This window comes from Triticum urartu, chromosome 7A, assembly GCF_056163025.1.
Source record: "Triticum urartu cultivar PI428250 chromosome 7A, HENAU_Tu73, whole genome shotgun sequence".
NCBI classification, from domain to species: domain Eukaryota; kingdom Viridiplantae; phylum Streptophyta; class Magnoliopsida; order Poales; family Poaceae; genus Triticum; species Triticum urartu.
In genome coordinates, this window is record NC_141879.1 from 123065412 (window position 1) to 123137500 (window position 72089).

The following is a 72089-nucleotide window of genomic DNA, read 5'->3' on the forward strand; positions in this document are numbered from 1 at the left end:
CCTTCGAGCAGCAGCCAAATCCTGATCCTTTTTCGCCAGAGCTTCTCTCAGTTTTTCGGCAAAGAAATGATGCTTGATTCAGAAAGAGCAGAAGGTACTCAAGCCTAAGACAGACCATTCGACAAACTCGTCTTACCACCGGCGCCGTCCTTGACCTTTTGCAGCTCTGTCTTGGCCAGCTCCAAGTCAAGGTTCAGTTGGATCTGCTGTTTCTCCAAGTCAGCAAAGCGAGCTCCAAGATCACAAGATTTCTGAAATCAAAGAGGAGAAGTTATTTTACAGCGAAAAACGACAAAGACAATAAGTACTAAGACTACGGTCGACTGCCCGCAGTCCACCATAGTCTCGGGGACTACACCCAGTGGGTGCACTTTGCGTGCCCCCACCGGTTCTAATCCCACTCGACCGGCCCGCCGGAGTCGAGTGCGGGGAGTAAAAAAAAGAGGACAGAAAGTAGAACTCAGACCATAGTCGACTGCCAGCAATCGACGCGGTCTCGGGGACTACACCCAGTGGGTGCACTTGGCGTGCCCCCACCGGTTCTGATCCCACTCGACCAGACCGAGTGGAAGAGACAAACTACCAGTTCGGTTTACACTTGACAAAATACAAAGACTACAGTCGACTGCCAGCAGTCCACTGTAGTCTCGGGGACTACACCCAGTGGGTGCACTCAGCGTGCCCCCACTAGTTCAAAAATTCAATCGACGCACCCAGTGGGTGTACAGATGCAAAGATTTTCAAAAAGATTCTTCAGATAGCATATCCTAACAGAACAAGCGGTGACCAACTAACCTGAACGTTGCTTTGGAGAGCCGAGCTGGCGTCGTAGGCGGCCTGACTGGCGTCCCGCACCGTCTTCATCTTCTCCATCATGATGCCCGCCTGGCATATGGCCTCCTTGGCAGCATTCACTTCGTCCTCTGGGACATGATGGGTCGCAAAAACTGAAGGTTGGTCAACAGGGGCCTGAGCAGTCGACGAAGAAGGCAAGGCACTCGACAGTGGCACGGCGAAGGTAACAGAACCCCGATTGGCGTCGCTAGTGTCCTGAACGACTGGTTCCGCCCTCGGCGTCGACTGTGACACCTTGCTTGCAGGAGCTTGCCTATTCTTCCTCGTGAAAGGCCTCTCAGGCTCTTCATCATCATCGGGGAGGTCGATAATGTTGGGAGCTGTGCAAAGTTCAATCGCCAAAATCACATCACCCAATGGTGCACATTGCAGTTGAGTCAACCAAATAAAGACAGAATGGCAGAAATCATACCCAGATTGGAAGTGACCACATCCTCCATTACCTCATCCTCGTCCCTGTAAGCTGAGGTCCCGGAAGTAGCAGCGCTGCCAGTTCCAAAGTTCGTCTGGTTAAAACAAGAAAAACAAACAGCACGGGGCGTCGAGTGAATACAAAGGGAGACACTCACGCAGAAGCGACGGGGATGTCAATCTTAATCTTCGGCAACGCCTTCCGAGTCTTCGACTCTGCAACTTTGGGATGCTTTGGCACTTTTTCGGTCGGGGTCGGTGAAGAGATCCAAGGACGCTTTGAAGACTGACCAGCCTGAGCAGTCACCTTTTCGTGGGCGCTCGGTCATTCTTGGTCAAGCTTGGATCACCTCTCCCTGCGAGGAGGCGACTCGACTTCTTCTTCGTCACTTGAGTCGTCGCTTTCTCCGTCCCCTTCACCGTCAGAAGTCCATTCGCCACTGTCGCCGCCGCTCGCCTCTCCTTCCAGATCTTGCTCTTGCTCTCCGTTGGGCATTGAATACATTTCGATAAGGGCCTGAAAAAAAGCAGGAAGAATAAAGTCAGTCGACGCGGTATAGACAGCTGCGCGAGTGAATTCAGATTACAATCAAAAGCTCGGAATCGGACCTTCTCTGGTACATGGGACTAGTCGAATGGAGGATCTCTCCTGGCTCCCCTAGGGTTGTCCTTGTTTCCGGTCATTCCCCACAGCCACTTCTCCAGTGTGTCGTCATCGACCTCCTCCGGGTGAATCCGAGTGGAGTCGTCAAGACCCGAATACATCCACATCGGATGGTCTCGGGCTTGAAGAGGTTGGATGCGCCGCTGGAGGAAGACCTCCAAGAGATCCATACCAGTGACCCCGTCACGGATAAGCTGGACCACTCGCTCGACCAGCACCCTCACCTGCGCCTTCTCCTCCAGGAGCACCTTCAAAGAGGAGGGTTTCCTCACTAGGTTCATGGTAAAAGGAGGGAGGCCAGTCGACTGCCCTGGCGTCGACTGGTCTTTGCAGTAAAACCAGGTCGACTGCCATCCACGGACCGAGTCGGGAAGAATCATGGCTGGAAAGGAACTTTTCCCCCTCATCTGAACACCAAGACCCCCACACATCTGAATCACTTGAGTTCTCTCGTTACTCGGATTGGCCTTTTTCACCGTCTGAGAGCGACAAGTGAAAATGTGCTTGAAAAGACCCCAGTGAGGCCGACAACCCAGGAAATTCTCACACAAAGAAACGAAAGCGGCGAGATAAACGATTGTGTTGGGAGTGAAGTGGTGGAGTTGTGCCCCAAAGAAGTTCAGAAATCCCCGAAAGAAAGGGTGAGGAGGCACGGAAAATCCATGGTCGACGTGGGTGGCAAGGAGAACGCGCTCACCCTCCCGAGGTTGCGGCTCGGATTCCTTCCCCGGAAGCCGCGCCGATTCATGGGGGATCAGCCCTCCTTTGGCTAGGTCGTCAAGATCCTCTTGAGTGATCGTCGAGCGGATCCAGTCGCCCTGGGTCCAGCCCTTTGGCAGGCCGGTTCACGAGGAAGATCCACCCCGACTGGTCGCCTTCCCCTTCGCTTTTGCCGTCGCCTTCTTCGCCCGCTCCAGAGCCGCTGTCTTCTCCTTCCCCATCGTCACCGGCGAGATGCGTACGGAGCGGTGGCGCTGAGGCGAGAGCGAGCGCGGCGAAGGAGCGTGAAGAGGAGAAGAGATAATGGGGACGCATTGTTCAAGAGACCCCGGTCCGACGCCTTATATGAGGCCGCTTCCGAGTGGCCGACTGGTAGGCCCGAGCGGTCCTGTCAAATCCCGTAACAATCGCGTGCACGATACGTGGCGAAAAAGGTGGCGCGGGGATTGAGGCGGCTCCGCCCTATCCCATCCGATTACTGCGGCCTCCCCCGTCCCACGCGCTACCCAAAATTCGGATCCCGCGAAATCTGCGGGCAGCAGAACAACTTGTCAGACCGAAGATCTCCTCCGCACCGTCACTCGGAGCCTTTCAAGTAAAGAAACTCACTCGACAAAAAAACTAAGAATGGATCAAGGAGACTGAAAAGGAAGTTATTGTCATCACTCAGGTTCATTGATCCGAAACCAGATATGCTCATGGCATGAAAAATGAGTCGGGGAAATTCTCAACTCCTTCCCCACTCAAACCTCGATCCATTCGGGGGCTAATGATGAAGCTATGTACCTAGGGTAGGGTCATGGACCTGTCCCAACTGCCCTACCCAAGGACATCTCTAGAAGAAATCACCTTTCAATCGACTTGGAGGTGTTCCACTCGACAGACTCGAAGACACTCGACCAAGACCAAACCACTCGACGGCCAGGAGACCTAAAGGCACTCCTCCTGCTAACGGTCGGTTATTAAGTAGCCTTTATAGTCATCATAGCACTTTATTAGGGGCGTTACCAGTAACGCCTGACCTTAATGTATTTAAACCCTGCACAACTGAGGGCCGGAGGGGTCCGGCGAACTCTATATAAGCCACCCCCTCCTCATGTAAAGGGTTCGCACCCCTGTAAACCATACACACATAATCCAGTCGACCGCCTCCGGGCTCCGAGACGTAGGGCTATTACTTCCTCCGAGAAGGGCCTAAACTCGTAAACCTCGTGTGCTTACAACTTCTCCATAGCTAAGATCTTGCCTCTCTATACCTACCCCCCTACATTACTGTCAGACTTAGAACCACGACAGCGGGGGCTGTTGTTGATTGCACTAAAGGCAATGTCACTTTTCATGTTAATGGTAATGAGCCTACGGTACACTTTCCGAGGAAACAACCTCAAATTCATAGTATCAACTCTATTGGAAAAATTCCATCGATTATATTTGGAGGTTTTGAATTTCCTCTCCTATTGTCAAGAAGAAATATGATATTCCTATTATTGGGGATGTGCGTATCCCCGTTGAGGTAACATAGTGTTATTCGAAATTTCTCTGGTTCCATGTTATTCGGAATGAGTCCGTTAACAAGACTTGATGAACCTTGTTAGTGGATTCCTTTTGATGAGCATGAGAGGGATGAAACTAGAAGGCACAACTCTCTGTACCCTCCTTTTACTTTCTGTTATTTATATTAAATAAAATAAAAATAGTATTTTTCTGTCTGTTATCTGAATTATCCGTGCAATATAAAAATACCCCGAAAATAAAAGTTCTCCAAATGCCCTGAAATTTAAATATGAATTTATCTATTAATCATATGGCAGCAGTTCTCGTGAGTGCTAAAGTTTCTGTTTTTTACAGCAGGATTAACAAGACTTCCCCCAAGTCTTCCCAACGGTTCTACTTGGCACAAACATTAATTAAACACAAAAACACAACCAAAACAGAGGCTAGATAAATTATTTATTACTAAACAGGAGCAAAAAGCAAGGAATAAAAATAAAATTGGGTTGCCTCCCAACAAGCGCTATCGTTTAACGCCCCTAGCTAGGCATAAAAAGCAAGGATAGATCTAGGTATTGCCATCTTTGGTAGGAAATCCATAAGTGGCTCTCATAATAGATTCATAAAGTACTTTAATTTTCTTTCTAGGAAAGTGTTCCATGCATTTCCTTAACGGAAATTGGAATCTAATATTTCCTTCCTTCATATCAATAATTGCACCAATCATTCTAAAGAAAGGTCTACCAAGAATAATAGGACATGAAGGATTGCAATCTATGTCAAGAACAATAAAATCTACGGGCACATAATTCCTATTTGCAACAATAAGAACATCATTAATTCTTCCCATAGGTTTCTTAATAATGGAATCCGCAAGGTGCAAGTTTAAAGAGCAATCGTCAAAATCACAGAATCCTAACAAATCACACAAAGTCTTTGGAATCATGGAAACACTAGCACCCAAATCACACAAAGCATAGCATTCATGATCTTTAATTTTAATAGTTGGTTCCCACTCATCATAAAGTTTTCTAGGGATAGAAACTTCCAACTCAAGTTTTTCTTCATAAGATTGCATCAAAGTACCAACGATATGTTTGGTAAAAGCTTTATTTTGACTATAAGCATGAGGAGAGTTTAGCACGGATTGTAACAAGGAAATGCAATCTATCAAAGAGCAATTATCATAATTAAATTCCTTGAAATCCAAAATAGTAGGTTCATTAACATCAAGAGTTTTGATCTCTTCAATCCCACTTTTATCAAATTTAGCATCAAGATCTAAACACTCCGAATGTTTGGAACGCCTTCTAGGTAAAGGTGGATCATAATCAGTCCCATCATTATCAAGATTCATATTGCAAAACAAAGATTTAATAGGGGACACATCAATAACTTTTAGATCTTCATCTTTATTATCATGGAAACTGGAAGAACACGCTCTTATAAAGGAATCTTTCTTAGCATGTATCCTAGTGGTTCTTTCTTTGCACTCATCAATGGAAATTCTCATGGCTTTGAGAGATTCATTGATATCATGCTTGGGTGGAATAGATCTAAGTTTTAAAGAAGCAACATCAAGAGAAATTATATCAACGTTCCTAGCCAACTCATCAATCTTAAGCAATTTTTCTTCAATCAAAGCATTGAAATTCTTTTGCGAAGTAATAAATTCATTAATATTAGATTCAAAATCAGAGGGCATCTTATTATAATTTCCATAAGAATTGTTGTAGGAATTACCATAATTATTAGAGGAATTGCTAGGATAAGGCCTAGGATTAAAGTTTCCTCTATACGCGTTGTTACCAAAATTGTTCCTACCAACAAAATTCACATCCATAGATTCGTTATTATTCTCGATCAAAGTAGACAAGGGCATATCATTAGGATCAGAAGAAACACTTTTATTAGCAAATAATTTCATAAGTCCATCCATCTTTGCACTCAAAACATTAATTTCTTCTATCGCATGCACTTTCTTATTAGTAGATCTTCCAGTGTGCCATTGAGAATAATTAACCATAATATTATCTAGGAGTTTAGTAGCTTCTCCTAAAGTGATTTCCATAAAAGTGCCTCCCACGGCCGAATCTAAAATATTTCTAGAAGCAAAATTCAATCCGGCATAAAAAATTGTATAATCATCCACAAATTTAAACCATGTGTTGGGCAATTACGTATCATTAATTTCATCCTCTCCCAAGCTTGTGCAACATGTTCATGATCAAGTTGCTTAAAATTCATAATATCGTTTCTAAGAGAGATGATCTTAGCGGGAGGAAAATACTTAGAGATAAAAGCATCTTTACACTTATTCCAAGAGTCAATACTATTTTTAGGCAAAGACGAAAACCAAGCTTTAGCACGATCTCTAAGAAAAAAAAGGAAATAGCTTCAATTTAACAACATCATTATCAACATCTTTCTTCTTTTGCGTATCACACAAATCAACGAAGCTATTTAGATGGGTAGCGGCATCTTCACTAGGAAGGTTGGAAAACGGATCTTTCGTGACAAGATTCAGCAAGGCAGCATTAATTTCACAAGATTCAGCATCGGTAAGAGGAGCAATCGGAGTGCTAATAAAATCATTGTTGTTGGTATTGGTAAAGTCACACAATTTAGTGTTATCTTGAGCCATCGTGACAAGCAAGCAATCCAACACACAAGCAAATGAAGAACGGGCAAAAAGAGGCAAATAGGTAAAGAGACGGAGGATGGAGAGAGAGAGGGCGAATAAAATGGCAAGGGTGAAGTGGTGGAGAGGAAAATGAGAGGCAAATGGCAAATAATGTAATGCGGGAGATAAGGGTTTTTGATGGGTACTTGGTATGTTGACTTTTGCGTAGACCTCCCGGCAACAGCGCCAGAAATCCTTCTTGCTACCTCTTGAGCACTTGCGTTGGTTTTCCCTTAAAGAGGAAAGGGTGGTGCAGCAAAGTAGCGTAAGTATTTCCCTCAGTTTTTGAGAACCAAGCTATCAATCCAGTAGGAGGCTACGCGCGAGTCCCTCGCACCTACACAAAACAAATAAATCATCGCAACCAACGCAATAAGGGGTTGTCAATCCCTACATGATCACTTACAAGAGTGAGATCTGATAGATATGATAATGTAATATTTTTGGTATTTTATGATAAAGATGCAAAGTAAAATAAAAGCAATGAAAATAACTAAGCATTGGAAGATTTAATACGATGAAGGTAGACCCGGGGGCCATAGGTTTCACTAGTGGGTTCTCTCAAGAGCATAAGTATTTTACGGTGGGTGAACAAATTACTGTTAATCAATTGACAAAATTGAGCATAGTTATGAGAATATCTAGGTATGATCATGTATATACGCATCACGTCCGAGACAAGTAGACCGACCACTGCCTGCATCTACTACTATTACTCCACACATCGACCGCTATCCAGCATGCATCTAGAGTATTAAGTTCATAAGAACAGAGTAACGCCTTAAGCAAGATGACATGATGTAGAGGGATAAACTCATGCAATATGATGAAAACCCCATCTTGTTATCCTTAATGGCAAAAATACAATACGTGCCTTGCTGCCCCTACTATCACTGGGAAAGGACACCGCAAGATTGAACCCAAAGCTAAGCACTTCTCACATTGCAAGAAAGATCAATCTAGTAGGCCAAACCAAACTGATAATTCGAAGAGACTTACAAAGATAACCAATCATACATAAAAGAATTCAGAGAAGATTCAAATATTGTTCATAGATAAACTTGATCATAAACCCACAATTCATCGGTCTCAACAAACACACCGTAAAAGAAGATTACATCGAATAGATCTCCACAAGAGAGGGGGAGACCTTTATACTGAGATCCAAAAAGAGAGAAGAAGCCATCTAGCTAATAACTATGGACCCGAAGGTCTGAGGTAAACTACGCACACTTCATCGGAGAGGCTATGGTGTTGATGTAGAATCCCTCCGTGATCGATGCCCCCTCCTGGGGAGCTCCGGAACAGGCCCCAAGATGGGATCTCATGGATACAGAAAGTTACGGCGGCGGGATTAGGGTTTTTGGCTCTGTATCTGATCGTTTGGGGGTACGTAGGTATATATAGGAGGAAGAAGTACGTCGCTGGAGCAACATGGGGCCCGCGAGGGTGGAGGGCGCGCCCCCTACCTCGTGGACTCCCTGTTCGTTGCTTGACGTAGGGTCCAAGTTTCCTGAATCTTGTTCGTTCCAAAAATCACGTTCCCGGAGGTTTCATTCCGTTTGGACTCCATTTGGTATTCCTTTTCTTCGAAACCCTAAAATAGGCAAGAAAACAGCAATTCTGGGCTGGGCCTCCGGTTAATAGGTTAGTCCCAAAAATAATATAAAAGTGGATAATAAAGCCTAATAATGTCCAAAACAGAAGATAATATAGCATGGAGCAATCCAAAAGTATAGATACGTTGGAGACGTATCATAAGTATGTAGTACAATCTCTGTATCAAAATGTAAGACGTTTTAGAGCCAGGGCTCCGCCTCCTCCTCCTCCTCCAAGAAAGAAAGTTAGGGTTCATGCCTCTAGCCGGCGCCGGTGCAGGTCCGCCTCGTCTTCGGTGGCTCTAGGGCCGTGGAGGCGCGGTGGATCCTGGCAAGGGCCGACGGGAGGGCTCCATTTTTAGTCATTTTTTTCAATCTTGTTAGGATTTGTGTCCTACTCCGGAAGGCGAGACGGTGGCGGCTCCGTGAAGATGGAATAAAGGTCTCCCCTCCTAGCCCCCGTTCCGGCAGTGCGTCTAGCATCGTTGGTGGGCGTGTGGAAGTGTGTCTCTGGCAGATTTATCTTTGGTGGATTTGCTCGGGTCTCGTCATTGTTCGTTTACGTTCGTGTATCTTCGGTTTGGATCCTTCCGATCTACGTTATTTTTCATCGGCGGCGGTTACTGTTCTGAGGTGCTGGTCCTATAGGGCCTTAGCGCGACGACTTCCCGACTGTCTACTACAACAAGTTGTGCCCGACTCCGGCGATGGAGGGGCGATGACGGCGGCGTGCCTTCAGCTCGCTTCGGTGCTTGTAGTCATCACTAGGTGGTCTATGGATGTGGATGTAATTTTTATTTCTGGTGTTCGTTGTACCGCCATGATTGAAGATGAATAGATTGAAAGTTTTTTTCGGAAAAAAAGAAATGTAACACGTTTTAAAAATAAACGTACTACATTTTGTTACAGAGGGGACTACTCCTACGTTGGAAGGTGTTGATCAATTTCCAAGACATATTATGGCTGATCGAGTCCGATATGCAATGGGCGTGCAGCAGAGCAGGATATTAAAAGGCTCCACTACGCATCGGCTACGAGAAAAGGCAGGCTGGAATCGATAGTGAGAAGTAAGAACTAAGAAGTCAGGTCGACCGCCATGGCGCCCGGGCCACTTAACCCTTTGACGGTCCTGCAGCACTGCCAGGTCTCGCCGTCGCCGTTGCCACCGGCCGGGAAGCCACGGACACTGCAGCTCACCTTCTTCGACCTCGTCTTCTGGGACGTCCCGCCCCTGCAGCGCCTCTTCTTCTACGACAACGCCGACCTCCTCAGCGCCCCCGAGTTCCTCCTCCACGAGCTGCCCCTGTTCGAGAAGTCCCTGGCCGCCGCGCTGCACCACTTCTATCCCTTGGCGGGGAAGCTGGTGTGCGGCATACCGGAGGCCGGGGCGCCCGAGGTCGTGTTCTCGGACGGCGACTCTGTCCGCCTAACGGTTGCGGTCGGCGGCGACGACTTCCAGGACCTCGCCGGCGACCACGCGCGCGACACCGCGAGGCTCCGTCCGCTGCTGCCTTCGCTGCCGAGACACGGCGGCGGCGGCGGCGACTCTCGATGCAGCACTCAGGACGTATTCGCCGTCCAGCTCACCGTGTTCCCTCACGCCGGTTTGTGCATTGGCACGACGCTGCACCACGCCGTGGCCGACGGTTCCAGCTACGTGCACTTCATGAGGACGTGGGCCGCCATCCACCGCCTCGGCCCCGAGTGCGGCGGGAAGCGGACCGTGCTGGACGCGGCCCCGCTGTTCGACCGCAGCGTCGTGCGAGACGAGAACGGGCTCCGCGAGGTGTTTCTCCGCGACCACCGGGCTCTCGCGGCGGCCGGCGGCAAGCGGTTCCACGGCTGGGACCTCAGTCAACGTCCGGGCGCCGCTGACCTCGCGACGTTCCGGTTCACGGAGAAGCTGCTCCGTGGGCTCGGGAGGCAGGTGGAGTCCGAGACCTCGGCGCGGCGGTGCTCGCCGTACGCGCTGGCTTGCGGTGCTGTCTGGGCAGGCATCGTGCACGCGCGCAGCAGCAGCGCCAGCTTCGGGTTCGTGACCGGGTGCAAGCCCCGCGCGACCCCGCCGGTGCCGGGAAACTACTTCGGCAACTGCCTGGGGCTCTGCCGCGTTGAGGAGGACAAGGAGGCGAAGCCGAGCGGCGGCCTCACCGTGGCCACGGCCTCCGCGGCGATCTGGCGGGCGATCGAGGGGCTCGCGGAGCAGGGGCGGGCGTTCCGGGACGCGAGCGGGTGGGTGCGGCTGGTGCGGGAGTACGCGTCGGCGCGCGCGGTGACCGTGGCCGGGTCGCCGAAGCTGGGCGTGTACGCGGCGACGGACCTGGGAGCGCCGTGGGGACGGCCCCGGAAGGTGGAGATCGTGTCGGTGGAGCGCACGGGCGCGCTGGCGCTGGCGGGGAGCGGCCGCGACGGGGACGGCGGCATCGAGGTCGGGCTGGCGCTGCCGCGCGGCGAGATGGAGGCGTTCCGCGCGTTCTACCACGACCTGGTTGCCACAGCGTCGTCGTACTGACAGCGGCAAGGCGTGACGTGCGCACGTTTGGACTCGTCGATCGTTGTTTGGCGGACAAATGTGACGTTTGCAGGGGCAACTTGGCCTTATCTTTCTATTTTTCTATATTTTTATAGTTGAGTTTGGAGTGGTGCTCGATCGTGGGGGAAGACAATTTCATGCCAGCACCCAGCAGCCGGCGGTAGAGAGCGTTTGTCCGTAGCGTCTGTTTGTTTTCTCAACCACGAGTTTTTTTCTCCGCCAGAAATCCTTGCAAAGCTTATTATTTTTTTCTTTCGACAAACACCTACAACTTTATTCATACACGTAACCATTAAATCAAAGATTCAAAAAGATAAATAAAAGTAACTCCTATAAAAATGATAATAATATCTTTTAAAGATTCATATGATATTAAATAACTTCTATTCAACCCGCAACAAAAACATTATATTCATACGAACATGATTACCAATAAAGATATCTCAATGCCCCTTAGTCCTTCATACTAAGAGCATCTCCAGCCGCGGCCCCAACAGGCCCTCCCTAGGCGTTTTTGCCGCGCCGATGCCTAAAATTCGGTCCAGTCGCGTTCTCAGTAGCCCGTTTTTCGCCGGCTCGGACCGAAACTAGTGCCAGCGGACTCAGGCCGAACCCGACGCGCTGGGGCGCGCCTGGGGGCGCCGGCACAAGCGAAAAGGGCGTGGGGCCGCTCTGTCGGCGAGTCGAGAGCCTCTTCCCGCCGTTTATTCCCGCCCTCGGCGCCCACTTTCCTCTCATTCTCTCCTTTCCTCCCGCCAAACTCCCTCCTGCTCGCCTCCCAGCCACCGCCATGCCGCCGAAGAAGTATGTGATCCCCCGCGCTGCAACCACCACGACCGCCTCTGTCGCCCAGCCGAAGCAGAGGAAGCCGAGGGCGCCGCCGTCCAAGCCACCGGGCATGACAAACGCCGAGTGGAGGGCGGAAGTTCAGCAACGGGAGGCCGTCATCGCCGACCGACGGAACAGGGAAATCGCCAAGAAGGCCTGTGACAATGTGGCGCGTGCCGCCGCGGCTACGGCGGACCAAGCCGAGGCCGAGGCGACTCGCTTGGGGATGATGAATCCACCAGGTGGCCACGCCCAGTACGTACCCTGGAGCCAGCAAAGCGTCGGCTCTCCGTTCGGCTTCTCGTCATCGCCGCAACCATGGGGATGCACGCCGTCGCGGGGCTACGCCGATAGGGACGCGCATGATGGGTTCAACCCCAACGTCACCTTCCCCCGTGGACACCCGACCCAGCGCACGCCCTCGCCCGTCTTCGCCGGCATGCAGTACCCTCTGATGAAGCTACGCACCTAGGGTAGGGTCATGGACCTGTCCTAACTGCCCTACCCAAGGACATCTCTAGAAGAAACCACCTTTCAATCGACTTGGAGGTGTTCCACTCGACAGACTCGAAGACGCTCGACTAAGAAACAATCACTCGACCAAGATCCAACCACTCGACGGCCAGGAGACCTGAAGTCACTCCGCACGCTAACGGTCGGTCATTAAGTAGTTTTTATGGTCATCATAGCACTTTATTACTAGCGTTACCAGTAACGCTCTGCCTTAATGTAAATTGAACCCTTTGTAACGTGGGCTGGCCGGGGTCCTGGCGCACTCTATATAAGCCACCCCCCTCCTCCGAGACAAGGGTTGGCACCTCTGTAACCCATATTCATATAATCCAGTCGACCGCCTCTGGGCTCCGAGACGTAGGGCTATTACTTCCTCCGAGAAGGGCCTGAACTCGTAAACCTTGCGTGCTTACAACTTCTCCACAGCTAAGATCCTGCATCTCCATACTTACCCCCCTACACTACTGTCAGACTTAGAACCACGACAGTTGGCGCCCACCGTGGGGCTGGTGTTTTAGCGTTTGTTGGAGAAGTTGCGACTTTTTTCCGACCCGAATCATCATGGTTTTCGGCGGAGTTTCGGTGGAGGGCCGCGAGATCCGTCTCGGCGCGCTCACGTTCATCGTCGATGACTCTGCTTGGCTCCAAGAGGCTCCACTCGACGTGGACGCACTCCCTGCCCGCGGGGCAACGCACTTTAGCGCGTGCGTCCGCGGCGTTCTCCTGCGGCAACCGTCGACCCCCTATCGGTCGGCTCCTGTGTTGTCCTCTCTCCCCATTTCTCGCCGGCGCAAGCGTTCTGGTCGGTCGAGGCTTCAGCGGTGGGTGAGGCACGCGGTGGCGCGTCAGTCGGCCACCCCCCAGGTCGCGGCGATCGAGCCCGACGAATCCCTCTACGGCCTGTTCGACCTGTCGACTGGCTCCGCAGAGACCGCATCCGAGTGCGACAGCAGCGATCCGGCGGCGGAGGTTCTGATGGTCGATGGACCGCCCAGTCCTCCCGGTTTTCCCCGTACCGACGGAGGCGCGGGTGGAGGCGACCCGTCGCGTCTCCATGAGGAGTATCTTCCCGAGCCTCTCACATCGCTGCAGAGACAAGAACTTCGCCGCCGGAACATGGATGCACTGCACACTCCTATCGTTGGAGAGACCCCCGAGGCTCGCGCCTTGGAGGACGCGTGCCTGGCAAACTTAGCCGAGCGCACTCGACTGGAGAACCTCCAGCGAGCACTCGACGAGCATGCACGACAACGAACTCCCGAATCCAGTCGACGTCAGCTCTTCCCGCCCCCGCAGGTATATCGAACTCCGATTCAGAATTTAGCAGCTGCAGCTCGCATAGCAGAGTCGATTCAGCCTTCCCAGTCGGAGGCTGGCAGAGGCTTGCTGCAGATCAGAGCGTTACTCCGGGTAGAAGGAGATCAGAATTCCGCCGTATCTCAGTCGCGGAACAGGATTCACAGCAGATCCGTTGCCGCGGACATAGTCCAGTCGGCTCACAGCCCGAGATCGCCCCCGAGGCGTGAGGGACGTGGAGACCGGTGTGACTAGTATGGGAACCATGAGCCGTATGATCACCGAGTCGATCGTGACAGTCGACATCGAGTGCCCACGCCTCCTCCGAGGAGCGGGTCGTATGTGCCTCGCCAGCAGGATGACAGGCGCCCTCAAAGTGGTGGGCGAAGGATTCCAGTCGACCCCAGAGGGCCAGGCTTCGACGCGAGATCCATTCTCGTCCAGGGTTTGGTCGACAGGAACAGGGCTCACCGAGAAGGTCACGACAGAGATGCACCTACCAGCAGCAGAGTGCATGTTTCGGGGCCAGAATGCTTTAGTAGGGCCATCAGGGCCGCTTTGATTCCTCCCAACTTCAGGTTGACGACTGGAGTCAGTAAGTTCACTGGCGAGTCCAAGCCCGATACTTGGCTTGAAGATTACCGAGTGGTCGTCCAGATCGGCGGCGGAAATGATGAAGTGGCCATGAAGCACCTCCCTCTCATGTTGGAGGGCTCGGCCAGAGCGTGGCTGAACCAGTTAGCACCTAGCAGCATTTACACTTGGGAGGATCTCTCCTGAGTGTTCGTCACCACATTTAAAGGTACGTGCAAGCGACCGGCAGGACTGACGGAACTGCGGTCGTGTGTACAGAAGCCAAATGAAACTTTGAGAGATTACATCCAGAGGTGGATCACGTTACATCACTCGGTCGAGAATGTGCCTGACCACCAAGCAATTTGTGCCTTCAAGGAAGGCGTCAAGTACAGAGAACTGAATTTGAAATTCGGTCGAACTGGGGATATGTCCCTGAATCGGATGATGGAGATTGCCACCAAGTACGCTAATGGCGAAGATGAAGATCGGCTCAGGAGTGGCAAACTCAAGTCAGTCGCCTAAGAACCCGGGGGCAATTCCAATCGGAAGCAGAAGCGGAAAGCCGAGCCAGCGGCTCCCGGGGAAGCCTTGGCTTTAACCCAAGGAAAGTTTAAAGGGAAACCTAAAGGGCCTTGGAACCCTAAAAAGGTTAAATACCAGGACGGAAATGATGTGTTGGACTTGCCATGCCTCGTCCACACAAAGAAAGATGAAGAGGGTAATTTCATTTACCCGAAACATACCACTTGACAGTGTCGACTCTTGATCCAGCAGTTCCAGGGAAAGCAGCCCAAAGATAAAGAAAAGGAGTCAAACAAAATTGAGGACAAAGAAGATAGCGACGATGGATACCCCCAAGTCAATTCCACCCTGATGATTTTTGCTGATGTTGAGAGCAAAAGTCGACTGAAAGTCATCAACCGAGAGGTGAATATGGTTGCTCCGGCAACACCAAGTTATTTGAAATGGTCTCAGACTGCCATCACGTTCGACCAGTCCGATCACCCAACGCATATTGCCACCCCTGGGAGGCAAGCTCTGGTGGTCGACCCAGTGGTTGAAGGTACTCGACTGACCAAAGTCTTGATGGATGGTCGCAGTGGTTTGAACATATTATATGCTGAGACGTTGAAAGGCATGGGCATTCCGATGTCCAGACTCAGTGCCAGCAACATGAGTTTCCATTGAGTCATTCCTGGGAAGAAGGCTGAATCACTCGGCTAGATTGCTCTTAATGTGGTTTTTGGTTATTCCAAGAATTACCGCAAAGAAAAGTTGACGTTTGAAGTTGTAGACTTCCAGAGTGCCTACCACGCTATTTTGGGCAGGCCGGCTTATGCACGCTTCATGGCCCGACCATGTTATGTGTATCTCAAATTGAAGATGCCTGGCCCCAAAGGTGTGATCACTATTACGGGCAATCGGAAAAAAGAGGAAGAATGTTTTCAGAAAGGTTCGAAGAACGCTGATGCTCAGATGGCAGTGGTGGAATTGCAGGAATACCAGAAGACTGCAGACCCGAGTGATTTGTTGCGAGCCAAGAAGCCCGCCACAGAATCGGCTTTTCAGTCGACTGGCGATACGAAGACAGCTCACATCCACCCGACCGATCCCGGCGCTGCTCCGACTCATATCTCGACAACACTCGACTCCAAATAGGAAGAAGCGCTCATCCAGTTCCTCCGTGAGAACTGGGACATTTTCGCATGGAAGCCTTCTGACATGCCAGGTGTTCCCAGGGAGCTGGCTGAGCATCGCCTGAGAGTCGACTCAAAAATAAAACCTGTCAAGGAACATCTCCGACGGTCCGCCGTCCAGAAGAGAAAGGCCATTGGCGAAGAGGTAGCTCGGCTCTTAGCGGCAGAGTTCATCCGAGAAATCTACCACTCCGAGTGGCTCGCCAATGTTGTCATGGTCCCCAAGAAAGACAAGTCACTTCGCATGTGATTGACTTTAAACATATGAATCGGGCCTGCCCGAAAGACCATTTTCCTCTCCCCCGCATCGACCAGATAGTCGACTCGACTGCGGGATGTGAGCGACTGTCTTTTTTAGACGCCTATTCCGGGTACCATCAGATCCGTCTGTATGGACCTGACGAGATCAAAACAGCTTTCATCACTCCATTAGGGTGCTTCTGTTATGTTACCATGCCATTCGGCCTCAAGAATGCCGGAGCCACATTCATGAGGATGATTCAGAAGTGTTTGCTCACCCAAATCAGTTGGAATGTAGAGGCGTACATGGATGATATTGTGGTCAAGTCACGGAAGGGTTCCGACCTGCTGACCGATCTTGCTGAAACCTTTGCCAACCTCAGAAGGTTTGATATCAAGCTTAATCCATCAAAATGCACATTCGGGGTTCCTGGTGGAAAGTTACTCGGTTTTCTCGTTTCCGAACGGGGAATCGACGCCAATCCAGGAAAAGTTGGTACTATACTCTGAATGAAAAGTCATGTGCGAGTGCACGATGTTCAGAAGCTTACTGGTTGCTTGGCCGCCCTAAGTCGATTCATATCTCGTCTCGGTGAAAAGGCATTACCTCTTTACCGATTGATGAGGAAGTCTGACAAGTTCGAGTGGACTCCCGAAGCAGACGCAGCGTTCGCAGAACTCAAAGCTCTGCTCTCCACCCAGCCGGTGCTTGCTGCCCCGATCAGTAAGGAGCCTTTGCTGCTTTACATTGCAGCCACAGGACAAGTCGTCAGTACGGTACTCACGGTCGAGCGGGAAGAAGAAGGGAAAACCTTCAAAGTTCAGCGCCCGGTGTATTATATTTCTGAAGTCTTAACCCCATCGAAGCAAAGATATCCTCATTATCAGAAGCTCATATATGGGATTTATATGACCACAAAGAAAGTTGCCCACTACTTCTCTGATCATTCCATTACAGTCGTCAGCGACGCTCCGTTGTCAGAGATCTTGCATAACAGGGACGCAACTGGTCGAGTGGCAAAATGGGCGATTGAACTCCTCCCTCTAGATATCAAGTTTGAGGCAAAGAAAGCTATCAAGTCCCAGGCAATCGCGGATTTCGTCGCCGAGTGGATTGAACAGCAACTGCCGACTCAGGTCCACTCGGAGCATTAGACCATGTTCTTGACGGTTCCAAGATGATAAATGGTTCCGGAGCCGGAGTGGTGTTGGTCTCTCCCAGAGGAGATAAACTCAGATATGTTCTTCAAATCCACTTTGATTCCTCTAACAACGAGGCAGAATACGAAGCACTTTTATATGGGTTGCGCATGGCCATTTCACTCGGCGTCCGTCGCCTCATGGTCTATGGCGACTCAGATTTGGTGATCAATCAAGTGATGAAGGAATGGGATGTCAGAAGTCCAGCCATGACTGGTTATTGCAATGCAGTGAGAAAACTGGAGAAGAAATTCGAGGGGTTAGAGCTTCATCACATACCCCGACTGGAAAATCAAGCAGCTCATGATCTGGCAAAAATAGGTTCCAAAAGAGAAGCCATTCCCAGCAATGTGTTTCTGGAACACATCCACACACCATCAGTCCAGGAGGATCCCTTCACTGAAGAGGCCCCGCAGCCAAAAAGTGCCACGGATCCGACTGAAGTCGAAGTGCCAGCTGTGGTCGACTTGATCATGGAAGTCCTGGTTATCACTCCCGTCTGGACAGAACCGTACATCGCATACATCCTAAGGAAAGAACTCCCATAAGATGAAGAAGAAGCTCGACAGATCGTCCGTCGATCCAAGGCCTTTACAGTCATAAAGGGACAGTTATATAGAGAAAGCGCGACTGGGGTCGGCCAGAAGTGTATTACACCAGAAGAAGGTCAGATGATCCTTAACGATATCCACTCGGGAACCTGCGGCCATCATGCGTCCTCTCGGACCATTGTGGCTAAAGCATACCGAGCGGGGTTCTACTGGCCAAGAGCCAATGAGATGGCCAAAGAGATAGTCGACAAATGTGAAGGATGTCAGTATTACTCCAACATGCCACACAAGCCCGCGTCGGCCCTGAAAACCATTCCACTCGTCTGGCCCTTCGCTGTTTGGGGGCTGGACATGGTTGGACCACTGAGAACAGGCAGGAGCGGCTTCACTCATGTGCTGGTAGCAGTCGACAAGTTCACCAAATGGATTGAGGCCAAGCCTATCAAGAATCTTGATGCTTGCACCGCTATCAGTTTCGTCAGAGAGTTGATATTCAGATATGGAGTTCCGCACAGCATCATCACCGACAACGGGTCAAACTTCGATTCCGAAAAATTCAGGGCCTTTTGCGCCTCTCAGGGCACTCGGGTCAACTATGCTTCGGTCGCTCACCCTCAGTCGAATGGGCAAGCAGAAAGGGCAAACGGCCTAATTCTCAAAGGACTGAAACCCCGATTGATGCGCGATCTCAAGCACGCAGGAGGTGCATGGGTCGACGAGCTTCCATCAGTCCTTTGGGGATTGAGGACAACCCTGAATCGATTGACCGGAAGAACCCCATTCTTTCTGGTCTATGGAGCCGAGGCAGTCTTACCGAGTGACCTGCTTCACAACGCTTCCAGAGTCAAACTCTACTCAGAAAATGAAGCAGAACAAGCCCGGCAGGATGCAGTCGACCTCCTAGAAGAAGAAAGAGAAATGGCCTTGATTCGATCGACCATCTATCAGCAAGACTTGCGTCGATTCCATGCCAGAAACGTGAAGAGCCGAGCCTTCCAAGAAGGAGACTTAGTCCTCTGAGTGGATCAGCAGAAACCACACAAGCTCGCTCCTACTTGGGAAGGCCCCTTCATAGTCACCAGAGTCCTCCACAATGGAGCATACCACCTCTATAATGTCGATCGCCAGATTGATGAGCCACGAGCCTGGAATGCGGAGCTACTCCGCCCCTTTTATACTTAAATTCTCACTCGGATGAGATGTAATAAGAAAAACTTCTGTAGTTTATTTATCAAAGACAAGAGCGTTATAATTTTCCCAGTGATTATTGTTGTTTTTTGTTTACGTAAGAAATCCCCCAGTGGGTGGCTTAGCTCCGAATCCGCTTCGCCGAAGTTTGTAAAAACAGTTTCCTATCGAGTGGCGAGCCAGCCTCCCACTCGGGGGCTTAGCTGCGAATCCGTTTCGCCTAAGTTTGGAAAAATCCTACCGAGTGGAGAGCAATCCTCCCACTCGAGGGCTTAGCTGCAGTCCAGTACTCGCCTAAGTTCTCTCACTTAGAGACTTAGCTGCAGTCCAGCACTCGCCTAAGTTAGAAAAATTCCTACCGAGTGGAGAGCAATCCTCCCACTCGGGGGCTTAGTTGCAGTCCAACACTCGCCTAAGTTCTCTCACTTAGAGACTTATCTGCAGTCCGGCACTCGCCTAAGTTTGAAAAAAAAATTCTACCGAGTGGAGAGCAATCCTCCCACTCGGGGGCTTAGCTACAGTCCAGCACTCCCCTAAGTTCTCTCACTTAGAGACTTAGCTGCAGTCCGGCACTCGCCTAAGTTTGAAAAAAAAATCCTGCCGAGTGGAGAGCAATCCTCCCACTCGGGGGCTTAGCTGCAGTCCAACACTCGCCTAAGTTCTCTCACTCAGAGACTTAGCTGCAGTCCGGCACTCGCCTAAGTTTGAAAAAATCCTACTGAGTGGAGAGCAATCCTCCCACTCGGGGGCTTAGCTGCAGTCCAGTACTCGCCTAAGTTCTCTCACTCAGAGAGTTAGCTGCAGTCCGGCACTCGCCTAAGTTTGAATCCTACCGAGTGGAGAGCAATCCTCCCACTCGGGGGCTTAGCTGCAGTCCAGTACTCGCCTAAGTTCTCTCACTTAGAGACTTAGCTGCAGTCCGGCACTCGCCTAAGTTTGAAAAAATCCTACCGAGTGGAGAGCAATCCTCCCACTCGGAGGCTTAGCGGCAGTCCAATACTCTCCTAAGTACGAAACACATCTCATTCCTCAAGGACGACGAGGGGCAGGTCGACTGCCACCTTCTCCTGGGGAGCTTCACCACAAATACAATGTGCGCTCCGTCCCACTCTGCGGTAACATGGTGTGGGTCGACCGCCGCCTTCTCCCGAGGAGCTTCGCCACAAATACAAGACATAGGTCGACTGCATCCCTCTCCTTCGGAGCTGCGCTGCGAATGCAAAAGTTGTCTCGAATGAAGAATGGGTTCACTCAGCAGGAGATTCATAAAGATATTCAACGGTAAACCAAGTTCGGGTAAATTCCAAAGGTTCCAAATCACAGATCGAAGTACTCGGACATGCAGCCCGAAAAAGTTTAACGGTTACAAAAACCACTCGGCATTCCGAGGCAAATTTAAGGTGGGACATAAGAGTTTGTTCACTCCGCGGGAGGAGGGCTTGCAGGCTCGACGAACTCATCCAGGTCGACGCCGTCGGCTATCCGAGTGGCTGAAGTGATGAAAGTCTCCATAAAGGTTCGGAAGTCGTGCTTCTGAGTGTTGGCGACCTTGATTGCTGCCAGTTTGTCCTGTCGCACCTCCTTGCAGTGGACACGAACCAAAGACAGAGCCACGTCAGCGCCACACCGAGCAGCAGACTTCTTCCACTCCTGCACTCGGTCGGGGATTTCATTTAGTCGAGTCATCAGGGACTCAATATCATTTTGGAGCTCAGCCTCTGGCCAAAGTGCCGGGTCAATCCGCGACATGGCGACCTTCAGTCGAGCCAAGTAGTCCACGGCACTGTCGATGCGAGATTCTAGACGGAGCAGATTCATGGCAGTTTCATCTTTCATGGGAGAGTTGATTGGATCCAAACCAGGCTCGATCCGCCCAGTCTCCTCTTCAAAGTTCTGGCAAAACTCTGCATTCACGATCTAAGGATAAGTCAATTTTCGTACACTAAGTCGACTCAAAAAAAAGTCAGTCGGAACAGAATGTGCACCTTCAAGCTTGATGAACAGCTTCTTGGCAAGACTTCTCAGATAACTCTCCAGATCATCCCTCCTGCGAGCAATGCCTTCCATTTTCTCGCCCTGGACGAGATTCGCCTTCTTCCAGCGCGAGCACTCCTTGTTGGAGTCATTCAGAGCGTTCTTCAGCCTGGTGTTCTCTTCTTCCAACTGGCCGACCGAAGCCAGCTTCTGTTCGGCCAGAGCGGTCTTGTCGTCAGCCTCCTTACGAGCAGCAGCCAAATCCTGATCCTTCTTCGCCAGAGCTTCTCTTAGTTTTTCTGCAAAGAAATGATGATTGATTCAGAAATAGCGGAAGGGTACTCAAGCCTAAAACTGACCAGTCGACAAACTCGTCTTACCTGCGGCGCCGTCTCTAACCTTTTGCAGCTCTGTCCTAGCCAGCTCCAAGTTAAGGTTCAGCTGAATCTGCTGCTTCTCCAAGTTAGCAAAGCGAGCTCCAAGATCACAAGATTTCTGAAATCAAAGGGGAGAAGTTATTTTTATAGCAAAAAAGAGAGAGAGAGAAAGTAGAACTCAGACCACAATCGACTGCCAGCAGTCGACCGCGATCTCGGGGACTACACCCAGTGGGTGCACTTGGCGTGCCCCCACCGGTTCTGATCCCACTCGACCAGATCGAGTGGAAGAGATAAACTAGCAGTTCGGTTTATACATTCGGCAAAATACAAAGACTACAGTCGACTGCCAGCAGTCCACCGTAGTCTCTGGGACTACACCCAGTGGGTGCACTCAGCGTGGCCCCACTAGTCCAAAAATTCAATCAACACACCCAGTGGGTGTATAGGTGCAAAGGTTTTCGGAAAGAGCCTTCAGGTAGCATATCCTAACAGAACAAGCGGCGACCAACTAACCTGAACGTTGCTCTAGAGAGCCGAGCTGGCATCATAGGCGGCTTGGCTGGCGTCCCGCACCGCCTTCATCTTCTCCATCATAATGCCCGCCTGGCGTATGGGTTCCTTAGCAGCATTCACCTCGTCCTCTGGGACATGATGGGTCGCAAAAACTGAAGGCGGGTCGACAGGGGCCTGAGCAGTCGACGAGGAAGGCAAGGCACTCGACAGTGGCTCAGCGAAGGTAACAGAACCCCGATTGACGTCGCCAGCGTCCTAAACAACTGGTTCCGCCCTCAGCGTCGTCTGTAGCACCCCGCTTGCAGGAGCTCGCCTATTTTTCCTCGTCGAAGGCCTCTCGGGCTCTTCATCATCATCAGGGAGGTCAATAACGTTGGGAGCTATGCAAAATTCAATCGTTAAAGTCACATCACCCAATGGTACGCGTTGCAGTTGAATCGACCAAAATAAAGACAATATGGCAGGGATCATACCCGGATTAGAAGTGACCGCATCCTCCATCACCTCATCTTCGTCCCTGTAAGCTGAGGTCCCGGAGGTAGCAGCGCTGACAGTTCCAAAGTTCGTCCAGTTAAAACAAGAAAAACAAACAGCAGGGAGCGTCGAGTGAATGCAAAGAGAGGCACTCACGCAGAAGTGACGGGGATATCAATCTTGATTTTCGGCAACGCCTTCCAAGTCTTCGGCTCTACAACTCTGGGGTGCTTTGGCGCCTTCTCAGTCGGGGTTGGTGAAGAGATCCGAAGGCGCTTCGAAGACTGACCAGCCGGAGAAGTTGCCTTGTCACGGGCACTCGGTCGTTCTTGGTCAAGCTTGGATCGCCTCTCCCTGCGAGGAGGCGACTCGACTTCTTCTCCACCGCTTGAGTCGTCGCTTCCTACATCCCCTTCACCATTGGAAGTCCACTCGCCGCTTTCGCCGCCACTCGCCTCGCCTTCTAGAGCTTGCTCCTGCTCCCCATTGGGCATTGAATACATTTCAATAATGGCCTGAAAGAAAGCAGGTAGATCAAAGTCAGTCGACGCATTATAGGCAGCTACGCCAGTGAATTCAGATTACAAGCAAAAACTCAGAATCAGACCTGCTCGGGTGCGTGGGACTGGTCGAATGGAGGGACTCTCCTGGCTCCCCTGGGATTGTCCTTATTCCCGGTAATGCCAAACAACCACTTCTCCAGTGTGTCGTCGTCGACCTCCTCCGGGTGGATCCGAGTGGAGTCTTCAAGACCCGAATACATCCACATCGGATGGTCTCGGGCTTGGAGAGGCTGGATGCGCCGCTGAAGGAAGACCTCCAAGAGATCCATACCAGTGACCCCGTCACGAATAAGCTGGACCATTCGGTCGACCAGCACCTTCACGTGCGCCTTCTCCTCCGGGAGCACCTTCAAAGGGGAGGGTTTTTCCACTTGGTCCATGGTAAAGGGAGGGAGGCCAGTCGATTGCCCTGGCGTCGACTGGTCTTTATAGTAAAACCAGGTCGACTGCCATCCGCGAACTGAGTCAGGAAGAATCATGGCCGGGAAGGAGCTTTTCCCTCTTGTCTGGATGCCAAGACCCCCACACATCTGGATCACTTGGGTCCTCTCATCACTCGGATTAGCCTTTTTCACTGTCTGGGAGTGACAAGTGAAAATATGCTTGAAGAGACCCCAGTGAGGCCGACAACCCAGGAAGTTCTCACACAAAGAAATGAAAGCGGCAAGATAAACGATTGAGCTGGGAGTAAAATGATGGAGTTGTGCCCCAAAGAAGTTCAGAAACCCTCGGAAGAAGGGGTGAGGGGGCAAGGAAAATCCACGGTCGACGTGGGTAGCAAGAAGGACACGCTCACCCTCCCGAGGCTGCGGCTCAGATTCCTTCCCCGGAAGCCGCGACGAGTCATAGGGGATCAGCCCTCCTTCGGCCAAGTCGTCGAGGTCTTCTTGGGAGATCCTCGAGTGGATCCAGTCGCCCTGGATCCAGCCCCTCGGCAGGCCGGACCGCGAGGAAGATCCGCCCCGGCTGGTCGCCTTCCCCTTCGACCTCGTTGTCGCCTTCTTTGCCCGCTCCAGAGCCGCTGTCTTCTCCTTCCCCATTGTCGCTGGCGGGACGCGTACGGTGCGGTGGCGCTGGGGCGAGAGCGAGCACGGCGGAGGGGCGTGAGGAAGAGAAGAGGAAATGAGATGCACTGTTCAGGAGACTCCGGTCCGGCGCTTTATATCAGGCCGCTTCCGAGTGGTTGACGGGTAGGCCCAGGAGGCTCTGTCAAATCCCGTAACGACCGCGCGCGCGATACGTGGCAAAAAAGGTGGCACGGGGATCGAGGCGGCTCCGCTCTATCCCCTCCGATTACTGCGGCCACCCCCGTCCCGTGCGCTTCCCAAAATTCGGATCCCGCGAAATCTGCGCGCAGCAAACAACTGGCCAGACCAAAGATCTCCTCCACACCGTCACTCGGAGCCTTACAAGCGAAGAAACTCACTCGATGAAGAATTAAGAATGGATCAAGGCGACTGAAAAGGAAGTTGCTGTCATCACTCAGGTCCATTGATCCGGGACAAGATATGCTCACGGCATGAAAAACGAGTCAGAGAGGTTCTCAACTCCTTCCCCACTCAAACCTCGATCTATTCGGGGGCTAATGATGAAGCTACGCAACTAGGGTAGGGTCATGGACCTGTCCTAACTGCCCTACCCAAGGACATCTCTAGAAGAAACCACCTTTCAATCGACTTGGAGGTGTTCCACTCGACAGACTTGAAGACGCTCGACCAAGAAACAATCACTCGACCAAGATCCAACCACTCGACGGCCAGGAGACCTGAAGTCACTCCGCATGCTAACGGTCGGTCATTAAGTAGCTTTTATGGTCATCATAGCACTTTATTACTAGCGTTACCAGTAACGCTCTGCCTTAATGTACATTGAACCCTTTGTAATGTGGGCTGGCCGGGGTCCTGGCGCACTCTATATAAGCCACCCCCCTCCTCCGAGACAAGGGTTGGCACCTCTGTAACCCATATTCATATAATCCAGTCGACCGCCTCCGGGCTCCGAGACGTAGGGCTATTACTTCCTCCGAGAAGCGCCTGAACTCGTAAACCTTGCGTGCTTACAACTTCTCCACAGCTAAGATCCTGCCTCTCCATACTTACCCCCCTACACTACTGTCAGATTTAGAACCACGACACCCTCCATACAACTACTCATCGCCGGCTTACGCGTGCTCCCCGACGCCCCCTCTTCGCCGTGTCGTGCTGACCTTCTCACAAGCTTCCACGTCGCACCTCGGCGACACCGATGAGACCGACGCCGACATGGACGACACCATCACGGCAGGCTCGGCCGCGGCCGCCGCGTCCCCCGGGTTCGCTACCCAGGATGACACGGTGGACCTCAGCGGCGGCATGGACGACGAGCTCGAGTACGGCGAGGAGGAGCCGGAAGAGCACGAGGAGGAGGAGGAGGAGGAGCTGGCGACTTTTCTTGCGAGGAGGCGCAAGAAGAAGAAGGGGCGGCCAGGACCGGCGAGCCGCGCATTAAGTGGACTTCCAAGGAAATTATAGAGAAATTTCTCTACCCTTTAGCAATATAATAATTTACCAAATAATGAAGTTTACATCTCAAAGACTCTTCGATTCTAATGTGTCATGTATTTTAGAATGGATAAAGTAATGAGAGGAAACAATATTTGGACAAAGTAAAACAAATACACTTACCATTTTGTTGTCTTCCTATTAAGGAGGAAAATTTACTTAAACAAATTTATTTGTTTGTCCCATCCAAAAGATCACTATGTAGCTATTGCACAAGTGAAACCTAATTATTATCAAGTCCACGACATTATTATAATTTCTCACGTTTGTACATCTAATATAAATGATTGATAATATGGATGTTGACCTCACATATTGATCTAATATCACATACGAACTACTAGCAAGGTCACAAATATAAACTTTCTTATATTGATTTAGTCTCATGTACAAATATAAACTTTTATGTAACGGTCTAGACTCATACACAAACGAGTATCTTCATTAATATGGTGTTTTTGGAAATATACAGTATAATCATCTTTTTCCAACAAATTACATATGATTAAATATATTTTCAGAAGTAGCAGGACCCCACACAATTGCAAACCAAGCTTGCAACACACCAGAAGCTTGATATCTTTCTAGCAAGCCTCTTGAGCCTTGGCAAAGTGGTCACTATTCTTACATTGGGGGTCGAGAATATCTTCACAAATATTGACCATGTAGGATAGATGGAATCACCTAGATAGTATCCCACATCAGAACCATGGTCATTGACCTTAAAGTTGCATGCTGCAGCATCCCCATTTTGCTAGCCTTACGAAAAGAGTAGGTCTGGGCGGTCTTCTCTTGAAATAGGCTTTCACCCCCGCTTTACAAATAAAGCCACACCACCTCTTCCATACAAGAGTTTTAAGTGCATCGAAATAGAATATTCTGCTGGGGCAACAACACAAACACGCCCAAGGAAAAGCATAAAAGAATAAATAGGCCACCAAGTGACCTCGGCCTCAGGGGGCTGCTGCAAGGTAAGGCAGCGAGCGGCATCATGCATCACGTCCATCATCAGTCCCAGCCGCTCACGGTCGTGCTGCCTAGATAGCGGGTGTCAGTCCTACAAAAACGCCAGGAATGTGAAGATCGAGTCAAAGGCTCGTTGAAGAAAGACTCTCTCAATCACCTTCTTATTACACATCATCTACACAGTCCAAGCTAATGCTGTCAATGCAAGCCAGAAAAGGCGTCTCCTCCTACCGATCTGGTTGGCTCTATTTTGAATGAACCCAGCCAGGTCCAGGGCCTCCCAGTCAGGCCCTAGAGCCTCATAGACAAAACTCTAAAGAAACCTTGCTTCCGTGAAAGAGAATAGGATGTGGGTCCCTATCTCCGGGACCTCACACAGAGGGCATAGCCCATTCCCCGGGTTGTGTCTCTTGATCACCTCTGTCCCAAATGATAGGCGATCCCTCAATAATTGCCAAACAAAATTTTTGGTCTTCAATAGCAAGGGCTCTTTCCATAGCGGCGATGCCCAAGCAATAGAGGGACGTGCGCGGCATACTCCTGCGATGTGGCCATGGCGGCAGTTGGGTGGGTCACGTCAAGCTCAGGCGGGTTGGCGACACGGGAACATGAACATGTCCGCAATGAAAGGCGGAGCCGTTTGGCAGCGATTTGCGTGGTGAGGTGGACGACATTGGAGCATGGAAGATGCTGAGACTTCCTACCCATCGAAAATCAGGATGATAGAGTTGCATGTACATTTCCCTCTCTTTTTTCTACATATTTGGAGGGTAGAGATTGGGCATGGAATTTCTACACTTGAGCTCAAATGCACCCTCATGTTTCAAAAACTTTTGAAATTTTTGGCAACAAACATTGTTGAATTATCTTCTTACATGCAAATTTTTTTGATGCAATCACATTCGTGGAGGTCTGGACAAAAAATAATAAAATTGTTACTCCAAAAATATTTTTTAGACGGCATTTTGGAGTACTGATTTAGTTATTTTCGCCCAGACATCCACAAATTTTATGTCATCACGAAAATTTACACAGGCAAGAAACTAAGAAGTGTTTGTTGCCAAATAAGCTCGGTTTACTTTAAATTCTTATTTTTTTGGATTTTATTGTTCAAGCAGGAGCATTTGAGCTCTGGCTTATAAAACCACTTTTAGGCTAGAAAGGTGTTTCTAGAGGGTGCCCTAAAAACCTAGGGAAAACTGGGCATCAGATCAACGTTCTCCCCACTTAGTCCTCGTCCTTGCAGTGTGTCTAGTGTTGTGGGAGGACGTGTGAAGGTGTGTCTTCGACGGATCTTGCAAGATTCAGTCAAGGAGCTAAGAATTAAGCCGAATTTCGATGAACTGTCCATGTGGCGTGACTCGTTGTTACGAAAGGAGAATATAGAAAAGGCACATGGTCTGTGCATTCACGAAAGTGGGTCAATAAGATTATATGAACACGCGAACGGCCAAACTTTGTGGCACTTACGACCTTCACTTTGTTCGGTCTCCCACTGAGCTCCGTGCTGGCTCTCCACTGCCTTTACTGCATAGCTGAGCTTCTGTCTATATATAAACCATTCAAAGAGCTCAGAGACACAACAACATCCACGTCCACGCATCGCAAGTCCCAAGCGCGTACAGTAGCACAAGAGACACGTACTTACACGAGGCACACAATGACCCAATCACATCCATGCAGGTCTGGACCAAAAATAATAAAATTGATAGTCCAAAAAATATATTTTTGACGGCATTTTGGAGAACTGATTTAGTTATTTTCGTCCAGACATTGACAAATTTTATGTCATCACGAAATTTTACACGCAGGCAAAAAACTAAGCAGTGTTTGTTGCCAAATAAGTTCAGTTTTTTTTTAATTTTATTGCTCATGCAGGAGCATTTGAGCTCGGGATTATAAAACCACTTTTTGGTTAGAGAGGTGTTTCTAGAGGGTGCCCTAAAATCTTAGGGAAAAGGGGGCATCAGACCGGCGTTCTCCCCACTTAGCCCTTGCCCCGGCATTGTGTCTAGCAACGTCGGAGAACATGTTGAGATATGTCTCCGGCAGATCTTGCAGAATTTGGTCGGAGAGCTAAGAATTAAGCCGAATTCCATTGAACCGTCCATGTGGCGTGATTCATAAGAGCTCAGATGGTCTGGTTGTTTGCAACTGTAACAAAAGGAGAAATTTCGTCGAAGTGTTGGAAGGTGAATCAGGTGTGCGCGTTTATGAAAGGAGAACCGTAAAAAAGCATATGGTCTGCGCATTTACCAAAGTGGGTCAATAAGAATATGGACACGCGATAGGTCTTGCCCAAACGGGCCAAATTTTACGTGTGACGACTTCGCTTTATTCGGTCTCCCACTGAGCTCCCTGCTGCCTCTCCACCGCCTTTACTGCACAGCTGATGCTCTGCCTATATAAACCATCCACGTCCACGCACAGCAGTAGAGCACTCGCAAGTCCCAAGCACGTACAGCAGCACAAAAGAGAGCAAGAGACACGTACGTACACGAGGCACACAATGGCAGCCGTCCAGGTGTTGTCGACGGAGATGGTCGTCCCGGTGGAGGCAACGCCGGGGGGCGCTGTCTGGCTGTCCAACCTGGACCTGGCTGCGCGCCGGGGCTACACGCCCACGGTCTACTTCTACCGGCCGAACGGCGAGCATGCGGGCTTCTTCGCGGCCGACGCCGTCAAGGACAGCCTCGCCAGGGCTCTGGTGGCGTTCTACCCGCTGGCCGGCCGCCTCGGGCTGGACGGCGCCGGGCGTGTCCAGATCGACTGCACCGGCGAGGGCGCGGTCTTCGTCACCGCGCGCTCGGATCACTACGCGCTCGAGGACCTCATGAACGAGTTCGTGCCGTGCGGCGAGATGCGCGACCTGTTCGTGCCCCCGACGCCCGCACCGAACCCGCCGTGCGTCCTGCTGCTGGCGCAGGTCACGTACCTGCGCTGCGGCGGTGTCGTGCTCGGCCTGGCGATGCACCACTCCGTCGTCGACGCCCGGAGCGCGGCGCTCTTCGTGGAGACCTGGGCGAGCGTCGCCCGCGGCTCCACCAAAGATGACGCGCCCGTGCCGCCTAGCTTCGACCACAGGCTGCTCGCCGCGCGCCAAGAGCGCGCGGTGCCGTACGACCACCCCGAGTACAAGCCGGAGCCAGCCCCGGTGCACGCGGCAACCGCTGGGTCCACGTACGCGAGCGCCCTGATCACGGTGAGCAAGCAGCAGGTGAGCGCGCTGAGGGCGCGGTGCGCAGGCGCGTCCACGTTCCGCGCCGTGGTGGCGCTGGTGTGGCAGTGCGCGTGCCGCGCGCGGGGCCTGCCGCTGGACGCGGAGACGCGGCTCTACTCCATGATCGACATGCGCCCGCGCCTGGCGCCGCCGCTCCCGCGGGGCTACTTCGGGAATGCGGTGATCCGGACGTCGACCGTGGCCACCGTCGGGGAGGTGGTGTCTAACCCGGTGGACTTTGCTGCTCGGCGCGCGCGCGCGGCGACGAGCCAGGGGGACGACCATGCGCGGTCTCTGGTGGACTACCTGGACGGCGTGGACGTGATGAACCTGCCACGAAGCGGCATCTCGCGCGCGCACCTGCGCGCCATCAGCTGGATGGGCATGTCGCTCTCCGACGCCGACTTCGGGTGGGGCGCGCCGGCGTTCATGGGGCCCGCGCTCATGTACTACAGCGGCTTCGTGTACGTGATGAACGCGCCCGGCAAGGACGGCGCCCTCACGCTCGCGCTGTCGCTGGAGCCAGAGAGCATGCCGGAGTTCAGCAAGGTGTTCGCCGACGAGCTGGCCCGTCTCGAGGTGTAGTACACTACGTACCATCGTCTGACGTTCGTTGCATGGATTGTATAGTGTTTTTTATTTTATTTTTATTTTGAGAGAGAATGGATTGTATAGTGTGGTTGCATGTGCTATAGGCTGTTTTTTCATAGTACCTATATGTAACTTGATTGAATTTGTAATTTGGGTAAGTTGATTTTGTGGAAGAAGGAACCGTTGGGAGAGAAAGAAAGAGGGAGAAATAAAGATCATAGTTGAATCTCTTAATCTAATGACTTACTAGTCAATGTGTACGTGCAATGCACGTTAATTTCAAAGTATATTAAGTGCATGCGGATATTAAGTAGGATATTATTTGCGTGTTATTATGTAATTAACACTATATTTGGCATAAAATTAATTGCACGCTAAACGTGTTGAGCGTTCGACATTGAAACAGTCTAGGTCGTTGGATTGACATGATTTGATGGCCGAGATTAATTGGATCTGCCCCTTTGGGTTTTTTTATATTGATATAGATATAGATAAAATTGACTTACCCAAAATAAGTTTTCAGGTGACTGAAGTTTTTTTTAATAGAAGAAGGGCCTTCCTTCCAATTTCCATTAAAGAAACCATGCAGTTTTCCTAAGATCAAACTACTGCACAAATGTAAACAAGTTCTCCAGAGAGACTACCACAAGGCCCGACCGAACATCTGCCACTTCTCGAGGGGACGATCCCCCCAGAGGAACAAAAGTGGAGAAGAGACGACATCGCTAGACCAAGTTCAACATAGTGCAAAGGCATACAAACATAAAATGATAAACTGAGAATGCAGCAACATGACGAAACAAACAGCTTCACAGGATCATCTTCTTATCTTTTGTTCACTACAGCATGTAGACTCCGTTACGCCATCCATGCGAAGCCCTGTAAATCTCACTTGCTACTTGCTTAAGAAGTCTTGCCCCCACCATCATTGCCTCTCTTTTTTTCTCCTTGATCTGCAAAATCGACCAACCCACGATCCAATAACATATCAGCCTAATTAGTATCAATGGGCCAGAATATGATCTATTTTCAAAAATGAGATTATTTCTGCACTTTCAAGAGTCCAGAAAACGGCAGATAAGCCAACCATACCAGCTTTTTTGTTTTTCTTAGAAAAACTTCTAAGCCAGTTCCCAAAACAGACAGTTAGGGTATCCGGTATAGCATTTAAGCTAAAAGCATATTTGAGTAGAATCCAAACCAGAATAGCAGTCAAGCATTTGAAAAATAAATGATCAATATTTTCATCTTGCCCACAAAAAACACATTGTTTACTACCATTCCACCCTTTCTTGAGCAGATTGTTCCTCAGTTAGGTTGCTCCTCCTGTTAACTAACCAGAGAAACACTTTTATTTTAGCAGGGACTTTAACTTTCCAGAGAAATTTTTGTGGAAAATCACACCCATCTTCTATCAATTTCATGTATAAGGATTTGCCAATGAATTGCTTGTTACAAGTTGCATCCACTCCAACTGATCTTTCCCACCTGCCATTGTAACCTCCTCGCATATCCTTCTCAAGTTCCTCTAGAGATCAAGTGTTTCTCCATGCAAAGTTCTTCTGAACTTAAAGCCAAGCCATCCTTTTTCTAGGGCTTCAGCCACAGTCATATCGTGATCAAAGTTAAGCATATATAATCTAGGGTATGCCTTCTTAAGTGGCTTATCATCTACCCAGTATATTGTGTTCCTACCATACCCCATGATTTTTTTGCAGAATTTGTAAAATATATCCTTGACTTTAAGCAAACTAGCAAAAAATTGAGAATCTCCATTTTTGTGTTTAGTTCTAGAAAGGCAGCCATCAGTTACATATTTGCTCCATGGAACTGATTGCCATAATCCTTCCTCATTTTCTAATTTTCAAAACTACTTTACAAGCAAAGCCATATTCATGATTTTTAAATTTAAGATACCCAATCCGCCAAGGTCTTTAGGTCTACACAACATGTCTTCCAGTTTACCAAATGGTATTTCTTCTTATCTTCATCCTCCTGCCATATATACCAACCTAGCTCTATAAAATTCTGCTTTCTTAAGGACCCCATAAGGTATGGGATAAAAGGACATCATAAAGAAGGGTATATTAGATTAACAAGCATATGATGTCCTTTATGATGTCCTCTTTATGATATACCCCTCTTTATGATGTCCTTTTATCCCATACCTTATGATGTCGCGCTAAATCTGTATGCATCCTGTCGCGCTAAGGCCGCACAGGAGCGACGTGATACGTCTCCAACGTATCTATAATTTTTTATTATTTCATGCTATTACATTATCTGTTTTGGATGTTTTATATGCATCAATATGTTATTTTCTATTATTTTTAGGACTAACCTATTAACCTAGAGCCCAGTGCCAGTTTCTGTTTTCCCCTTGTTTTTTAGCTTCACGGAGAAGGAATACCAAACGGAGTCCAAACGGAATAAAACCTTCATGATGATTGTTCTTGGACCAGAAGACACCCAGGAGACTTGGAGATCAAGTCGGAAGAGCCACGAGGCGGCCACAACGGTGGAGGGTGTGCCCAGGTGGGTAGGGCGCGCCCCACTATCTTGTGGGCCCCCGTGACTCCCCTGACATACTTCTTCGTATATATTCAATATATTACCGAACCTCTAGAAGTATCCACGAAAACACTTTTCCACCGCCGCAACCTTCTATTCCTGTTAGATCCCATCTTGGGTCCTTTTCCGACATCCTGCCGGAGGGGGGTTCGATCATAGAGGGCTTCTACATCAACTCTACTGCCCTTCGATGAAGCGTGAGTAGTTTACCACAGACCTACGGATCCATAGCTAGTAGCTAGATGGCTTCTTCTCTCTTTGATTCTCAATACCATCTTCTCCTCGATGTTCTTGGAGATCTATCCGATGTAATCTTCTTTTGCGGTGTGTTTGTTGAGATCCAATGAATTTGGTTTTCATCTTTGCCTAAAAATAGTATTGATTCATGGAATAAGTGTAAAGATGCTTTTATTTCCAAGTATTTTCCTCCCGCTAAGATCATCTCCCTTAGGAACGATATTATGAATTTTGAGAAACTTGATCATGAACATGTTTCACAATCTTGGGAGAGGATGAAATTGATGCTACGAAATTGCCCTACTCATGGTTTGAATTTGTGGATGATTATACAAAAAAAATTATGTCGGATTGAATTTTGCTTCTAGAAATCTTTTAGATTCGGACGCGGGAGGTACTTTTATGGAAATTACTCTAGGATAAGCTACTAAAATCCTAGATAATATTATGGTTAATTATTCTCAATGGCATACCAAAAGATCTTCCACTAGTAAAAAGTGCATGCGATTGAAGAGATTAATGTTTTGAGTGGAAAGATGGATGAACTTATGAAATTATTTGCTAGCAAAAGTGCTTCTATTGATACTAATGATATGCCTTTGTCTACTTTGATTGAATATAATAATGAATTTATGGATGTGAATTTTGTTGGTAGGAACAATTTTGGTAATAACGCATATAGAGGTAATTTTAATCCTAGGTCGTTTCCTAGTAATTCATCTAATAATTATGGTAATTCCTACAACAATTCTTATGGAAATTATAATAAGATGCCCTATGATTTTGAGAATAGTGTTAAAGAATTTATTATTTCGCAAAAGAGTTTGAATGCTTTGGTTGAAGAAAAATTGCTTAAAATTGATGATTTGGCTAGGAACGTGGATACAAGTTCTCTTGATGTTGATTCTTTGAAAATTAGATATATTCCACCCAAGCATGATATCAATGAATCTCTAAAGGCTATGAGAATCTCCATTGATGAGTGCAAAGAAAGAACCGCTAAGATGGGTGCTAAACTAGATTGGTTTGTAAAAATGGGTTCTTCTAGTTTTTGTGAAAATAATGATGAAGATCTTAAAGTGATTGATGTGACTCCTATTAATATTTGTTTCTAAAATAAATCTTGATAAATATGGGACTGTAGATGAGTCAACTTTAGCTAGAAGGTGTCCCAATGATTCGGAGTTTATAGATCTTGATGCAAAAATTGATAAAAGTGGGATTGGAGAGGTCGAAACTTTAAGTAGCAATGAACCCACTCCTTTGGATTTCAAGGATTTTAATTATGATAATTGTTCTTTAATAGATCGTATTTCCTTATTGCAATCCATGTTGAATTATCCTCATGCTTATAATCAAAATAAAGCTTTTACTAAACATATCGTTGATGCTATGATGCAATCTTTTGAAGAAAAGCTTGAATTGGAAGTTTCTATCCCTAGAAAACTTTATGATGAGTGGGAAACTACTATTAAGATTAATATTAAATAATATGAGTGCCATGCCTTGTGTGATTTGGGTTCTAGCGTTTCCACGATTCCAAAAACTTTATGTGATGTGTTAGGTTTCTGTGAATTCGATGATTGCTCTTTAAATTTGCATCTTGCGGATTCCACTGTTAAGAAACCTATGGGAAGGATTAATGATGTTCTTATTGTTGCAAATAGGAATTATCTGCCCGTAGATTTCATTGTTCTTGATATAGATTGCAATCCTACATGTCATATTTTTCTTGGTAGACCTTTCCTTAGAACGATTGGTGCAATTATTGATATGAAAGAAGGAAACATTAGATTTCATTTTCCGTTAAGGAAGGGCATGGAACACTTTACTAGAAAGAAAATTAAGTTGCCATATGAATCTATTATGAGAGCTACTTATGGATTGCATACCAAAGATGACAATACCTAAATCTATCTATGTTTTTATGCCTAGGTAGGGGCGTTAAACAATAGCGCTAGTTGGGAGGTGCTACCTCTTAAGCACTGCGTTGGTTTTCCCTTGAAGAGGAAAGGGTGATGTAGTAAAGCAGCGTAAGTATTTCCCTCAGTTTTTGAGAACCAAGGTATCAATCCAGTAGGAGACCACGCGCGAGTCACCTCGTACCTACACAAACAAATAAGAACCTCGCAACCAACGCGATAAAGGGGTTGTCAAGCCCTTCACGACCACTTGTAAGAGTGAGATCTGATAGAGATAATAATAATAAGATAAATATTTTTGATATTTTTATGATATAGATTGAAAGTAAAGATTGCAAAATAAAATAGATTGGAAACTTGTATGATGGAAGATAGACCCGGGGGCCATAGGTTTCACTAGTGGCTTCTCTCAAGATAGCATAAGTATTACGGTGGGTGAACAAATTACTGTCGAGCAATTGATAGAAAAGCGAATAATTATGAGAATATCTAGGTATGATCATGTATATAGGCATCATGTCCGACACAAGTAGACCGAAATGATTCTACATCTACTACTATTACTCCACACATCGACCGCTATCCAGCATGCATCTAGAGTATTAAGTTCATAAGAACAGAGTAACGCCTTAAGCAAGATGACATGATGTAGAGGGATAAACTCATGCAATCTGATATAAACCCCATCTTTTAATCCTTGATGCCAACAATAAAATACGTGTCATTTCCCTTTCTGTCACTGGGATCGAGCACCGCAAGATTGAACCCAAAGCTAAGCACTTCTCCCATTGCAAGAAAGATCAATGTAGTACGCCAAACCAAACTGATAATTCGAAGAGACTTGCAAAGATAAACCAATCATACATAAAATAATTCAGAGAAGATTCAAATATTTTTCATAGATAAACTTGATCTTAAACCCACAATTCATCGGATCTTGACAAACACACCGCAAAAGAAGATTACATTGAATAGATCTCCAAGAGAATCAAGGAGAACTTTGTATTGAGATCCAAAAAGAGAGAATAAGCCATCTAGCTACTAGCTATGGACCCGAAGGTCTGAGGTAAACTACTCACACATCATCGGAGGGGCCATGGAGTTGATGTAGAGGCCCTCCATGATCAATGCCCCCTCCGGCGGAGCTCCGAAAAAGCCCCAAGATGGGATCTCTTGGGTACAGAAGGTTGTGGCGGTGGAAATAGGGTTTCGTGGTGCTACTGGATGTTTACGGGGTATATGGATATATATAGGAGGAAGAAGTAGGTCGGTGGAGCAACGAGGGGCCCACGAGGGTGGAGGGCGCGCCCAGGGGGGTAGGCGCGCCCCTGCCTCATGGCCACCTCGTTGATTGCTTGACATCCACTCCAAGTCCCCTGGATCACGTTTGTTCCAAAAATCACGTTCCCGAAGGTTCCATTCCGTTTGGACTCCGTTTGATATTCAAAACAACAATTTGGGCTGGGCCTCCAGTTAATAGGCAAAAAAACAGCAATTTGGGCTGGGCCTCCGGTTAATAGGTTAGTCCCAAAAATAATATAAAAGTGTAAAAATAAGCCCATTATCATCCAAAACAGATAATATAATAGCATGGAACAATCAAAAATTATAGATACGTTGGAGACGTATCAAGCATCCCCAAGCTTAATTCCTGCCCGTCCTCAAGTAGGTAAATGATAAAAACAGAATTTTTGATGTGGAATGCTTCCTAACATATTTCTCAATGTAATATTCTTTATTGTGGCATGAATGTTCAGATCCGAAAGATTCAAGATAAAAGTTTAATATTGACATAAAAATAATAATACTTCAAGCATACTAACTAAGCAATCATGTCTTCTCAAAATAACATGGCCAAAGAAAGTTCATCCCTACAAAATCATATAGTTTGGTCATGCTCCATTTTCGTCACACAAGAATGCTCTCATCATGCACAACCCCGATGACAAGCCAAGCAATTTTTTCATACTTTAGTAATCTCAAACCTTTTTGTTTCACGCAATACATGAGCGTGAGCCATGGATATAGCACTATGGGTGGAATAGAATATAATGAAGGGGGTTATGTGGAGAAGACAAAAAAGGAGAAAGTCTCACATCGATGCGGCTAATCAATGGGCTAGGGAGATGCCCATCAATTGATGTCAATACAAGGAGCAGGGATTGCCATGCAACGGATGCACTAGAGCTATAGATGTATGAAAGCTCAACAAAAGAAACTAAGTGGGTGTGCATCCAACTTGCTTGCTCACGAAGACCTAGGGCACTTCAGGAGGCCCATTGTTGGAATATACAAGCCAAGTTCTATAATGAAAAATTCCCACTAGTATATGAAAATGACAAAACAAGAGACTCTCTATCATAAAGATCATGGTGCTACTTTGAAGCACAAGTGTGGAAAAAGGATAGTAGCATTACCCCTTTTTTGGGGCCTTCTTTTTTTGGCCTTTTTTATTGGGTCAATTCTCTATTAATGATGATCATCACACTTCTATTTATTTAGAACTCAATGATTACAACTCGATACTAGAACAAGATATGACTCTATATGAATGCCTCCGGCGGTGTACCGGGATGTGCAATGACTCATGAGTGACATGTATGAAAGAATTATGAATGGTGGCTTTGCCACAAATACGATGTCAACTACATGATCATGCAAGGCAATATGAAAATGATGATGCGTGTCATAATAAACGGAACGGTGGAAAGTTGCATGGCAATATATCTCGGAATGGCTATGGAAATGCCATAATAGGTAGGTATGGTGGCTGTTTTGAGGAAGATATAAGGAGGTTTATGTGTGATACGTATCACGGGATTTGGATGCACCGGCGAAGTTTGCACCAACTCTCAAGGTGAGAAAGGGCAATGCACGGTACCGAAGAGGCTAGCAATGATGGAAGGGTGAGAGTGCGTATAATCCATGGACTCAACATTAGTCATAAAGAACTCACATACTTATTGCAAAAATCTACAAGTCATAAAAAACCAAGTATTACGCGCATGCTCCTAGGGGGATAGATTGGTAGGGAAAGACCATCGCTCGTCCCTGACCGCCACTCATAAGGAAGACAATCAAATAACACCTCATGTTTCAAATTTGTTACACAATGTTTACCATACATGCATGCTACGGGACTTGCAAACTTCAATACAAGTATTTCTCAAATTCACAACTACTCAACTAGCACAACTTTGATATCACTATCTCCATATCTCAAAACAATCATCAAGTATCATACTTCTCTTAGTATTCAATGCCCTTATATGAAAGTTTCTTATTATGCCTAAAATAAAATTGCCATGTTGTTCTAAAGAACTCTCAAAATAATATAAGTGAAGCATGAGAGATCAATTATTTCTATAAAATAAAACCACCGCCGTGCTCTAAAAGATATAAGTGAAGCACTAGAGCGAAAACTATATAGTTCAAAAGATATAAGTGAAGCACATAGAGTATTCTAATAAATTCCAATTCATGTGTGTCTCTCTCAAAAGGTGTGTACAGCAAGGATGATTGTGGTAAACTAAAAATCAAAGACTCAAATCATACAAGACTCTCCAAGCAAAACACATATCATGTGGCGAATAAAAATATAGCTCCACGTAAAGTTTCTGATGAACGAAGACGAAGGAGGGGATGCTTTCCGGGGCATCCCCAAGCTTAGGCTTTTTGGTGTCCTTGTATTTTACCTTGGGGTGCCTTGGGCATCCCCAAGCTTAGGCTCTTGCCACTCCTTGTTCCATAATCCATCAAATCCTTACCCAAAACATGAAAACTTCACAACACAAAACTTAAAAGAAAATCTTCGTGAGCTCCGTTAGTAAAAGAAAAGAAAACACCACTTCAAGGTACTGTAATTAACTCATTCTTGATTTATATTGGTGTTAAACCTACTGTATTCCAACTTCTCTATGGTTTATAAACTCTATTACTAGCCATAGATTCATCAAAATAAGCAAACAACACACGAAAAATAGAATCTATCAAAAACAGAACAGTCTGTAGTAATATGTAGCTTTCGAATACTTATGGAACCCCAAAAATTCTAAAATAAATTGCTGAACGTGAGTAATTTATCTATTAATCATCTGCAAAAAGAATTAACTAAATATCACTCTCCAGTAAAAAATGGCAGGAATTCTTGTGAGCGCTAAAGTTTCTGTTTTTTACAGCAAGATCAAAAAGACTTTCCCCAAGTCTTCCCAACGGTTCTACTTGGCACAAACACTAACTAAACACAAAAAACACAACCAAAGCAGAGTCTAGATAAATTATTTATTACTAAACAGGAGCAAAAAGCAAGGAATAAAAATTAAATTGGGTTGCCTCCCAACAAGCACTATCGTTTAACGCCCCTAGCTAGGCATAAAAGCAAGGATAGATCTAGGTATTGCCATCTTTGGTAGGCAATTCTTCAATAAGAAACCTATAACTTTTAGGAGTTTCTTTCTTTTTATTAATTATCAAACTCCTAGGCACGAAATCAATAAAATCATTTGTAGCAAAAGGTTCCTTAAGGATAGTGAGAAAATTGGGGTGAACACTTATGGATTTGAGGTCCGCATTTTCCTTACTAGAAGTTTCACCCTTATTTTTAGGAACATACATCAATTTGGCAATCTTAGCATTAGGAGGAGTGTTTTTCATGGAAGAAAAGGCAGACCCAAGGTTGGTAATAATATCCTCAATTTTATCAATGCTAGTGGAATCTTGATCTATCTTTTCATTAATCATAGGTCCCTTTTCTTTAAAAATTTAAGAGCAACTCCTACCTTAGATCCGTATTGGGTAATTTGGTTATGGATCTTCCTATCCAAATTTTCAATTAACTCTACGGTGGCAACTTTATTTTCAATAATTTCAAGCCGTTGCATCACATGTTCCAAAGTTAAAATAGTTCCATTAATCAAAAGAGGTGGTGGGCCAAACAAATCTATCATAGCATTATAAGAATCAAAAGAATGGCTACCCAAGAAATTTCCTCCGGTAATGGTATCAAGAATACATCTATTCCAAGGAGTGATGCCTACATAAAAATTGCGAAGAAGAACAGAAGTAGATTGCTTCCTAGTAGATCTATTTTGCGCATTGCAAATTTTGTACTAGGCATCCTATAGATTTTCTCCCTCCCTTTGTTTAAAATTAAGAACTTCATTCTCGGGAGACAAAGGAGCGGATAAAGGACTAGCCATAGTGACGAAGCAAGCAAAAAAAAGGCGATCGGAAAGAGAGGGCGAAAGGAAAAGAGGGCGAATAAAACGGCAAGGGTGAAGTGGGGGAGAGGAAAACGAGAGGCAAATAGCAAATAATGTAATGCGAAGGATAAGAGTTGTGATGGGTACTTAGTATGTCTTGACTTGGTGTAGATCTCCCCGGAAACAGCGCCAGAAATCCTTCTTGCTACCTCTTGAGCACTGCGTTGGTTTTCCCTTGAAGAGGAAAGAGTGATGCAGTAAAGCAGCGTAAGTATTTCCCTTAGTTTTTGAGAACCAAGGTATCAATCCAGTAGGAGACCACGTGCGAGTCACCTCGTACCTACACAAACAAATAAGAACCTCGCAACCAACGCGATAAAGGGGTTGTCAAGCCCTTCACGGCCACTTGCAAGAGTGAGATCTGATAGAGATAATAATGATAAGATAAATATTTTTGGTATTTTTATGATATAGATTGAAAGTAAAGATTGCAAAATAAAATAGATTGGAAACTTGTATGATGGAAGATAGACCCGGGGGCCATAGGTTTCACTAGTGGCTTCTCTCAAGATAGCATAAGTATTACGGTGGGTGAACAAATTAATGTCGAGCAATTGATAGAAAAGCGAATAATTATGAGAATATCTAGGTATGATCATGTATATAGGCATCACGTCCGAGACAAGTAGACCGAAACGATTCTGCATCTACTACTATTACTCCACACATCGATCGCTATCCAGCATGCATCTAGAGTATTAAGTTCATAAGAACAGACTAATGCCTTAAGCAAGATGACATGATGTAGAGGGATAAACTCATGCAATATTATATAAACCCCATCTTTTTATCCTCGATGGCAACAATACAATATGTGTCGTTTCCCTTTCTGTCACTGGGATCGAGCACCGCAAGATTGAACCCAAAGCTAAGCACTTCTCTCATTGCAAGAAAGATCAATCTAGTAGGCCAAACCAAACTGATAATTCGAAGAGACTTGCAAAGATAAACCAATCATACATAAAAGAATTCAGAGAAGATTCAAATATTGTTCATAGATAAACTTGATCATAAACCCACAATCCATCGGATCTCGACAAACACGCCGCAAAAGAAGATTACATCGAATAGATCTCCAAGAGAATCAAGGAGAACTTTGTATTGAGATCCAAAGAGAGAGAAGAAGCCATCTAGCTACTAGCTATGGATCCGAAGGTCTGAGGTAAACTACTCACACATCATCGGAGGGGCCATGGAGTTGATGTAGAGGCCCTCCGTGATCAATGCCCCCTCTAGCGGAGCTCCGGAAAAGGCCCCAAGATGGTATCTCTTGGGTACAGAAGGTTGCGGCGGTGGAAATAGGGTTTCGTGGTGCTCCTGGATGTTTACGGGGTATATGGATATATATATATAGGAGGAAGAAGTAGGTCGGTGGAGCAACGAGGGGCCCACGAGGGTGGAGGGCGCGCCTAGGGGGTAGGCGTGCCCCCTGCCTCGTGGCCACCTCGTTGATTGCTTGACGTCCACTCCAAGTCCCCTGGATCACATTTGTTCCAAAAATCACGTTCCCAAAGGTTTCATTCCGTTTGGACTCCGTTTCATATTCCTTTTCTACGAAACAGTGAAATAGGCAAAAAACAGCAATTTAGGCTGGGCCTCCGCTTAATAGGTTAGTCCTAAAATAATATAAAAGTGTAAAAATAAGCCCATTATCATCCAAAACAGATAATATAATAGCATAGAACAATAAAAAATTATAGATACGTTGGAGACGTATCAGGAGGTGGCTCAATTTTATTTTTGAGTTTTTTGTTTTGCTACTGTTCTTGAATAAAATACACATTATTACCTATGTAGTAATTGTGTTTTGGTATTTTAATTAGTGTTTGTGCCAAGTAAGACCTTTGGGATGGCTTATGGTGATAGTTGCTTTGATCTTGCTGAAAAACAGAAACATTTGCGCCGAGGAAAACAATTCTCTTTTTTAAAAAAGAGCGATAAAATACTGATTCTTTTTGCAGAAGATTAAGATACAAATTTTACAGGTTGGCCTAATTTTTCAGAATTTTTGGAGTTGCCGAAGTATTCGAGAGTTACATATTACTACAGGCAGTTCTGTTTTTGATAGATTCTGCTTTCTATGTGTTGTTTGCTTATTTTAATGAATCTATGGATAGTATCGGGGGTATGAACTATGGAAAAGTTGGAATAAAATATATATTACACCAATATAAATAAAGAATGAGTTCACAACAGTACCATAAGTGGTGATTTATTTTCTTATACTAATGGATCTCATGAGTTTTCTGTTGAGTTTTGTGTTGTGAAGTTTTCAAGTTTTGGGTAAGGATTTGATGGACTATAGAATAAGGAGTGGCAAGAGCCTAAGCTTGGGGACGCCCAAGGCACCCCAAGGTATTGTTCAAGGACAACCAAGGGCCTAAGCTTGGGGATGCCCCCGAAAGCATCCCCTCTTTCGTCTACGTCTATCGGGAACTTTACTTGAGGTTATATTTTTATTCACCACATGATATGTGTTTTGCTTGGAGCGTCTTGTATGATATGAGTCTTTACTTTTTAGTTTGCCACAATCATCCTTGTTATACACACCTTTTGAGTGGGACACGCATGAATCATGATTTATTAGAATACTCTATGTGCTTCACTTATATCTTTTGAGCTAGGCAATTTTGCTCTAGTGCTTCACTTATCTTTTTAGAGCATGGTGGTGGTTTTATTTTATAGAAATTATTGAACTCTCATGCTTCACTTATATTATTTTGAGAGTCTCTCAACAGCATGGTAATTTGCTTTGGTTATGAATTTAGTCCTAATATGATAGACATCCAAGAGGGATATAATAAAAACTTTCATATAAAGTGCATTGAATACTATGATAAGTTTGATTCCTTATGATTGTTTTGAGATATAAAGTAGTGAGTAATTGTGGATTGTATAAATACTTGTGTTAAAGTTTGTGATTCCCGTAGCATGCACGTATGGTGAACCGTTATGTGATGAAGTCGGAGCATGATTTATTTATTGATTGTCTTCCTTATGAGTCGCGGTCGGGGATGAGCGGTGGTCTTTTACTACCAATCTATCCCCCTAGGAGCATGCGCGTAGTACTTTGTTTCGATAACTAATAAGATTTTTGCAGTAAGTATGTGAGTTCTTTATTACTAATGTTGAGTCCATGGATTATACGCACTCTCACCCTTCCACCATTGCTAGCCTCTCTAGTGCGCGCAACTTGATCCGGTGCATTAAACCCACCATATGCCTTCCTCAAAACAGCCACCATACCTAGCTATTATGACATTTCCATAGCCACTCTGAGATATATTGCCATGCAACTTTCCATCATTCTGTTTATTATGACACGCTTCATCATTGTCATATTGCTTTGCATGATCATGTAGTTGACATCGTATTTGTGACAAAGCCACCTTCATCATTTTTTATACATGTCGCTCTTGATTGATTGCACATCCCGGTACACCGCCGGAGGCATTCATATAGTCATATTTTGTTCTAAGTATCGCGTTGTAAGTAAATAAAAGTGTGATGATCATCATTATTAGACCATTATCCCATATGAGGAAAGGATGGTGGAAGCTATGATTCCCCCACAAGTAGGGATGAGTCTCCGGACTTTACAAAAAAAATAAAAGAGGCCAAAGAAGCTCATTCAAAAAAAAGAGAAAAAGAGAGAAGGGGCAATGTTACTATCTTTTTTTTCACACTTGTGCTTCAAAGTAGCACCATGATCTTCATGATAGAGAGTCTCCTATGTTGTCACTTTCATATGCTAGTGGGAATTTTTCATTATAGAACTTGGCCTGTATATTCCAATGATGGGCTTCCTCAAATTTCCCTAGGTCTTCATGAGCAAGCAAGTTGGATGCACACCCACTTAATTTTCTTTTGAAATTTTATAAACTTATAGCTCTAGTGCATCCTTTGCATGGCAATCCCTACTCAGTCACATTGATATCTATTGATGGGCATCTCCATAGCCCGTTAATACGCCTAGTTGATGTGAGACTATCTCCCTCTTTTTTGTCTTCTCCACAACCACAATATTCTATTGCCCATGGCTCACGCTCATGTATTGCGTGAAAGTTGAAAAGGTTTGAGAACACCAAAAGTATGAAACAATTGCTTGGCTTGTCATCAGGGTTGTGCATGATTTGAATATTTTGTGTGATGATGGAGCATAGCCAGACTATATGATTTTGTAGGGATAAGCTTTCTTTGGCCATGTTATTTTGAGATGACATAATTGCCTTGTTAGTATGCTTGAAGTATTATTGTTTTTATGTCAATATTAAACTTTTGTTTTGAATCTTATGGATCTGAACATTCATGCCACAATAAAGAAAATTACATGGATAAATATGTTAGGTAGCATTCCACATTAAAAAATTTGTTTTTATCATTTACCTACTCGAGGACGAGTAGGAATTAAGCTTTGGGATGCTTGATACGTCTCCAATCTATCTATAATTTTTTATTGTTCCATGCTATTCTATTATTTGTTTTCGATGTTTTATATGCATTAATATGCTATTTTATATTATTTTTGGGACTAACATATTAACCTAGAACTCAGTGCCAGTTTATGTTATGAGCTCAGGTGAACAGTAAAATCGAAACAAAATGAAAAAAAAACAAATTCTGATTTTTTATGGTAACCTTTGACAAATGTTTTATATGCTTGAAAATCTTCACCACAAAATGATATTAGTGGAAGTCATAATAAAAAAGAAAAAAATAAGTACTCCAAAATGCTTTCAAAAATAGCATTTTTGGAGCATCAATTTTTTTCTGTCACGGCTTCCAGGAACATTCATTCATGATAAAATTTTGCAAGCAGATAAAACATTTGTCAAAGGTTACCTTATCTTTTTGGAATTTTTGAATTTTTTACTATTTTCTCTGATTTTACTATTCACTCGGGAGCATTTGAGCTCGGGTGGAGATACTCCACGTCCGCTTATGACTAGCTTTATGCAATAGTCGTATGACTCAAACGGGAGAGATGCTACACCTATGGGATAGTTTATACATAGATAAAGTTACAGGTTGACATGTCAGCATAGGGATGAAAATTGGGGGGGGGGGGGGGGGAGCGTGGAGAGAGAAGTCTTTAGGTTGTTATCCCTAGGTTTTGTAATTTTCTCAGACCGGGTGCATACTCGAACTGAATGGCTAACTATAATCTCCCATGTTGGGCGGTCCTTTTTTAGGGGGGCGGGGGAATCATCCATATCAACTAAGTTTTCTCCTTTTTTATCTACTCGCCGCACGAGGATCCTGTTCAATTATTCCACGTCAAAATTTAAAGAAACTTTAATTGTGCAACTTTCCAGCCCTCTTAGGCCAGTAATTTTTGTTGGCATCGGATCATCAATTTGGACGCTTTCAGTCGTCCGATTAGCTCTGACTCCTTAGTGAGCGCTATCCATGTTGGGTTGCTGCTCTGGTGACAATTTTGGGTAAAATGGGCCTGATGGGCTTGCAGCGAAAAAGAGACAAGTCTCTGCACGACCCCCTCGCAAGGTGCGGCTCTGTGGATATTTGGCGCAGGGGTCGCAGCCTAGCGACCACGCGCACCCCCCCCCCCCCCCCCCCTCTCTTCGTGATGCATATTTTCGGCCACCCCAGCTAGCCATTTCCGGTTTTGGAAAGGTTCCCGAACCTCCCGGCCCGATTTGCTTGTGCTTTCTTTTCGCTTTTTCTCTTATTTTTTTCCTTTCCCTTTATAATTTCCGTTTATCTTTTCTTTTAAAATTCCCTTTATCTTTCCTTTTTTTCATTTTTTTCTTTTCAAATTTAGAAGAAAAAAATCTACAATCTAGTAATATTGTGTTCAAATTGGTGAAACTTTTTAAATTTTATTTTATTTTCAAATCAGCAAACATTTTCCGAATTCAAATTCTGTTCATCAAATTCAAAATTTTGTTCATCGAAATTAGAAAAATTCCATCAAATTTCAAAAATGTTTGTGGAATTCAGAAAATGATTTTCCAAAAATGTTCATGGAATTCAAAACATTATTCTCAGACTACTATTATTTTCATCAACTTCAAAATAATGCTCATTACATTTATGTTTTGTTTATGAAATATAAAATTCATAGCAATTCAAAAACTTAAAATAAATTTAAATTTTGTTGACCAGAATTCAAAACATGTTCATTTTTAAACATTGCGGACGTTTTTTGATTTTCTTTACAATTTGTTTTTGAAACTTGTGAACATTTTTGTTGAACGAATATTTTTTGAAATGCATGAATATTTTGGTTTAACGAACATTTTCTTGAAATGCATGAATATTTTGAATCAGTGAACATTTTTTTAATTCATGATAATTTTCTTTCTATTTTTTTGCAAAAATCATGAATATTTACTGAATTTGTAAAAATATTGTTCAAATTTACGTACATTTGTTCAATACACGGACATTTTTTCAAAATCATGGACATTTTTGTTAATCCATGAATATTTTATGAGTTCAGGAATATGTTTCCAAGAACTTTTTTTTAAAATGACAAAATATTTTAAAGAAGAAAAAATAAAAACAGAAAAAAAAATAAAAAAGCAAAAAAAGAAATGAAAAGAGGGGGAGGGAGGGGGGGCGTCCCGGCTCGTTCGTGGGCCGACCAATAGGGGCACGCGGGAGGGCAGGACGTGGGTGCCGGCTCGTTCGCCAGTGTGTCACGCGCGGTATAGGAGCCCCCACTGTGCAGCTCGATGTGCAACCTCTTTACCTTTGAGGTAACCGATCGCTCTGCTGAAGAGAAAAAGGATCAGCTTGTCAATGGGGGTAAACGATGCGATGTGAACCAACCTATACTCCACACAGTTGTTATCAGCTCTTATTCTGTTCTTCGCTATTCATTCGTTGCGCGTATTGTCATTACAGCTGATCTATTGATTTGGGAAATTAGTGGATAGTACATTACTATGATGTTGCCTGAAGCATGACTGTGGACCATGCACCTTAAGCTGGCCATGCTGGTACAAGGTCATCTAAGATACTAGGGATAGCGCCTTGGATATATCAGTCCTAATCTGTCCTAGATTCAGAATCTGGATCAGACATAGGGAACACAAGACCTATTACTTGATTCCCCAGACCATGATGACATAAATAAGTCTACCATATTATGTCCAGGTCAGATCTTTGCAATGCAATCGTCCTCGATGGAATGAAGAGAGGTCACCGATGATAACAAAGTTAAAGAGTCTCATTCAGATTCAAACTTGGGACATCGTGTCATCTGACTAGCTACGTTTTCACCACATGTGCATGTTTTTTTTAACATAGTACAGACGTAAGCGCTCATATAAACGCGCATACACTCACTCCTATGAACGCACACACGCACACCCTATCCCTATGAGCACCTCTGAGAGACTGAGCCGGCATATCATCTTGAGATTTTACGAAGTCACCGTAGGCGCCTCGTAGTCGACGGGAACATCTCCTCCCACTAAAAGCGTATCGCCGGAATTCCTAAAATAAATCCAGGATAAATGGATAACCCGTAGCACAAACAAAAAGGGTATTAAAAAGTCGGTTACCAAAACTTCTACTGTCCTTTCCCCCCTTTGTAAACTTAGTGTATTGTTTTCTTTTGTATATCTCACTTCCATGGCTGCACCTGATAGAGATAGATCTCTTGCAAAGAAGATGTTTCGACCGAGGTATCAGACACATAAAAATGGTGTGTCCTATCTAATCGATGTCTATATGGCTATCTCTCCACAGTTTCTAAAACAAACAAAGAAAGCTACATTTACATCGTTTATTATAATATAACTCAGGTCGTCCTCCTAGCAAGATATAATTCAAATCTCTTCACTCTGTATGTTGTTTAGCTTGCAAGACTTCCGTTACTAAAAATATATAGTTAATGCACATTGTCTTTTAGTTCATACATTTTTTTAATTTTAGTCCGTACAAATTTAACTATCATGTACACGCCTCCATATGCTTATAGAAATATTCAAACCATTTTTTATCGTCAAAGTTATGATGGGCGTTTCTTGGGAGTGAAGTAGAAGACTAGCTAACCTAATGCAGCCAATCATGCATGGATGCAGTCAAAGATTCACTTAGTCTTTCCCAAAGAAAACAATATTCACTTAGTCAAAGATTTGATTCCAACCAGAACAAAGGAACGGGGGTTGGTAGAAGTTTGTTTTTCCTTTTTTTAAGAAATTTCCAATCTACTCATCTTCAATCATGGCAGTACAAAGAACAACAGAGATGATAAAAATTACAACCATGTCTGTGGACCATCTAGCGACGAGTACAAGCACTGGAACGAGCCGAAGGTGCGCCGCCGTCATCGAACCCCCCCCCCCCTACCGGAGTCGGGCAAACATTATTGTAGTAGACAGTAGGGAAGTCATCGTGCTAAGCCCCCATAGGACCAGCGCATCAGAGTAGCAACCATCGCCGATGAAGAAAGTCATAGATTAGAAGGATCAAACTTGCAAAGACCTAAACGATGACGAACGAAAATTGGATCCAAATAGATCCACCAAAGACCAGCACCGACCAAATCCCGCAAGATTCGACGGAGACAAACCTCCACACTCCCCCCGACGATGCTAGACGCACCATCAGAGCGGGGATAGAACGATGGAGACATTGTTCCTACTAAGGGACATCGTCGCCACTACACAGCCCCAACAAAACGCTGACTCTAACGAGAACGAGAACGGGGTCCCTCCCGCCGGTAGGGGCCCGAGATCCTCCACACCTCCATGGCCTAGAAGCCATCGAAGATGGGACGGACCGACGGCGGCGCCGACAGGAGGAGAAGAGCTTTACTACAATAGTAGTCATTGGCACACAAGGAGGTGTTTTTTATTGTTGAGAAAGTATGCTTGTATTCAAATCACGACATAATACAAAGTTATTAACCCAAATACGCACACCCTAATACACGCATAAACAACCAGAATAATAAAGAGCACCCTAAAACAACCAATAAAACATGAAGATCTCCGTAGCTCTGTGTCATCATCTCTGAACCTTGCGAGGAGACCTCTGCAACACCGTAATATGCATCCAAACCCAAGTAGGTCCTCATCTTCAACCACGGCATAATCATCGTCATGCTGCTCCCCCACTTCTTCGCTCCGGCGCCAAAAAGACAAGGACAAACATGTGCATCCAAGACGCATGCACCAGCCTTCGCCATATGTGGCTTTGAGCACCGCTATACGTGCCCCTTATAGATGGAAGAGAACTAGGATCTGGTTCCGGCGTCGCGGCCGGGCCAACTGCCGGGCAAAGCAGGACATCCCTCCAGCAGCAGCACAAAGAAGAATGAAGAAACACAGCAGAAAATAATACCGACGAGGAAGAAGAATCTTCGTCTCCACCCAACCACCACCCATCTGAGGACTAAACCGGCCAGTGTCGGTCGACCTCCAGACACCATAGCTCACGACCTCAACGAGATCCTGGGATCCCCCACTCCGCTGACTCCTAGAAGAAGACTAGAGCCCCGTCTGAATGCGAATGGAGCCCGAAGAAACTTATTCAGACGCCCTGCCGCCACGACGGCCTCGGCAACGACTCCCTCAACCCTAACCCTACTGAGAACACACCGGCGCACAAATCCGAGGTTCCCCCTCCATCCCACTGCCGGAGCGGCTGGCGGAGGGAGAGGGAACCAGGGGCGGCGCACAAACGGATCCACTACTTTTAAGATCGCCTCGCTAACCACCCCCGCTTGAAGTGTTACGTAACTTTATGAAACTGTTAGACCGACAACACGTTCTCCATGAGAATGTGTAAGGTACAATGGGACATGAAGTTCTCCACAACAACGTCGAAGCAGGCTAGTAGTACAAAATTGTCCATCTCTTTCACCTCAACCACCTTGTTCGGATCTCTGCCTACCCTATATATCCACCTGCCCCTTCGTAGGTTTTCTTTATAGCTCGGCCGACTTATCCTAGTATTATCTACTCCCTCCGTCCTATAATATAAGAACGTTTTTGTGTCAAAAACATTCTTATATTATGGGACAGAGTGAGTAGCTAATTAACTTTACATTCCAAAAGGAGTAGATTATAGTAGAATTAGTATTTTTATTTTTTCCGTGCTTCTGTAGTTAGATTAGTAGGTACTCCCTCCGTTTCAAAATAGATGACTCAACTTTGTACTAAAGTTAGTATAAAGTTGAGTTATCTATTTTGAAACAGAGGAAGTACTTAATTTTCCTGAAAAAAAGATTCATTCAACGCAATTTCAAAGGTTCTGGTCCGCCGTACACTGCCAGAATACGCTACAAGACGTACTATACAATTAAATTTCAGAAAGAAGAAAAAGCCATACCGAACCTTGTGTAACCCGTGTGCTTTTTTTGGTTGTTATTATAGTATGACTATAAAAGATGGTTGGCTTTGTATACAAGATGGGTTTGATCTGGCTACATGCATACGTGTGCGCAAGCAACACGTACGACGCCATTGACGAGACTAGGATGTTAGGTCCACGCGCGTATAAGTTACATATATATAGGTATGGACGTATGTACGCACGCACGCAGGGCTAGCATATGCACTGTTGTTTTTCATAATAGTCGTTAACCCGTGCATTCGCACGGGCTAGTCTTGACGGTTCTGCAAAACATTATTATTTTGCCATTTGTGTTGCCTTCTATTTTCTATGCATGCATGACTTATATGAGATTGTTAATTTGTAAGCTACTTTAAAAAAGTAATTCAGATATCATTGTATTGTAATTTTTCAAATTTATTTAAAAACAACTTCATATAAAAGAATCATTTATGAATTCACATTAATAAAATTCTTACATGTTCGGCGTTGCAGCGTTAAACTAATATGTACTTCCTCTGTAAAGAAATATAAGATCATTTAGATGACTATTTTTGTGATCTCAACATTCTTATATTTCTTTACGGGGCTTGCAACAACCATCCAACTCTTTGATCTCAAAGAAGAAGAAAAAACCCAACTTTAAAATGGTGCAAAACATGAGGTGGACGTACATAGATTTATAGATCCCTTTTCCTGCAGAGTTTATATCTATTTGACATTTACTTCAGAATTTAAGAATTCATTTCATGTAGCAAAGAACTACTAAATCATTTTTATTTGTGACAATATGCATCTGAGAATTTAAAGCACCAAGAACAAAGGATTCAACAGTCGAGGAGTTTCAGTTGTCAGGTCCTAAATGAAATAAAGAAACCAATATTTAGAAAACTCCAAATACTATATTGTAATGGTTCTAAATAAAATTTGAAAATAGACATACCTAGGCCTTAAACATCATGCATCATATATAGGGAAAATCCATCCTACCACCTGGGGTAGTTACCCCACATGTCTCATATACTACCATGTGGTACTATATATACTATTTTATTATTTTAAATATGTTCATATACTATATCTAAGATATTTCAAAGCAAGTTACATGAAAAAATTGCATATGAGCCCATAGTTTTTGTTATATTTGCGAAATACGTACATATTTGTATGTAAAAAAGAGCATACTCAAAACAAGGTATATACTACCTAAAAATTAGTATATATACTACCTAATCATTGTTATATACCACATACTACACGTACATACTCTTGGTTTCGTCAGATACTACATACAACATACAAAACGCAAGTGGTGGTAACTACCACTGCTTGTAGGATATATATATATATATATATATATATATATATATATATATATATATATATATATATATATATATATCCTAAGAAAACACTGAAAATAACGTAGCCAACATGTAGGAATAGAATAGTCCAACATATTTTTCTCAACACAAACACTATTGATAGTTTAGAGTTCATATTATTACCAAGAAAATGGAAGCGAAAGCAAGCAAAATAATTCTACTGGGCCATGCTTTAAGGAAAAACATATATTTCTGACGTGGTGCTTTAAAAAAACATGTACCATGGTATCCTGCAACAATCATGATGAAGTAAAGTATATATGTTCTACTATTAAAATTTCTAAAGTTGATTGATGATGACAAACATTTGTTCTTATAGTTCAATAACAACATTATGGTACTTCAATAAGAAACAAAAGAACACACAACTTCAATGGTGTCCTTCACTTCCATTGGTACCTTCTATCCATCCGGTTTAAAAAAGTCAATGAGAAAATTTTGTAAAAACGTAATGATCCTGAGATCAAACCTGCTGAACACAATTAGACATGCTCCTCTAGACTCTGAAACATAAACCAATGTACATCAAGGACAAATTAGGTCTAGACATGATCATGGTGGCAAATTGATTGTATAGGTTAGTAACCGTAGAACAAAACTACATTAAGATTTTGGTAGGTTCAAACCTTCGACATGAGAAGAATAGATATAAGAGAGCAAATAACATGTGCCAATACTACTTTTCATATTAAGACTTTTCATCTATGTTAAATTTTATATCATGCATATACGCTGCCACAATCCAACTATTACACGACTTTATTCAGTATCATCATCGCCACATGGATTTTAAATGAACCTCACGCCCGTGTGGTGGAAGAGATAAATGTCACAGTGGAGGATATATAGATCAGTAGAAAGATATGATTGCACCAATCAATACTAACCTGTGGGCATTGAAGATTCTAGTCTGCTGATCAGGCAGATATATCAAACATGCATGATATTTATGCTATGGCCATGGATGTGAGCCTATTGTTTGCGATTGAAGCTGCTTTTACGCTACCACGCATCCTGTACTGCAGAAGATTGGGCTACTCCTGCTCAAACGCGCAACAACCGCCACAACTCAAGAGAACAGAGATCCATTAACTCACACAGATAAAGCTTGAACGTATGAGATATTGAGATGAGACGATAGATGGGGGATTAATTTATTTTCTATGAAGGAAAGATTGTGATAAAGTAAGCTGCAAATTGTTTTATGTGTATTCAAATGTACCTGCTGTGTTGTGAACCCTTCTTAGAGGAATCAACACATACTTTAGTTCACGCATATATGTATGTCTGTGTATGTCTACAGCTGTGCTAGTATTGTTCAGTCAAAATTGCTATATACATTCTGAATATAATTTGTGTATAATAGATGATTGCATACCTCAACATGTATCTATATATGATGCTCCTGGTTTTCCTCATCTATTGAACTGATTAGAAGCATGCGTGGCTTGCGGAACTGCGTGTCCGGCAGCACTGCCTTGAACAATGCCTGCTTGTCTCCAACTCTCCATACCCCTCATGTCCAGAGCGCCAGGCCTCCAGTGCTATTGCTTTCTCAGGCCATATTATGAACTTAAGGAGAAAGACACATAACTGCACTAATTATTTTATGTAAACTCAGAAAAAAGAGAATAACAACATGATATGCGAAACATCTCTTACCTTCTACAATCTTGAGCGGTCAAAATTTTCAAAGCAGTTTTTCCTCCCCCATTGAGAGAATAGCATATATAGGCTCCACGTGCAGTTGTTTTTGGGATTTTTCTTGGTACTGATTATTTAGAAATAGATGAGCTATGAGTGATGTGCATAACTTCTAATGTCCCTAAAGATATTATCCGTCACTCACTCTAGTGATCTAAATACCGTGCTTCCAAGAATTTATTTGTTTGGTACATAAATCATCATCTCCTCCATAACAAAGAAATATCCTCAGACTTTACACAATGAATAAAGGTAGCAAGAGATTACCTCACATATATATTGTAGTTATCTTTTCAATGAAACATCATTCGCTTTTATTCTGATTGGACAAAGTGAATGTTCTTTTTTTAGTCATAGTGACCCAAGACATAAATCAACTTGTATCTTCACATTCGAGCTTAGCAAAGAAACTGAAAATTGCCTAAAAGGCTAAGATTTGCACATGATCCAAGTGACCCAATCTAGCCACGGTAAAGTCTACGAAGATGATTGACTACCTTACTGTGTAATTAACTGATGGAAATTTGGCTCAGCTTCTAGGATAATTCTGCTACTACTTTACCAGTTGGATTTTTTTTCATTAGAATAAAAGAACACAAACCATTATGGGGCCGCTATGGAATTAGCAGAACCATGATTCTGATCTTTTTTGCATGAACCATGATTCTAATCTGCTATAAGATTTATCCTTAAGTTCGTCATATTCAGACCTCACATGTGAAAAAACACCTAGCAAAACCGTGTATGCATGAAAGAAACATCAACAGTTAGTATTATCTAGATAATCATGGGAAGAACATATAGAAGTTAATAAAGTTTGGGAGGAATCGATCAAGTGTGGGGAATTTACCTGGTTGCTAGCTAGGTAGCATGGTCTATTAGCAAATAAAGCACGTACTGCAGGATTCAATCTACGTCGTCGTTGCCTGTTAATACGTGCGCTTCTGAATAGCTTGTGGTTGCTAGCTAGCTAGCATGGTCTATTAACAAATAGAGCACGTACTGCAGGATTTATTCTACGTCATCGTTGCCGGGTAGTACGTGCACATTTGGGCAGCTTGCTTCGTCATATTCGTCGGCGGCACATGCCGCGCCGTGCCAATATAAATAAAACCTGGCATATAACCAATAGTCACAATGAAACATCATTCGCTTTTATTCTGATTGGACAAAGTGAATGTTCTTTTTTTGGTCACACTGACCCAAGACATAAATCAACTTGTATCTTCAAATTCGAGCGTAGCATAGAAACTGAAAATTGCCTAAAAGGTTAAGATTTGCACATGATCCAAGTGAACCAATCTAGCCACGGTAAAGTCTACAAAGATGATTCACTACCTTAATGTGTAATTAACTGATGGAAAATTGGCTCAGCTTCTAGGATAATCCTGCTACTACTTTACCAGTTGGATTTTTTTTCATTAGAATAAAAGAACACAAACCATTATGAGGCCGCTACGGAATTAGCAGAACCATGATTCTGATCTTTTTTTGCATGAACCATGATTCTAATCTGCTATAAGATTTATCCTTATGTTCGTCATATTCAAACCTCACATGTGAAAAAACACCTAGCAAAACTATGTATGCATGAAAGAAACATCAACAGTTAGTATTATCTAGATAATCATGGGAAGAACATATAAAAGTTAATAAAGTTTATTAGGAATCGATCAAGTGTGGGGAATTCACCTGGTTGCTAGCTAGCTAGCATGGCCTATTAGCAAATAGAGCCCGTACTGTAGGATTCAATCTACGTCGCCGTTGCCGGGTAATACGTGCGCATCTGGGCAGCTTGTGGTTGCTAGTTAGCTAGCATGGTCTTTTAGCCAATAGAGCACGTACTGCAGGATTCAATCTACGTCGTCGTTGCCGGGTAGTACGTGGGCATCTGGGCAGCATGCTTCGTCATATTCGCCGGCTGACACGTGTGGCGCCATGCCAATATAAATAAAACCTGTCATATAAAAATCACGTACGATATTTGTGGCATGTTCAAACCATCAATAGAAAGATCACATTAAGCAAACCTTCACTATTCTTGATTTCATATATGTGAAGGGAGAAGCGACCATGTACAACACATATTTTTGTTGTACTTCTCTAATCCACACATATCCTTTATTGAACCAATTTCATATCCTAGCAGCAAGAAGAAGAGGACACCTTCGTCTAAAAAAAGGAGAAGAGGACACCATAGCTGGTGGGAGGGACGACATGAAAGGAGTTGCAGACAACACGGAGACTTGATGGTTATACATGGCGGCTTCTTGAAGGGCACTTCGGCGGTGGTGCCGGCGCATGGCGCTCAAACGAAAGCGGCCAGAGGCATCTTGTAGTTTCGTACGTGGATATCTCATACGCAGCTGGTTGTTGGACGCCATTTTTTTCATGTTTTTTTACGAAGGTTAATCTACACCGTAATAATTCGGTCCCACCGCAGATGAACGGCTCCTAATTTCTAATTAACGTGGTAATTACTTGAGAGTCTGTAATTAGTATAGGTAAGGTATAGGTATAGATGTAAGTTGACTGAATTTATAAAAAAATTGAGGGAGACTGAATTTATAATTTAAATAAGTTAATTTTGTGTGAGGAGGAACAGTTGAAAGAGAAAGAAGAAATAAGGATGACCGTTCGATCTTAATCTAATGGCCCAGAAAATCAAATTACCCAAAAATGATTTTGCAGATGGCTTACGTGGAACCTGGTTGGGATCTTACTCATAAACTAAACTAAAGATTAAAAGATCGAACATAAATTCATATGTACGTCAGGTATATATAGGTGTACGGTGCAACCAACAAGCGGTGTATGATGCAACATGCAACTATTTGATGCTTTTTTGGAAAACAAGCTCACTTGTCATGTCAAATGCGGAAAATTTCCTCGCCAATATCTAATGGTAGTAACCACCTGCAAAACCATTCGCTTTCAAGAAAAGTCCATATCGACATTCCACGCTGCCCAACCAAGGCATGATTTTGGCCATGGTAGAATCACTCTTGGATTCTGATGATGAACCTGTTCTCCAGAAAAAATGGCTGATTAACAATTGATAATATCTTGTGAACCCGTTGTCGGATATACAAGAGCGTCGATAAGTTTTTTCAATAACATGACAGATGCAGTGAACAGTCCGAAAGAAAAAAAAGAATGTTTTACGGATAATATAAAAGACATCTTAGGATGAGAGAGGACCTTTGTGAAGAGTACATCACCATTTGCACTTAGAGAAAATCTACTTGGTTGTATCCTCCAAACAAGTAAACACCATCGTAAAAAAGTCATATCCTCGAGCCTCCACATGATAGACAATTTATGGGATCAGCATACATACACAAGAATAACCTGTCCAGGAGAGAATGAAACATTCTTTTCGTTAAACATTGTCGACAAGTAGTTGTCTAGGAAGCGTCGTGTAGCTTCTGTCGGAAGGCACAATACGTATCATCATGAGCCCATCAGTTGCCAGATGTGCCAAATGGTCAGCAACACCATCACCTTGACACCAAGCTAATTGCTTAGGGACAATTCCGCAAATCCTACCATCACTTTTTTCACACTCGCTATACTAACTTAATTGATCATTTAGTAAACCATCACCTAACTTTTATTCTCATGTTCTTTACTATCTTGCAAACCTATCCCTTCACACCTACAAAGTACTTCTAGTTTTATTCTTGTTCTAGGTAAGCGAAGGTTAAGTGTGCTAAGAGTTGTATCAGTTTTCGATAGAAGTTGAAGAGAATATAAATTTTGCCTTAGCTCCTGTTGGGCTCCACACTCTTATTTATCAAAAAAGCTACAATTGATCCCTATACTTGTGGGTTATCAGTCGGCATGACCTGTTGTGACATAGAACAAGCGGAATATCCCCCAGTCTGGCATTCGGTCAATGGTGTAGACTGCGCGGTCCCACGGACGGCCGCGACGTTGAAACCGCCTCAGGTAGGGCCCGGAGACAACACGAGCCTGCGAGGGGCCCGGATATATCAACGAAAGGGCGTCCTGGTGTTTAAATACCCAATGCACAACATTGATGTGGTACCTCCCTCACAATCTGGGCAGTCACGCGGGAAGGTTCAGGACGTAGGGTGGTAGTCCCACCACATCAAGCAAACGGGATCGAGTCCTGTGATAGCATGCACTCCAAACTGGTATGGCATGTCGGCATGACCTGCTGTGACACATAACAAGAGGAATATCCCCCGGTCAAACCCTTCTGGCATTCGATCGACGCCATAGACTGCGCGGGCCCATAGATGGCCGTGTCGTCAAAAATTGCCGCAGGGAGGTCACGGAGATCGCACTGGCTTGAGTGGGGCCTAGATATATCAACGAAAGGGTGGTCCGGTGTTTAAATGCCCAATGCACAACATTGATGTGGCACCTCCCTCACAAACCAGACTGTCACGCAGGAAGGTTCGGGACGTATGGTAGTAGTTCCCCCACATCAAGCAGACGGGAAGGAGTCTTGTGATCGCATGCACTCCAACCTGGTCTGGCATGTCGGCATGAACTTCGGTGACACAGAACAAGAGGAATATCCCCCAGTGAAACCCCTCTGGCATCCAGTCAATGTTGTAGACCGCGCGGGCCCACGGGTAGTCGCGACGTCAAAAACCACCCCAGGGAGGGCTCGGAGACCGCACCGGCCTGCATGGGGCTCGAATATTTCAACGAAAGGGTGTCTTGGTGTTTAAATAGACAATGCACAACATTAATTAACACAAAACGGACAGGCCTATAGGAAGGTCAGGACGTAGGGTGGCAGTCCCACCACATCGAGCAGACGGGAGGGAGTATTGTAACCGCATGTGCTCCAACCTGATTTGGCATGTCGGCATGACATGTCGTGACACAGAACAAGAGGAATATCACCCGGTCAAACCCCTCTGGCATCCGGTCAATGCCACAGACCACACGGACCCACGAGTGGACGCAGCATCGAAAACCACCCCAGGGAGGGCCCGAAGACCGCACCAGCCTGCGTGTGCCGATATATATCAACAAAAGGGCCTCCTAGTGTTTAAATACCCGGCACACATCATTGATGTGACACTTCCCTCACAAACTGGATAGTCATGCAGAAAGGTTCAGAACGTAGTGTGGCGGTCCCCCACATCGACCAGACGGGAGGGAGTCATGTGATCGCATGCGCTCCAACTTGCTCTAGCATGTCGGCATGACGTGTCATGACACAGAACAAGAGGAATATCCTCTGGTTAAACCCCTTTGGCATTCGGTCAATGTTGTAGACCGTGCGGGCCCACGGATGGCCGTGGTGTCAAAAACCACCCCAGGGATGGCCTGGATAACGCACCGGCATGCCTGAGGTCTGGATATATCAACGAAAGGGCGGCCAGGTGTTTAAATACCCAATGCACAACATTGATGTGACACCTCCCTCACAAACCGGACAGTCATAGAGGGATGTTCAAGATGTAGTGTGGTTTTCCCCCCACATCGAGCATCCGGCAGGGAGTTATGTGATCGCACGCTCCAACCTGGTCTAGCTTGTCGGCATGACCTGCCATGACGCTAAAAAAAAGGAAGCCGAGTGTGGCCCCAAAACACCTAGCTTACAAAGGACTCATGCTAGTATATGGGAGCTCCCGCCTTGCCGGAGAAAGTCGTTGAAGACACTCAGCTTACATGTACGCCATAAAGAATGAACGGCACACACCGTACCTGGGGTACATGGTTTAGGTCTAAGCCATGAAGCCGTGCGGGCACACAGCGTTCTTGGTGTACACGGCTTAGGTCTAAGCCATGAAACTGTGTGGGCGCACGGCGTACAGGAGCATTACGCCTGTAAACCATGAATCCCTCCATGCACATAGCTTACTATAACACATGACTTATAGCCTCACCACATGGTGTCGCCGTTAGGGCGGCTGTTCGTGATCTCACTCTGTTTGCCGAGTGCCTCCGTTTTATACTCGGCTTTGCCTATATGACGTGCTCTCGATATACAACACTCGACTTATACCATCTAAGGCGAAACATTCTAAGCCCTGTGCGCTACGCTGAGTGTAACACTCGGCTTAGAGTTTGCCGTGGTTAAAATGGTCTTTGCCGTGTATGAAGCATACACGGCTTCGTTTGTTTTTCATGTAGTGTAACAAGATATAATTTAAATCTCTTCACTCTATATGTTATTTAGCTTGCAAGACTTCCATTACTATGTATATATAGGGTCGCACTATTCGTCACCCTGGTTGAGGAATAGTTATTCTTCACCCCCCTCTATTTTACCATCAATGCACCGTAATTTTACATTCCGTAAGTTTTGTCTTATTTCCGACGTAAAAAGAGACCGTAAGAAAAAATATATAATCGCCGTAAAAAATATTTTATGTTATGTAAAATTACAAACGTAAAAACATAGTCTAAAATATACATAAACTACAAATTTTCTTGTCTTATGACCTATATTTTTATTTGCTTATATCAAATTTTATGTAGTGAATCAATAGAAATGTAACTATTTGAATTCTAAACGTAATTTAATTACGAAATGATCGTAAGATTACCTCGGGTGAAGAATAACTTATTATGCACCCTAGATGATGAATAGTAACACTATATATATAGGGGTTGCGCTATTCGTCACCCTGGATGAGGAATGGTTATTCCTCACCCCCCCTCTATTTTACCATCAATGCACTGTAATTTTACGTTCCGTAAGTTTTATCTTATTTCCGACGCAAAAAGAGACCGTAAGAAAATATATAATTGTCGTAAAAAATATTTTATGTTATGTAAAATTACAAACGTAAAAACATAGTCTAAAATACACATAAACTGTAAATTCTCTTGTCTTATGACCTATATTTTTATTTTCTTATGTCAAATTTTATGTAGTGAATAAATAGAAATGTAATTATTTGAATCCAAACGCATTTTAATTATGAAATGATTATAAGATTACCTCGGATGAAGAATAACTTATTCTGCACCCTGGATGATGAATAGTAACTATATATATATATATATATATATATATATATATATATATATATATATATATATATATATATATATATATAGTTAACGCATTTTTTGAAGTAGTTCATACAAATTTATCTTTCATGTCCGCGCCTCCATATGTTTATAGAAATATTCCAACCATTTTACCGTCAAAATTATGACGGACCTTGCTCCGGAGTGAAGAAGACTAGCTATAAGCTAGTGCAGCCAATCATGGATGCACTCAAAGGTTCACTTAGTCTTTGCCAAAGAATACAATATTCACTTAGTCAAAGATTTGATTCCGACCAGAACAAAAGAACGGGGGTTGGTAGAAGTTTGTTACACAAGGGGTAGTACAGTAGTAGTGATTGGCACACAAGGAAGTGTTAACGTGTAAGGGACAATGGGACATGAAGTTCTCCATGACAACGTCGAAGCAGGCTAGTAGTACAAAATTGTCCCTCTCTTTCACCTCAACCACCTTGTTAGGATCTCTGCCTACCCTATATATCCACCTGCCCCTTCGTAGGATTTCTTTATAGCTCGACCCAGTAATCCTAGTATTATCTATCTAATTAAATTTACATTCCAAAAGGAGTATATTACGCTAGAATTAGTATTTTTATTTTTTTTCAGTGCTTCGGTAGTCAGATTAGTAGGTACTTAATTTTCCTGAAAAAAGATACATTCAATGTAATTTCAAAGGTTCTGGTCCGCGGTACGCTGTCAGAAGACACTACAAGAAGTACTATACAATTAAATAGGCAGAAAAAGAAATAGGCATACCAAAACTTGCGTAACCCGTGTGATTTCTTTGGTTGTTATTATATAGTACTATAAAAAATGATTGGCTCTGTACACAAAATGGGTTTGATCTGGCTACATGCATACGTGTGCGCAAGCAACACGTACGACGCCATTGACGAGACTAGGATGGTAGGTCCACGCGCGTAAGTTACATATATATATAGGTACGGACGAATGTACGCACGCATGCAGGGCTAGCATATGCACTATTGTTTTTCATAATAGCTACTAATATGTAAGTTGACTGAATTTATAATTCAAATAAGTTAATTTTGTGTGTGGGAGAACGGTTGGAAGAGGAAGAAGAAATAATGATGACTGTTCGATCTTAATCTAATTGCCGAGAAAATCAACATACCCAAAAATGTTTTTCCAGACAGCTTACGTGGAACCCGGTTGGGATCTTACTCATAAACTAAACTAAAGATTAAAAGATCGAACATAAATTCATATGTACGTCAGGTACAGGTGTACGGTGCAACCAACAAGTGATGTATAATGCAATGTGCAACTATTTGATGAATTTTTGAAAAACAAGCTCACTTGTCATGTCAAATGCGGAAAATTTCCTCGCCAGTATCTAATGGTAATAACCACCTGCACAACCATTCGCTTCCAAAAAAGTCCATATCGACATTCCAGGCTGCCCAACCAAGGCATGATTTTGGCCATGGTAGAATCACTCTCGGATTCAGATGATGAACCTGTTCTCCAGAAAAAATGGCTGATTAACAATTGATAATATCCTGTGAATCCCGTTGTCGGATATACAAGAGCGTCGATAAGTTTTTTCAATAACATGACACATGCAGTGAACAGTCTGAAAGAAAAAAAAAAGAATGTTTACGGATAATATAAAACACATCTTAGGATGAGAGAGGACCTTTGTGAAAAATACATCACCATTTGCACTGAGAGAAAATCTACCTGGTTGTATGCCCCAACCAAGTAAATACCATCGTAAAAAAAAGTCATGTCCTCGAGCCTCCACATGATAGACAATTTATGGGACCAGCATACATACACATGAATAACCTGTCCAGGAGAGAATGAAACATTCTTTTCGTTAACATTGTCGACAAGTAGTTGTCTAGGAAGCATCGTGTAGCTTCTGTCAGAAGGCACAATACGTATCATCATGAGCCCATCAGTTGCCAGACGTGCCAAATGGTCAGCAACACCATCACCTTGACACCAAGCTAATTGCTTAGGGACAATTTCACAAATCCTTTCATCACTTTTTCACACTCGCTATACTAACTTAATTGTTCATTTAGTAAAACATCACCTAACTTTTATTCTCACGTTCTTTACTATCTTACAAACATATCCCTTCACACCTACAAAGTACTTCTAGTTTTATTCTTATTCTAGGTAAAATGAAGGTTAAGTGTGCGTAGAGTTGTATTGGTTTTTGATAGAACTTGAAGAGAATATAAATTCTACCTTAGCTCCTCGTTGGGTTCCACACTCTTATTTATTAAAAAAGCTGCAATTGATCCCCTATATTTGTGGGTTACCAGTCGGCATGACCTGCTGTGACACAGAACAAGAGGAATATCCCCCAGTCTGGCATCTGGTCAATGGCGTAGACCGCGCAGGGACGTCGAAACTGCCCCAGGGAGGGCCCAAAGACCACACGAGCCTGCGAGGGCCCCGGATATATCAATGAAAGGGCGTCCTGCTGTTTAAATACCCAGTGCACAACATTGTTGTGGTACCTCCGTCACAATCTGGACAGTCACGCGGGAAGGTTCAGGACGTAGGGTGGTAGTTCCACCACATCAAGCAAACGGGATGGATTCCTGTGATAGCATGCGCTCCAAACTGGTATGGCATGTCAGCATGACCTGCCGTGACACATAACAAGAGAAATATCCCCCGGTTAAACTCCTCTGGCATCCGATCGACGCCATAGACTACGCGGGCCCATAGATGCCCGTGTCATAAAAAACCGTCGCAGGGAGGGCCAGGAGACCGCACTGGCTTGCGTTGGGCCTGGTATATCAACGAAAGGGCAGTCTGGTGTTTAAATACCCAATGCACAACACTGATGTGGCACCTCCCTCGCAAACCGGACAGGCACGCAGGAAGGTTTAGGACGTAGGCTGGTAGTTCCCCCACATTGAGCAGATGGGAGGGAGTCCTATGATCACATGCGCTCCAACCTGGTCTGGCATGTCGGCATGAAATTTTGTTACACAGAACAAGAGGAATTTCCCCCAGTGAAACCCCTCTAGCTTCCGGTCAATGGCGTAGACCGAGCGGGCCCACGGATAGCCGCGACGTTGAAAACCGCCCCGGGGAGGGCTTAGAGACCGCACCGACCTGCATGGGGCCCGGATATTTCAACGAAAGGCGCCCTAGTATTTAAATACCCAAAGCACAAGATTGATGTGGCACCGCCCTCACAAATCGGACAGTCACGCGGGAAGGTCAGGACGTAGGGTGGCAGTCCCACCACATCGAGCAAACGGGAGGGAGTCTTGTAACCGCATGTGCTCCAACCAGATCTGGCATGTCAGCATGACATGTCGTGACACAGAACAAGAGGAATATCCCCCGGTCATACCCCTGCGGTATCCGATCAACGCTGCAGACCACGCGGACCCGCGAATGACCGCAACATCGAAAACCGCCCCTGGAAGGGCCCGAAGACCGCACAAGCCTGTGTGGGGCCCGTATATATCAACAAAAGGGCCTCCTTTTGTTTAAATACCCGGCACACATCATTGATGTGACACTTCCCTCACAAACCGGACAGTCACGCAGAAAGGTTCATAACGTAGTGTGGCGGTCCCCCACATCGAGCGGGCGGGAGGGAGTCATGTGATCGCATGCGCTCCAACTTGCTCTAGCATGTCGGCATGACGTGTCATGACACAGAACAAGAGGAATACCCCCCTGTTAAACCCCTTTGGCATTCGGTCAATGATGTAGACCGTGCGGGCCCACGGATGGCCGTAGTGTTGAAAACCACCCCAGGGATGGCCCGGAGAATGCACCGGCATGCGTGAGGTATGGATATATCAACGAAATGGCGACTAGGTGTTTAAATACCCAATGCACAACATTGATGTGACACCCCCTCACAAACCGGAAAGTCACGGAGGAATGTTCAGGGTGTAGGGTGGTTGTCCCCCCACATTGAGCATCCGGCAGGGAGTTATGCGATTGCATGCTCCAACCTGGTCTGGCTTGTCGGTATGACCTGCCATGACGCAGAACAAAAGGAAGCCGAATGTGGCCCCAAAATAGTTGGCTTACAAAGGACACATGCCAGTATATGGGAGCTCCCGCCTTGCCGGAGAGAAAGTCACTGAAGACACTCAGCTTACATGTACGCCATAAGAATGAACGACACACACCGTTCCAGGGGTACATGGTGTAGGTCTAAGCCGTGAAGCCGTGCAGGCACACAACGTTCTTGGTGTACACGGCTTAGGTCTAAGCCATGAAGGTATGTGCGCACACGGCGTACAGTAACATTACGGTTTACCTGTAAACCATGAATCCCTCCATGCACATGGCTTACTATAACACACGACTTATAGCCTCACCACATGGCGTCCCCGTTAGGGCGGCTGTTCATGATCTCACTCTGTTTACCGAGTGCCTCCATTTTATACTCGGCTTTGCCTATAGGTCGTGCTCTCGATATACAACACTCGACTTATGCCGTCTAAGGCGAAACATTCTAAGCCTTGTGCGCTACGCCAAGTGTAACAGCCGGCTTAGTTTGCCGTGGTTAAAATGGTCTTTGCCGTGTATGAAACATAGACGGCTTCGTTTGTTTTTCCTGTAGTGTAGCAATATATAATTTAAATATCTTCACTCCATATGTTATTTAGCTTGCAAGACTTCAATTACTAAAAATATATATGTAGTTAATACAATTCATTTTTGAAGTAGTTCATAGAAATTTAACTTTCATGTCCGCGCCTCCATATGTTTATAGAAATATTCCAACCATTTTATCGTCAAAATTATAATAGACCTTGCTTCGGAGTGAAGAAGACTAGCTATAAGCTAGTGCAGCGAGTCATGTTTAACTTGAGCGATGCTTTCTCCTTCGCGGGGCCAAATATATATATATATATATATATATATATATATATATATATATATATATATATATGTATGTATATATATATATAATTGTGATCACGATGAACAAGATGCATAGGATAAAACTTTTGATGAAATTTCAATTTCAATCATTTGTAGTTCCATGACCTCGTATCATCACATAGCCTATACCATGTCAATGCATCTTCCCTCAATGATAAAGGGAAGACCTTCTTTTTAACAACATCTCCGGGTACACCTGCAAGCTTAAATAATGCACAAACTTCATCAACATATATTAGGTGCTCATCAGGATGCATTGTTCCATCTCCTGCAAAAGGATTAGCTAGCAGTTTTTCTAACATACCCGAAGGAAATTCAAAGCAGACATTTTCATTTTAAGTAGGTTTAGTAGGTTGAGGAGCAACTCTTCGCTCTACTGGTCGGAGCGAAGATACCCCGAACAAGCCCCTCAGAGGATTACTTTCCATAGTAACAAGTGACAGTAAATTTCAGCACACTATATAAATTTTTCCTTACCAAATTCCACCTACCAAAGGCGCTTCACTCCCCGGCAACGGCGCCAGAAAAGAGGCTTGATGACCCACAAGTATAGGGGATCGGTCGTAGTCCTTTCGATAAGTAAGAGTGTCGAATCCAACAAGGAGAAGAAGGAAATGATAAGCGGTTTCCAGCAAGGTATTCTCTGCAAGTACTGAAATAAGTGGTAACAAATAGTTTTGTGATAGGATAATTTGTAACGAGCAACAAGTAACAAAAGTAAATAAAGTGCAGCAAAGTGGCACAATCCTTTTTGTAGCAAAGGACAAGACTGGACAAACTCTTATATAGAGAAAAGCGCTCCCGAGGACACATGGGAATATCAGCAAGCTAGTTTTCATCACGTTCATATGATTCACGTTCGGTACTTTGAGAATCTGATATGTGGGTGGACCGGTGCTTGGGCGTTGTCCTTACTTGGACAAACATCCCACTTATGATTAACCTCTATTGCAAGCATCTGCAACTATAACAAAAGTATTAAGGTAAACCTAACCATAGCATGAAACATATGGATTCAAATCAGCCCCTTACGAAGCAACGCATAAACTAGGGTTTAAGCTTCTGTCACTCTAGCAACCCATCATCTACTTATTACTTCCCAATGCCTTCCTCTAGGCCCAAATAATGGTGAAGTATTATGTAGTCGACGTTCACATAACACCACTAGAGGAGAGACAACATATATCTCATCAAAATATCGAACGAATACCAAATTCACATGACTACTAATAGCAAGACTTCTCCCATGTCCTCAGGAACAAACGCAACTACTAACAAAGCATATTCATGTTCATAATCAGAGGAGTATTAATATGCATATAGGATCTGAACATATGATCTTCCACCAAATAAACCAACTAGCATCAACTAGAAGGAGTAATTAACACTACTAGCAACCCACAGGTACCAATCTCGGACTTGGAGACAACAATTGGATACAAGAGATGAACTAGGGTTTTGAGAGGAGATGGTGCTGGTGAAGATGTTGATGGAGATTGCCCTCTCCCGATGAGAGGAGCGTTGGTGATGACGATAGCGATGATTTCCCCCTCCCGGAGGGAAGTTTCCCCGGCAGAACAGCTCCGCCAGAGCCCTAGATTGGTTCCGCCAAGGTTCCGCCTCGTGGCGGCGGAGTTTCGTCCGAGAAGATGGCTTATGATTTTTTTTCCTCATCGAAAGACTTCATATAGCAGAATATGGACATCGAAGGGCCACCAGGGGGCCCACGAGGTAGGGGCGCGCCCAGGGGGGTAGGGCGCGCCCCCCACCCTCGTGGGCAGGGTGTGCCCCCCTGGTGAACTTCTTGCGCTCAGTATTTTTTATATATTCTGAAAACATCTTCCATGAAGTTTCTGGACTTTTGGAGCTGTGCAGAATAGGTCTCTAATATTTGCTCCTTTTCCAGGCTAGAATCCCAGCTGGCGGCATTCTCCCTCTTTATATAAACCTTGTAAAATAAGAGGGAATAGGCATAAGTATTGTGACATAATGTGTAATAACAGCCCATAATGCAATAAATATCGATATAAAAGCATGATGCAAAATGGACGTATCAATCAACTTCAATACCTCTTTCAGAAACTTTATGCCCAAAGACAATACCTTCATTAACCATAAAGTGCCACTTTTCCCAATTCAAGACAAGATTAGTTTCTTCACATCTTTGCAAAACTTGATCAAGGTTGCTTAAGCAGTCATCAAAAGAGGATCCATGGACGGAAAAATCGTCCATGAAAACCTCACAAATCTTTTCACAAAAGTCAGATAATATAGCCATCATGCATCTTTGAAAGGTAGCAGGTGCATTACATAAACCAAAAGGCATACATCTATAAGCAAAAGTACCAAAAGGGCAAGTAAAAGTAGTCTTTGATTGATCTTTGGCTGACACGGGTATTTGAGAGAAACCAGAATAACCATTTAGAAAGCAAAAATGTGTATGTTTGGATAATCTTTCTAGCATTTGATCGATAAAAGGTAAGGTGTAATGATCCTTTTTAGTGGCCTTATTTAATTTGCAGAAATCAACTACCATCCTATAACCTGTAATAATTCTTTGAGGAATCAATTCATCTTTATCATTAGGAACGACAGTAATACCTCCCTTCTTAGGGACACAATGGACAGGACTTACCCACTGACTATCCGCAACGGGATAGATTATACCTGCCTCAAGGAGCTTTAGTATCTCCTTTCTTACTACTAATTTCATTTTAGAATTCAGCCGTCGTTGATGATCACGAACTGGTTTAGCATCTTCTTCCAAATTTATTTTATGTTGACATAGAGTGGGACTAATGCCCTTAAGATTATCAAGAGTATATCCAATAGGAGCACAGTGCTTCTTCAGAGTTTTCAATAATCTCTCTTCCTCATGCTCTGAAAGGTTAGCACTAATAATAACATGATATATCTTTTCTCATCAAGATAAGCATATTTAAGAGTATCAGGCAACAGTTTAAGCTCAAACACGGGATCACCCTCGGGTGGGGGAGGATCCCCTAGGATTTCAACAGGCAAATTGTGTTTTAGAATAGGTTCCTGTTTAAAGAATACTTCATCTATTTCCCTTCTTTCATTCATTCATAAACATATCATTTTTATGGTCTAGCAAATATTGTTCTAAAGGATTACTAGGAGGTACGGCAATAGAAGCAAGATCAATAATTTCATCTTTACTAGGTAATTCTTCTTCACGGTGTTGTCTACTAAATTTAGAGAAATTAAATTCATGAGACATATCATCTAACCCGATAGTAACAACTTCCTTTTTGCAATCTATCTTAGCATCAACAGTGTTTAAGGGTCTACCAAATATAATGGGACAAAAACTATCTTGTGGGGAACCAAGAACAAGAAAATCAGTAGGATATTTAGTTTTCCCACACAAGACTTCAACATCTCTAACAATTCCCATTGGTGATATAGTATCTCTATTGGCAAGTTTAATTGTGACATCAATATCTTCTAACTCAACAGGTGCAATATCATGCATAATTTCTCTATATAGGCCAATAGGTATTGCACTAGCACTGGCACCATATCACATAAGCCATGATAACAATGATCTTCTATTTTAACAGAAATAACAGGCATGCCTACCACAGGTCTAGGTTTATCTTTAGCACAAGGTTTAGCAATTCTAGCGGTTTCATCACAGAAATAAATAACATGCCCATAAATATTATCAGACAAGAGATCTTTAACAATAGCGATATTAGGTTCAACTTTAACTTGCTCAGGAGGTGTATATGCTCTAATATTGCTTTTACGAACCACAGTTGAAGCTTTAGCATGATCTTTTATCCTAACAGGGAAAGGTGGTTTCTCAACAAAAGAAGTAGGAACAATAGGATCATTATAAGTGATAGTCTTTTCTTCAACTTTAATAAGTGCAGCTACTTTTACTTCTATGGGAGGATGATATTTAAACCACATCTCCTTGGGGAGATCAACATAAGTAGCAAAAGATTCACAGAAAGAAGCTACTATCTCAGAGTCAAGTCCATATTTAGTGCTAAATTTACGGAAAATGTCGGTATGCATAAAAGATTTAACACAATCATACTTAGGTGTCGTAGCTGACTTCTTACCTTCATCGAGGTCCCAATCTTCAGAGTTGCGTTTAATTCTTTCCAATAAATTCCATTTGAATTCAATAGTCTTTGTTATAAAAGAGCCAACACAAGAAGTATCGAGCATGGTGCGATTGTTATCAGAAAGCCGAGCATATAAATTTTGAATAATCATCTCTCTTGAGAGCTCATGATTGGGGCATGAATATAACATTGATTTAAGCCTCCCCCAAGAAAGAGCGATGCTTTCTCCCTCCCGAGGCCAAAAATTATATATATAATTGCGATCACGATGAACAAGATGCATAGGATAAAACTTCTGATGAAATTCTAATTTCAATCTTTTGTAGCTCCATGACCCCGTATCATCACATAGCCTATAGCATGTCAATGCATCTTCCTTCAAAGATAAAAGGGAAGACCTTCTTCTTAACAACATCTCCGAGTACACCTGCAAGATTAAATAATCCACAAACTTTATCAACATATATTAGGTGCTCATCAGGATGCATTGTTCCATCTCCTGCAAAAGTATTAGCTAGCAATTTTTCTAACATACCCAAAGGAATTTCAAAGTAGACATTTTCATTTTCAGTAGGTTGAGGAGAAACTCTTTGCTCTACTGGTCGGGGTGAAGATACCCCGAACAAGCCTCTCAGAGGATTACTTTCCATAGTAACAAGTGACAGTAAATTTGAGCACACTATATAATTTTTTCCTTACCAAATTCCACCTACCAAAGGCGCTTCACTCCCCGGTAACGGCGCCAGAAAAGAGTCTTGATGACCCACAAGTATAGGGGATCTATCGTAGTCCTTTCGATAAGTAAGAGTGTCGAACCCAGCGAGGAGCAGAAGGAAATGATAAGCGGTTTCCAGCAAGGTATTCTCTGCAAGTACTGAAATAAGTAGTAACAGATAGTTTTCTGATAGGATAGTTTGTAACGAGCAACAAGTAACAAAAGTAAATAAAGTGCAGCAAGGTGGTCTAATCCTTTTTGTAGCAAAGGACAAGCCTGGACAAACTCTTATATAGAGAAAAGCGCTCCCGAGGACACATGTGAATATCATCAAGCTAGTTTTCATCATGTTCATATGATTCGCGTTCGGTACTTTGAGAATCTGATATGTGGGTGGACCGGTGCTTGGGCGCTGTCCTTACTTGGACAAGCATCCCACTTATGATTAACCTCTATTGCAAGCATTCCCAACTACAACAAAAGTATTAAGGTAAACCTAACCATAGCATGAAATATATGGATCCAAATCAGCTCCTTACGAAGCAACGCATAAACTAGGGTTTAAGCTTCTGTCACTCTAGCAACCCATCATCTACTTATTACTTCCCAATGCCTTCCTCTAGGCCCAAATACTGGTGAAGTGTTATGTAGTCGACGTTCACATAACACCACTAGAGGATAGACAACATACATCTCATCAAAATATCAAACGAATACCAAATTCACATGACTACTAATAGCAGGACTTTTCCCATGTCCTCAGGAACAAACGTAACTACTCACAAAGCATATTCATGTTCATAATCAGAGGGGTATTAATATGCATATAGGATCTAAACATATGATCTTCCACCAAATAAACCAACTAGCATCAACTACAAGGAGTAATTAACACTACTAGCAACCAACATGTACCAATCCCGGACTTGGAGACAAGAATTGGATACAAGAGATGAACTAGGGTTTTGAGAGGAGATGGTGCTGGTGAAGATGTTGATGGAGATTGCCCTCTCCCGATGAGAGGAGCATTGGTGATGACGATGGCGATGATTTACCCCTCCCGGAGGGAAGTTTCCCCGGCAGAACAGCTCCGCCAGAGCCCTAGATTGGTTCTGCCAAGGTTCCGCCTCGTGGCGGCGGAGTTTCGTCCGAGAAGATGGCTTCTGATTTTTTTCCTCATCGAAAGACTTCATATAGCAGAAGATGGCCATCGGAGGGCCACCAGGGGGCCCACGAGGTAGGGGGGGCGCCCAGGGGGTAGGGCGCGCCCCCACCCTCGTGGGCAGGGTGTGGCCCCCTGGTGAACTTCTTGCGCTCAGTATTTTTATATATTCGAAAAACGTCTTCCGTGAAGTTTCAGGACTTTTGGAGCTGTGCAGATAGGTCTCTAATATTTGCTCATTTTCCAGCCCAGAATCCCAGCTGGCGGCATTCTCCCTCTTTATGGAAACCTTGTAAAATAAGAGAATAGGCATAAGTATTGTGACATAATGTGTAATAACAGCCCATAATGCAATAAATATCTATATAAAAGCATGATGCAAAATGGATGTATCAGTTAGTGATGCCTTTTGGGAACTAATGCACCTAGTACTTTTATGAGGTTAATGAACGAAGTTTTACGTGCTTTCATTGGACGATTTGTGGTAGTCCATTTTGATGATATACTGATTTATAGTAAATCTTTGGACGAACATTAGGA

At 44.6% G+C, this 72089-nt stretch overlaps 2 protein-coding genes across 2 annotated transcripts; both read left to right on the top strand.

The window, feature by feature from the left end:
• The first annotated feature begins 9195 nt into the window (after positions 1–9195).
• On the top strand, positions 9196–11217 carry LOC125520893 (malonyl-coenzyme:anthocyanin 5-O-glucoside-6'''-O-malonyltransferase). Its single transcript, XM_048685934.2, has one exon. The coding sequence runs from the start codon at positions 9519–9521 to the stop codon at positions 10932–10934; it is 1416 nt and encodes a 471-aa protein (XP_048541891.1). The 5' UTR covers positions 9196–9518; the 3' UTR covers positions 10935–11217.
• A 17687-nt stretch (positions 11218–28904) lies between these two features.
• LOC125522312 (hydroxycinnamoyltransferase 4-like) lies at positions 28905–30471 on the top strand. The gene has a single exon (XM_048687381.2). It carries the CDS (start codon positions 28964–28966, stop codon positions 30257–30259), a length of 1296 nt encoding a protein of 431 aa, XP_048543338.1. The 5' UTR covers positions 28905–28963; the 3' UTR covers positions 30260–30471.
• The last annotated feature ends 41618 nt before the right edge of the window (positions 30472–72089 follow it).

Excerpts from the sequence above, each read along its gene's own strand:
- LOC125520893 (XM_048685934.2), top strand. The coding sequence starts at position 9,519 with ATGGCGCCCGGGCCACTTAACCCTTTGACGGTCCTGCAGCACTGCCAG.
- LOC125522312 (XM_048687381.2), top strand. The coding sequence starts at position 28,964 with ATGGCAGCCGTCCAGGTGTTGTCGACGGAGATGGTCGTCCCGGTGGAG.